The sequence below is a fragment of the Juglans regia genome, chromosome 2 (assembly GCF_001411555.2).
Source record: "Juglans regia cultivar Chandler chromosome 2, Walnut 2.0, whole genome shotgun sequence".
Taxonomy (NCBI): domain Eukaryota; kingdom Viridiplantae; phylum Streptophyta; class Magnoliopsida; order Fagales; family Juglandaceae; genus Juglans; species Juglans regia.
Window position 1 is genome coordinate 16,350,540 of NC_049902.1, and position 72,089 is coordinate 16,422,628.

At 37.6% G+C, this 72,089-nt stretch overlaps 2 protein-coding genes, 1 long non-coding RNA gene and 1 pseudogene across 6 annotated transcripts; 2 read left to right on the plus strand and 2 right to left on the minus strand.

Moving 5' to 3' along the window:
• The first annotated feature begins 8,335 nt into the window (after positions 1 to 8,335).
• On the plus strand, positions 8,336 to 11,218 carry LOC108987134. The gene is made up of 3 exons (XR_001995490.2): positions 8,336 to 8,670; positions 8,778 to 8,910; positions 9,463 to 11,218. It is a non-coding gene; the product is annotated as an uncharacterized LOC108987134 (long non-coding RNA).
• Positions 11,219 to 15,361: 4,143 nt separating this feature from the next.
• Positions 15,362 to 19,395, plus strand: LOC108987109. 4 transcript variants are annotated; one of them, XR_001995486.2, is made up of 5 exons: positions 15,362 to 15,643; positions 16,272 to 16,425; positions 17,751 to 17,822; positions 17,902 to 17,974; positions 18,604 to 19,394. XR_001995486.2 is itself a non-coding variant. In XM_018959968.2 (5 exons), the coding sequence occupies exons 1-5, from the start codon at positions 15,618 to 15,620 to the stop codon at positions 19,005 to 19,007; spliced, it is 429 nt and encodes a 142-aa protein (XP_018815513.1). In that variant the 5' UTR covers positions 15,363 to 15,617; the 3' UTR covers positions 19,008 to 19,395. The 4 variants fall into 4 exon arrangements, 1 of the variants encoding a protein (XP_018815513.1); XM_018959968.2 differs by lacking the exon at positions 17,751 to 17,822 and having other exon boundaries at positions 15,363 to 15,643; positions 16,311 to 16,425; positions 18,604 to 18,760; positions 18,950 to 19,395; XR_004800863.1 differs by having other exon boundaries at positions 15,366 to 15,643; positions 16,311 to 16,425; positions 18,604 to 19,393.
• Positions 19,396 to 20,106: 711 nt separating this feature from the next.
• Positions 20,107 to 23,020, minus strand: LOC108987124 (annotated as a pseudogene).
• An 8,462-nt stretch (positions 23,021 to 31,482) lies between these two features.
• LOC108987141 (phospholipase A1-Ibeta2, chloroplastic-like) lies at positions 31,483 to 33,304 on the minus strand. The gene has a single exon (XM_018960007.2). The coding sequence runs from the start codon at positions 33,171 to 33,173 to the stop codon at positions 31,551 to 31,553; it is 1,623 nt and encodes a 540-aa protein (XP_018815552.1). The 5' UTR covers positions 33,174 to 33,304; the 3' UTR covers positions 31,483 to 31,550.
• Positions 33,305 to 72,089: the final 38,785 nt, after the last annotated feature.

Below are 72,089 nucleotides of genomic sequence, written 5' to 3' on the forward strand. Positions count from 1 at the left end.
AGTCACCTTGGTCAAAGTGGCCAATGGTTGATGCGGTAACTAGTGGGGAACACACGGTGCATAGGGGAGCCGTGAGGTATCCAATGTTACGTTATGATATGATATGTTATAAGTCAAGAAACGCTATGAGCTCATAACTATGAAATGAAGAAGCACGTTTTGAAAAGTCAAGGTTATGAAAGTCGTGTTTTTATACAAAGTCTTTGAAAGGTCAAGAGCATATGTACAAGTCCATGTCCATGCATCCATTATTAAGGTTGCTGCATATGGTTATGATATCTGCTATTTGTTTACTTACTGAGATTTCTCAAAATCTCATTGTTATATTTACCCACTATCATTCCTCACTCAGAATGATAGAAGTTTTGCCAGGTACTCAAGACCCTTGAGTATGGACAAAATCAGTGAAATAATTGAGGCTGAGTTCACTGTGGAGACTTGCCGTCAATCCACTTTAGAGTTGCTTAAGGTGTCAGCACATCGACTCAAAAGGATAGTAGCTTTTATCAATGAGTCCGATGTTGGTATTTCATCACTAGATCCTCAGAAGATGTTGAGGCTCAAGCAGGATATGAGTTTTGTATCAAGGCATTTAGAACAAGCTAAGAAATCTGCTATAGAGGCTAAAGAGGTAGCCACGGAATTGGGTTTGGAGATAGACGTTCGCCCATCTAGGGGAATATTCTTAAGTCTGCTTGAGGATGGGACCCTAGTTCTAACCTATTCCACTTTTGGGCAAGGATCGTCTGTTTAAGTTTTTAAATGCTTGGTCTCGTGTTTTGGGAGTTCTTTAGAAACTCACATCAACTATGTTGACTCTTTTGGTTTTATGCAAAAGTAATAGGATCTTATGTTTCGGTACCATGATTAATATTTCCTTATAATTGACTTACTTTTCATAGCGATACACAACATATTGTTAGCTATCAATAGGTGCATTGCATCTTATCTATCATGTACGAGGGGTAGGTAACCCTAGTGTTGCATGTCCCGGCATTTTCGTTTCCGTCAAATCCCAAGTAGGGGCTGGGGGCACCACATCAAGTGTTGAGTAGTCTATCTCAATGTTTGATGAAGTGATGAATGAACATGTTAAGCATGAATCTGTGATGCCATGAGAATTGATATGAGAAACTAAAGGGTATGCATGAGAATTGTTATATGGTTGTGATAATGATATAAGGTTATAAACATCAAGTGAATGTTGATTATGACATGCCATGCTAGGAATTGAATTAATATCATGAGTTGATCATCAAGCATGCATCGGGTTACTAGTGATTCAAAATTTGATGTTATGGCTAAGTCACTTATGAACATGTTTTTATCATGTTGAGGTATAAATTAAGTATTGCATGAAATACTTAAGTTGAAGGATTTAGTATTAGTTGAATAAGAAGCATCATAAGTGATAGCATAAGCATTTGGTATTGATTTTTCTATGATCACATGCCACGGCCTAGGTAAGAACCTTCATGGTATACACTTGATTCAAGAGGTTTGAGAATTGTATAGAAATTGAAATCATAGAAGTTATGGAGTTGCATGGTTTGGTGAAATTTAACAAAACCCAAATGCCAAATGGTTGAGTGTATAGTTTTAGTAACTATTATAGTTCTAACTCGAATATCTCTCTTGTTTCAGCCACCACACCTCTATATCTCAAGAAGTTTATAAGTTGGCTTCTAATTTACTCTTGGATAATATTTATATGACTTTGTGTAAATGCTACATTCACGTTACAAATTCTATTTGCTTATGAAATATCTTGCATCACCTTAACTTACTAAGATTTAAAGGAATCTCACTCTATCATTCCCAACTACCATTCCTTTGGGATGGTAGAAGTTGTAGCAGGACCTAACCATGGTGATGAATGTGAACCCCTAGCTGAGGATCATTGATGTGACGCCCACAGATTCTGCTTGGAATCAGACGGACATCTGAAGCGTCGGGACATGCAACACAAGGTTACCTGTCCCCATTCATGACATATAAGATGCAATGTTCCTAACATGCATCTAGCATTATGCAATATTCACAGCGGATAATTTTTTTTTTTTTTAGCAATACTATGCACCAAACTTATAATATCCCAAATACTTACAACATACTTCATACATAAAGACATACTAAACAACTGAGATCACAATACTAGTCCAAAATGGTTGTGAACAAAAGAGTGCTGGAGATTGAACTCCACAAAATACAAGTAGTAACCTAAGGCAACTACATCTAAGTCGCACCATCGCTTAGTCGACCGTTTCCAGTTGGTCGATTTTCGGTCCTCCTTCAGATCCAGTAACAAGATCTACCATTCGGGGGGAATGGTAGTTGGGACTACCACAGTGAGATTTGATTACAAATCTCAACAAGTTAATAGAAAACTTTCACACAGGTTAATGATACATGCATGGCAGTAAAAGCATGAATGCATAATCAAAGTCATAAGTAAGCATAACATAACTTGACTTATAGCATGGCATAAATGACATAACTTGAACTGAAACTGAAATATAGCTTGACGTGACATGGCATGTACGTGAATTTAAAACATAACATGGACCTGAACATACATAATTTGAACATGAACTTGAACATAACAGGAACCTGAGCATGACATAACATAAATGTGAACGTAAACATGACATAACTTGAACATGAACTTAAACATAACATGATATAGACATGAACTTGAAACATATTCTTGTCTCATGGGGTCACCATGCTTGAGTAATCTTATCTCATGGGGTTACCATGATTGACATGAACGTAAACTTGAACATAACATAACGTGAAATATGACTTGAACGTGAAATACATGAACTTGGAATCTTTTTCAATAGACTTAATCATAAAGTGACCATATGGGTGCTACACGGGTCTCCTTAAGCCGTGTGTTCCTGTAGATTACCGCATCACAACACAGGTGTCTATACCAACTGTGAGTGCGTTAATACGTACTCCACAGTTGTTGTGGCCCCACGTATTCTACGTGTCACAATTGCTGTGTCTCACGCAGTGTATGCTCCACAGTTATTGTGGCCCCATACTTCATGCTCCACAGTTGTTGTGGCCCCATGAATTGTTTGTGCCACACTTACTGTAGACACACATAACATAATGTGTGGCTCCATTGGCGTTAGTGCCTGGTGCGCTCCGGTGACCAGCAAGTTAGGCCCCATTCGCAACCTGTTGACTGTACTTCGTCAGCCCAGGAAATTTCACACCTATTTAGATACTCTAGCATGAACAAAGGATTTCACTAGGATATTACCCCATCCTAGCGCTTAGGGTCGTGATTGACATGAGTAACTTAACTGGCATACATGACATTTCGCAACGTGGCTTGACATGAACGTGACATAAAAGACAGAAGTCCTGACGTAGCGTAACGTGACGTGAACGTAAGATGACAAACATGACATACTTTGAGACATAAATGTAACAGAAAATATTTCATAACATGGAGTACATCTAACAGACATATCTCGTGACATGACATAACATGTAACAGATAATATTTCGTATCATGGCATAACATATAACAGATGGCATACGTAATGTGACATACTTGCAACAGATAGTAACATGTGATAGAATATATTATGTAACAGATAAGATTTTTGTGACAGAATAATTCATGTAATAGATAAACATGTGATGGCATGGCATGACATCTACAACAACATACGAACATAAATTGTAATTCTCTTACCCATCACATATACAGTAAACTGATAGTAAGTTAAGAGCTAACTTACCTCGATCGTCGCATTCTACGAGAATAAGCGCGAAACATGAGAAACTGTAAGAGGATATTCTAAAAAGTTAGAACTTTAATTACTAACAATTAGAAATGTAAAAAGAGACAATTTAGAATAAAATTACCATTTTGCCCTCTATATGTGTGAAAATGACTATTTTACTCCTAACTTAAGGATTTTACATCCTAACTCCAAAAATTACCAAAATTTACATTCCACATGTAAATTTTGTCCTAGACTCACATAAAAATTTAGAAAAGTTTAAAACCAATCACAACTATGGAAAACTCACAGTGGCCGAAACAATCATAGACAATTTCTCTTGATTTTGGTTGCAATTTCTTCCATCTTCAAAACCCATGATTAAACCAAAATTTTGTAACAAGGATCTTCCTATCCTAAGTTTAAAAAAACACTTAAAATATCCATTAAGAAAAACTAATCATCAACACCAAACTTTTTGTAAAAAGACCCAAACTTTTTAACAAAAAGTAAACCCTTAAATCACAAGTTTTGACCTTAATAAAAACATCTTCAAGAATTTCAAAAAAATCAAATCTTACTTCTAACATATTCATAACATCATCCTAAGATCAACCATGCTTTTAAATCGTCAAACAAAAGCCACCAAAAATAACAAAACAACACTTGGAGTTTTTGGTTTTAAACTTAGTCCAAAACAGAAACTTTTCTCTCCACTAACTTTAATCAATCTCTTGATCCATGGCTTAAACACATGTGATCTTCAAACTAAAACATATCATGGTTTACAAATGTGTCCTAAAGAATATCCAACTATTAAACTTAAAATCACATGGCTAAAACTCAATAAAACATGGATCTAACCCAAAAACATCAAATCTTAGGTCTAACCGAAATCCTCTTGCATAGAAAAATTATACCTTTAAAAATAATACTAAATATCTTCAAAATAACATCCTAACATGTATATAAGAGGCTTAGGATCATCATATAAAAATATCAAAACCTTTGGAATAAGATCAAACCACGAAATATTCCAACTTTCACAAAACAAAAATTGTTTATCAACTTCCAGTTTTCAAGTTTCTAAATCTAAATAAATCTATCATCAAAAGCTTTATTCATGCAACAAAACCTCAATAAACATTCATAAACACATGCTAAGAACACTCCATAAAAGTTTCGGACCAAGATATGTTCATTAGCTTGGTCAAAAATTCCAAAACATATCATACTCTCCAGTTTCACGCCCAGAATGACTTTTCCATGGCTAAATTTAATTTGGACCTATCAAATGAGCATGTAATGAGACTAATAAGATATCCACGAAAACTACACTAAAAGACGAACAACTTATGTGAAGGAATCATTGTGCGAAAATACTTATAATGGGTCGAAAATGGCCACGTAAAAAGACCCAGAACTCTGTCCGAGAGAGCTCTTTTGGGTTTTCTCTCTAAGAACGGGGTGAAGAAGTGATAAAATGGAATGAAATGTGCCTTGCACGACTTTAGACTCCTGGAGGGGCAAGTTGTGGGTTTGAAAGACCCTTGATTGGAGTTGCCTATGTGACATAAAGTGGAGAATAGTGAGAGGAATGGACTGCCTGTAGCAGCTGTGAGAGATGGAGGTTGATGGAGTGGATTTCTCCTTCACATCAAGGCACTATTGGGTGCAGCCAATGGCAGTGGATGGTCTGCCATATGGGGGAGGAAACTTCTCCAAGAAGCTTTGCCAAGGTGGCCAATTTCGTGGGCCTTGGTGGGCCCCAACCAAGTGGGCCTCAATTTGGGATTTAAATGGGGTTTGGTTAGGGTTTGAGATGCTATCAAGTCCAAAACCAATTTTTATTGGCCCAATCAAATTTCTAAGATTTAAAAGGTTAAATAATGATGTCATAACAAGGATTTGATTAATTAATAGCATGTGGAAGTGATTTAATCAAGTGATTAAACACAATGATAAAAATCAAGTTAGAAAGGGTTTGGAGGCCAACTTTAGGGTTTGGGGAAACCGTTTAGAGTTTTGGTTTCAATCAAGCTTTTGGGGTTTCAATTGGATTCCCACCATTTAGGATTTCACTATAATTGAAACATTCTTTGGTCTGGCACAATTTAGTTGATTAGATGAAACAAATCTTTGCTTAGGTGGCATGATCTCACACCTTGACTTCCTTCACAAATCCATCCAATGGTTCCTCATGGTGCCAAGTGTCTACTACTATTCATTATGTGTGGCTAAAATCTTGTCAAGTGTCCAAATAAAACTCATCCAACCTAATTTGGACATTTCACATTGTGATTTTGAAAACACACTACTGGGTGCGCTTATCGAGGTTACTATTTACTCAAAAAAAATACATAATAAACTTAGTACTGAAAAATTCTAAATATTCATATTAACCTATAGTGAACATCGTTTACTGAAATTCAATCTCGAAGTGCCCCTAAAATAATTTTACAATTTCCAACAAACGTTTCGTCCGGAATTATGAAAATAGGCTATTGCGCCATAAAATCCTAAATAATCTACTGAGTCTAATGACGTAGACCATAACACATTCTGACACTTCTAACTACCTCAAATAATTAAACTCATAAATCTAGCACCATAGTGAGTGATAACACTGATTATAATGACAGACTAAAACTTGAGCGATTGGTCGATTAGTAAAAACTTGTTGGACTTTCACGAGAGTCCTAAAGTCAATAGAAATTCCACCAATGAATTTCTAACGGGCTGTTACATCCTCCCCTCCTAAGAAAAAGACTTCGTCCTCGAAATCGACGCAAGTATAAACATAAAACACGCTCAAAATAAGAAGTTGCTTACCAACCTACTGTCCATCACCAGATGCCTCATCACGCTCATGGGGCAGGTAACATTCTTCTTGATGTAACACTTTCCTCTCGTAGTCAACACTATTTTTACCTATAACCATCAAATGGTTACACAAAAAAAAACTAACACTATAACATAATGGTATAACACTCCCAAAGGTTATTGCCTAAACTTAATGACTTCTAGGCTGACCTTCTAGGATACTGAATCCTTGCTTAAATGAAATCACTATTCTCTTTACTATTCAAAGAATTATCCACAACGTATATATGTATATACCATTCTTAACTCTCTCACTCTCAGAACATATCAATTTGGACTGGAAGCCTTCCACAAAGTAGGTCAAGTCATACCAACATACTCTCCACATCTAAAACTTCGAGTATTCACGCAGTTCAATTTGAAAGAATTTAATCCATACACAACTGAATTCATTTTCTCTATTTCCTCAAGGAATTCTATTTGTCTAGGACTAGCTTACTCCTTCATAATCACAACAAATCGTTCCTCCTCCTAGGTAGTACCTCAATAAACGATCAACTATTAACCTCAACTTAAGACTTTCTCTCTTATGATTAGCATAACTCTTCTATCCATCATTCTGACTCTAAACGAAAGGATCTGTTCCTACATTTCATGTATGTCCTCATGACCAAGATTTACTACCCATATAAAAGTCTCCAATATAATGATAATTTATGTTTTCCATAAACACAATGCTTTACCAAGAACACTTAATGGTAGTTGAATAAAACTACTATCATAAGCGAATCCTACTACGGCCAAAGCCTCTCCCAAGCACTTTACTCTTCCGAACATAAATTCCTTTGGATCCTCAAAATCAAGACAACTTCAAATATGCGAAATACAAATTCATCAAGAAAGTCATGTTAAAGAACAAGTATGGAATGAAGAAAGGCCTTGAGCTCATATGTTAAAGAACAAGTATGGAATGAAGAACGAATATTTATGATAGAAAGGTCATGAAAGTCATGTTTTAAATGATGTCTTTTTGTAAAGGTCAAATGCATAAGTCTTGTGTCCATGCATTCATTGTTAAGTTTGCTTTTATATGCTTATAATATAAGTTACATGTTATATGTTTGCTTATTGAGATTTCTCGAAATCTCACTGTTGTATTTTTCCACTATCATTCCCCTATTCGAAATGATAAAAGTTGTGATAGGAACCTAAGAGGGTGCAAATGACAAAGCGCAAGAGAACGGCACTTCCTCCAGAGAGGATCATGCCTAAAATAGCCATAGGCCAAACCGAGCCTTCTATCTTGGACCACATAGAGTCTATTGATCGAGCAGTCACTAAGATACTACAAGATATTGAGAAGTTTAAGAGATCCCATAATCGGGATAAAAGATCAGGCTTTAGAGAAGCGCGTGAAGCCCGCATCTCACTAAAGTTAAAGACTTATCTTATGGGACCATTTTTGAAAAATGATTTTATGTTTAGCTTTAATGTTTTGGTCTTGTGTTTCTTTTGGGAGTTCTTTGGAAACTCATAACAACTATGATGACTCTTATGGATTATAAAGTACTTTTGAGATTTTATGTATATTTTCGATACCATGACTATTATTCTATTATTTGACTTAAGTTGACTTTCTATTATGATATACTGTATACTGCTAATTATCATTAAGTGTATTGCATCTTATCTATCATGTATGAGAGGTAAGTAACCCAGGTGTTACATGTCCCGACATTTCATCTCCCCCTCCCCCAACATTGGGTTTCCACCTTCGAGCCCAATGCCAAGCCCTCGTCAAGCCCTCGATGTCCGACCACAGACCCACGTTTGTAAATCATCTCCATTGTCCCTTCCTTTTCGTCTCTCCCTCACTTCCCCCCTCGGTCTTTCTTTTTCACATCTGTCAACCGATGTCGCCCCTTACACGCTAGGTTTCCACACGACGCCGTCATTGGCGATAAGCTCCTACCTCGGTCTCTCTCTCTCTCTCTCTCCTCTTTGTCCGTTTCTCTGTTTTCTTTCTCTTAAATCCGCAATTGTCACAAGCCATCCCTGTCGCATCCCAAAACCCTACACCGCCAGCATGTGGTCATCAGTAAGTTTCTCAATTTCCCCTCTCTCCCTCTCCAACCATTCCTTTCATTTTCCCCTCAATTTCTCTGTTTGTCTCTTTCATCTCTCTCTCTCACTCTTTCTCAACAGCCTGATGTTGTCGACAGAAACTCCACCGCATTGTCACCATAACCCAGTCAAATGGAAGTTTCACGCTGTCAAGCCAAATCGTACATTGCACACCCCTACCCATAAACTCGAGATGGGTCAAGCTGGATAGTAGGTAAACCACTAGACTTTACTAGTGTGGAGTTAACTTTTGGTTTGATTAAGGTTGGGAATTTTAATGGATTTAGGATATTTGGCAAGAATCTGAGCATGTTAAATTGGCATTGTTGGGAGGGATTTCATATGAGTGTATGCGTAGTGGCATTTGTGGATTTGTACAACTAGGCCATTGTGAGGTTGAGGTCTTGGTTAAGCAAGCATTGGGGATTTTAGTAGTTGTTTGATAAGGTTCAAATGGTATATGGTCTGTATGAGTGATCATGATCTGTTTTCGTGGAGGTGCTGTTGAGTGAATTTCAGACAGGGAGGATGAGTTGTGATTGGATATTTGTTATGGGTTTGTTGAGTTGAAAGCAGAAATTAGGTGTGAATGCCTCAAATGGGTAAGGTTCGGAAAGTTATTTTTGTGGTTTGGAGTTGAGTAGTAACAGGGTTAGAAGAATTGGAACCATGGAATTATCATCGTGGAGTTATGAAGTTGTGTCGTCTTATTTTAGATGTACTAGTTTTATTCTATTAATTTATAGTTTGTATTAATTATATTTAGGTGACAATCGTTATTTACTGGCACTGTTATGAGGAAATTCAGAGAAGTTGAAAAGTTTAGGTAAGCGGTGCTCCTATACCAGACTTTGTCTAAACGGACTGGGATTGATTTTATAAAAAACTTGTATATTTTATTATGGAACATTCGAAACAACCTCGGTCATTTTTCTGCATAACTCTTTGTATCCAAATAACCAAATAACATACTTTATGTCTTGATTGGTCATGTAGACACGAGCATTTCTTGCATTATGTTCTAAACTATATAAAAAAAGTGTATATGAAATCTGAAATTTTGTACATGGTTATATAAATATGATCTATATATAATGTTCAGTACTCTATTATGATAAGGTGTTGCATTTGAAATGCACTCTGGCATGACCTTTTATTTCTGTTTTCGTTCCAACCTTACCACTAGTGTAAAACTATGGCATATGTTATTGTGTTTGTATCAACATCTTTGTTTCTGAGTGCATTCACTTTGGAAACAAGGTGATTTTCTGTGTGGTCTTTCCTATGTGCACACTTGAGGCTCCAAGAATGATGGAGGGAAGATTTCACTTCTCTTTCCACCCGGTTTGGCCACTAGGGATAGCACAACCCTACCACGAGGGTTAAACATAGTTTATATTCTGATATGATGCTGCTCAATTATGTTATGCCTAAGGACTTTTGTATATAAATATTTCTTAACTCTCACTTTGATATTTTGATAATATATTTTGTTCTACATTTTATAGCTGGCTTATATTTACATAATAGTATATGTTTACTACTTACTAAGTTATTGATAAATCACCCAATTATCTTCAATAAGAAGTGTGAGCGAGACTAGTTGGGCATAGTGGATTTAGTACCAAAGGGTATTATGGATTGTTGGAGAGTCTTATTATGTAGATTTGATTTTTGTTGATTTGGTATTTGGGATGTTGAGACTTCTTGGAGTTGCTGATTAATTTTGTTAGAATGTTTCCTTGATGTCCTTGTAGAGGAACATGCATGTTTAGTTTGAACTAATGAGATTATGTTTTATGGAATCATTGGAGTATGTATTGTTTGGAGATGATTTTTAGGTAGCAGAAACTAACTCTTTGACCTTCCGAATATGGGACGTTACACGACATGCAGCAAAGGTACTGTATCAGATATCTCATTATATGCCAAAACCCATAGTATCAAACGGCAAAGTTGGAGGAATTTTTTGCAAATCATTTTCTTCAAACTCTTCTAGGACAACATTACCCTAAGGTTTGTAATTATTCATATTGTCGAGTTCAAAAAACGTTGCATTTGGGGTTGAAAATACCTTTTATAGGTGGACTTAACAATCCGCCTAATTTCTTTCACAAAAACAGATTCACTATAGAATTGCTTGCAATAGATATATGTATACGATAATGATAGAGGCACGGGGTCTATGTACACGAGACAGATTCAAAAATAATATTCTTACTATTCAAATTAATAATGAAAATACTGTTCATGAACATCGCATCTTTAGCAAATTTGTATAGGTGTATAGCTTTATTTATTCTCCAATTATGTCGAGCCAATAATAGCTTTATTTAATGCTAGCTTTGTTAGCATGAAATCAAATTTGTGCTTATTTGGACGAGTCAGTGCATCATAATTTTCCATATGATGTATCAAATGATTGGAAAGTTATCGTTTTTTTTTTAATTCAACTATTAATTATTTGATAACACATTATATATTTATGTAATCTGCAATTTTTTGGGCAGTTAAGATAGTTTTGTTTGGTTTTTTTTTTTTTTTTTTTTTTTTAAGGTTTTTGGGTTGAGATTATATTGTACGTGCCTCTGAATTCAGGATACTTAATTCTCTTTGTTTTGTACTTCGATTATCAGTTTTTTTTTTTTGTCTTGCAAGGCTTGATGAGGAAGGATTCTTGTCTTCCACACTTTTATTGTGGTTGTAAAATACTAAAATGTAACATTGTAAATTGTGTAAAGTCATAAAGTAATTAACAAGTTAACATCATGACTGACAAAATAGAGATGCTTATGGGCCTATTGATTTATTTATGTTTTACCGACAAAGCTGCCTATTTCTAACTTTTTTTTTTACTAGTTATTGTTAAGAGACCTAAAGGCTAAAAGCTAAGAATTTAAGATAGTACGTATTAGTAAAATAGTATACTCTATTACAATATTATTATGAATGCAAAAGTTTGCCGTGATTTGCTTATTTTCTCATATATAGTAAAAAAGTTAAGCGCAAAGTGCAAATCCTGCCCTTAATTATTATGGTTTAATATTATATTAAGTATTTGGAAATTCTACATACATTTAAATATATATAAAAACATGAAGAATGGCTTCTGAATATTGTTTTGCTAGGTAAAATGGATCCAACATGGGAACATGCTATAACATTGGAACATTTAAACAAAAAGGTCAAATGTAATTATTGTGGAAAACAAGTGGAATATTTTGATTAAAGCAACATATTGCAAAAGTGCCTGAAAATGTTGCAGCATGTAAAAAAGCACCAAGAGATGCATGCCTAAAAATGAAGGAACATCTCATAAATTTTTCGAATAAGAAAAAGGAACGAGCGAAAGAATATAATGATATAACCTCCCTTGGGCTTGAAGGAGATCGATCGTATTGCTCATATCACTAAAGAGGAAGATAATGAGGAAAATGAATTGCAAAACGAAAAGGGAAAACTAATTGTTATTCATGATAATACATCAATTGGGAAAAGAGGAAAGATTAGTACTTAGAGCATTTCCAATGGGTTATGTAAAACTCGTGTTTTTGTAAAATTTGAAGGAAATAGTTCAAAATAGTCCATTCAACGGATTATGTATTTTATCACTAATATCCAGTTTGCTACAGTACAACATCTACATCTATGGGACATTGTACACATTTTTATAAATATTTAATTCATTTATCTCTCTACTTTCTATTTTTTTCTTCACTGTAGGAAGTACTCTTTATTCATTTCTCTCTCTACTTTTTACTTTTTACTTTATTTGAAATGAATAAAATATATTAAAAAGTATAATACTTAAAGGATATAAAGAAAAAATAGATAAAATGATGTATGATATATTGTAAAAGTCAGTATATAAAATAGAAAAAATGAGTTTTTGTGATGTATTTTAAAGGATGTGATTAAGATATTGAGAATGCTCTTAAACCACTTGTGAAAGCCCTCCGAAATGTTGATAGTCAAGAACTCCCTTTAATGCCAAAACTTTATTATGACATGCAGAGAGTGAAAAGAGAGATAAAAGAAGTGCATGACGGTCATGGGCAAAAATATCAACCTTTTTTAACTATCACTGACAAGAGATTGGAAGACCAACTACATCATCCACTTTTAGGGCTGGGCAAAAATCTAAAAATCTAACTTCGAATCTGGCTCTGCTCCAACTTCGACAAGATGGAGTCGAAATCGGATTTATTTTTAATTTTTCAGTCGGAGTTGGAGGTGTTGCTAGACCGACTTCAACTCCGATCTAATTTGACTTCGATTTTATGCTCCAACTCTGACTTTAAATCTAACTTCGATATTGTACATATGTTATAAAAATATATGTTTATCTATATATTTATCATATATACTAGTATAGTTAAATTCAAAAATATATTAATATGAGCTAATTAGTATAAAATAATATACTTATACTATAATATAAATAGACTAATAATATAGTTTAGTATAAGTAAACATCATAGTATTACTACCATTCATAATCAAGTATAGAAATAAGTTAGACACTAGTATTTAAATAAGTCTAGTATAATAAGTTAATAACACATAATAATAATTTACTAAAGTATAATAACATGTAATTAGATACTAGAAATAAGTATAATGTAGAAATAAGCTATAAATAAGTTAGACACTTGTACAATATAATAACATGTAATACTATAGTATAATAACATGTAATAATTGGACACTAAAAATAATATGTAATACTATAGTATGATAACGTGTAATTGGACATTATGGTATAACATGTAATAATTAGACACTAGAAATAATATGTAATACTATAATATGATAACGTGTAATTGGACATTATGGTATAAGTCTAGTATAAAAATAAGTTAGATATTAGTATAGAAGTAAATTAGTATAGAATGATTTAGTTTTAGTTTTTAATTTTTTGTATACAAATCGGAGTCGGAGTCGGAGTTGGATCGGAGCCTACACAAGTTGGAGTTGGAGTCAGAGTTTGAATTTGAACTCCGACAAAGTTGGACTTTGAGTTGGATTTAGAGGAATCCGACTCCGACTAAGTCGGTGCTCACCCCTATCCACTTCATGCAATAGCTTATTTTCTGAATCCAATGTTTCGTTATCGAGAAGACTTTATGGAGGTATTTTGTTAAATTTATTTTATCTACAAAGAGACTCTTTTGTAGATTGATGATTTTGTTAATTCAAAAGGAGACTTTGGATATGACTTGGCTATCGGGAATAGGAAAGAGTTGCAACAGGGTATTTATTTTAAAACAACAATGGACTTTTTGAAAATGTCTTCCTTTATATGTATAAAATAACTGTCAAACTTATATTTATTTTGTAGCTGCATGGTGGCAACAACACGATATTAGTTGTCCAGAGTCGAAAAACTTGCAATTAGAGTATTGAGCCAAACTTGTTCATCCTCCAATTGTGAACGGAATTGGAGTACATTTGATCAAATTTATAAAAAGAGACGTTAAAATCTAACTCAAAAAAGGCTTAATGTTCTTGTTTATATACATTATAATTTAAGACTTCGAGAGAAACAACTTAAAAGAAGAAAAACTTATGATGCCATCATAGAACACTCATTACTTAGGAATCCATTGAACGAATGGGTTCAAGGAGATGATCATTCAAATGTTGAAGAAGTTGAGGTATAATAGATGTCTTATTATTCTCAATATTGAATAATACGATTTATAATATGTACTCAAAACTCCATATATGCAAGATCCAACAGATGATACAAATACTATATTTGAGGATGATGATCATTTTAATAAAAGCGATCCAAACTCTTATGTTGAAGGTGGATCTTCTTTTGTGCATGATGAGAAAAATGTAGAATTTAACTTAACAGATAGGCATTCATCTACACATGACTTGGTAGATGTAAGACAGCATGACTTGGATGACAATGATTGTGCCGATTTGGTGCTATATATTTTGAACAAATTATATTTATAGTTTATATCTTTTGGAATTGACGAAAAGAAATGACATGGCTGGAGACATGATTTTATTACATGTTTCAAATCAAAAACTTTAGTTTAATATTTTCTTAAAGGATTTTTTTCCAACTTGTTGGATTTATCATTTATATAATATTCCTATAACGCTACTCAATTTCAATAAATCAATATTTCTAACTTATTTGTATATAATTTTAGATGTTTAGAGTGTTTGGGCTACAATATGTAATTTTTTTATAAATACTAAGGGCAGGTTTGGGAGGTGAGATGATAATTTTATATTTTATTTTGAAGTTTAAAATATTATGTTTTAATATTATTATTATTTTGAGATTTGAAAAAGGTGTATTGAGATTTAAAAAAGTTGAATTGTTTATTATATTTTGTATAAAAATTTAAAAAATATATAATGATAAGATGAGATGAGATGAAAATTTTATATTTTATTTTAGTTACCAAACCTGCCCTAAGTCATCCGACTCAAAATTATCATAAATCGGTCATTTTTCGATTTCGAACCTTGATTTTTAGTCGCGCATATTAGGCCCCTTGATTTTGAAACCTTTAATTTTGCTACCCTGCCACGGCCCACGCATTAGCCAAAGGAAAAATCTTCTCGGCAGCCTACTGTTGACGGAAGCCGCAACACACCTAACGTGTGGACCGGATTCACTAAACGCACTGGACCGGGTTCACTTACACGCACGAATCGTCTCTCCTCTCAGCCCTAATTCTTGTTCGAGAGTCTTCTCATTTCGCACCTCCTCCGTCGTCTTCGATCTCAGCGCAATCAAGCCAAGTAACAAACCACCAATCAGAGCCCTCCCCACCACGACGCGAGCCCTCACGAGCAGATCAGTCCCCAAGCACCCTCGGTCCCTAAGTCATTCGACGCGAAGCCCTTAGTCCCTCAGTCCACCGACGCGAAGCCATCCTCAGTCCCCTGATGGAAGCCCTCAGATCTGCGGATGGGTAAATAATCTGCGATTCTAGGGTTTGGGCATACATTAGATTTTTTTTAACTTCTTTTTTTCTCTGGTTGGGCATAAATAATCTGTGATTCTAGGATTTGGGCATATGTATTTGGTAGAAACTAGGGCTGTAGATGTTTCCGATGTTGCCTCTGATGGCATACATTTCTCTTTTTTCTCTGTGTCATGCTAGAGCGATTTCGACTTCAGTTTGCACCCCAGAAGCCCCTAACTCCTCTACACTGCGAGCATATTTCTAAGTTACACCATTCAAGCACAGCACATCACCACATTGTTTAATTTCATTTAGTTGTTTATATTGCTCTATTGTTGTTGAGAAACAATAGGAAAGGGTAAATATAGTATTTTTTTTACAAGAATAATCGTAAAGAAAATATAATTAGGATCGTACTCCTGAAATGAGATTTCAGTTACTTTTTTTCTCTTGAATAAGTCTTAGGTATTCTTTGTTTGCCCCTGTATATTTTTTTTTTCTCTTGAATAAGTCTCGGGTTTGCTTTCGTTATCAACTTTTTTATGGTGCCAAAGAGAGCATTAGGGCTATTAATTTCTGAAACCATCATTTTCGAGGTATGAAGCTTTGTTACTCAATCACAATGTGTTTTTAGGGCTAACTTTTTTGAGCTACCTAATTGTTGACGTCATAGCTATGCATTGGATGTGAATGTGGAGAGGGCAGAGGATGTGCTGACTCATAAAACTCTACTGCAATTGGTAGAAGATCCTGCTAATCGACCAGCATTTGACGTTTGGCTGGTGCTGGTATGTATTTTCATTTATCTAGACTTTTTTAACTATGTTGCTGTCTTTTTTTTAAGAAGTTGGTCTAGAAACGACCATAAATTGTGCCTGTTACAATTTATTTTCTCGTACCTCAATTTTGGAATGAAGAGAAGGAAAATCTATTTCTACTTCCCCTGCAATCAATTAAATCTCATTTCCCGAGTCAAAAATGACTTTACATGTCTGGAAGATAAATCCTACTATGTTAGCACCTAGAGGCTCAATAAAGGCACTTGCATGGTTTATATCTGTCATGACTTCTGAGACAAGGCAGTGTAGTTTCACTAACATTTGGTGGGGTAATTAATCATATTCATAGATCTATCTCACCCTTATTGCAAAGGCAACATCGTTATTGGTAAGCAAGGGAAATCTGTTGCACCCATACCCTAGAAAGCTGATCTGAGAAAAGGCTGGTCAACTTTTTCCCTGGAATATGTCTCTCTAGAAAATATTTGAGGAGATGGTGACAGATGTCATTGACTCATACATTTTTATTTATTTTTATAAGTAACATTGACTTATTGAACTTTGTATGGGTGTGTTGGCAATGCTATAGATATGAGGACAAACTTTACTGTATAAAGAATGAAGCCATATCTACTGATGGGATAGGCTATCATGCATTATCTATGTGTCACAAGTATGCAGCCTACATCATTTTAACCTTGAGATGATATTGTGCTACTATAGCATGTATAACTGTTGAAACGAGAGCTTTGCTCCCATTGAGCCACGTCATCACATTCCCCTCATAAATATTATGATTTGCTAATTTTATTTTATTTGCCTAGAAAGACCTTATGGTTTTCTTTCCATTCCAATAAGAGACACTCCAGTTCAATAAAAGAAAATACCATTAGATTCTTCTTAAGGGAGTTTTACTCCTGTTTAGTCACATCATTCACCCTCAGTGTATATTTCATTAAATGAAAAGTAAATAGTATATGTAATTACATCAAAAGTTATTAAATGAAAAATAATAGAGCTGATTACATTAGTAATTTTCATTGAAGAGCATTTTTATATGTGCTCTCAAGTTTGACCTTGTTAACTAACCTGTAAGATCAAAAGTCTTATATGTCATATTGACTCATTCTTTTTTTAAACTTAATCGTTTTGATTTGGTGATTTGAAAATTTGGTAGAGACATGAGCAATAATAATCTTGCATAAGAGATACCTTATTCACTTCCTCCAAATGTGTCACAACTGTATGCTTCATATGCCACTTGTTTATTGTCCTCTTGTTTACTCTCTACCGTCCGATTATGGTGATTTAGGAAGCTGTTCTCTTGCATGCAGGAATCTTGCTTATAATACATTTAATAAAGGCGTCCCTTATTCCATTTCTCATATGGCTTCTCTTAAATACCTGTGGGTAATTTTTTCTTGTTCATTTTTTGAGGCAACTTTTCCCAAGCTTGAAACTAAACATGCATTTTTGGGGGTGTAGAAACATCAGGGAGTAATCAACTACAGGAACAACTGTTTGATGCCTTTGGACGACTTTCTTCTCTCTCTACATTGTGAGATCTCCTCTCTCCCTCCTATGAAATAAGTTAACAAAGCTACTTACTTACTTAGTGGTTTTCTGCTATTGTATTGAATGGTGGGAATGTCCATGACTTCTTATCTTCTTTTCAGCTCACTAGAATGTAATTAGGTGTCTCACTTAGTATGCTTCCTATGTACTTGGGCATTGCCTAGTTTCATTCTATTCAATAAAGCTACTTATTTATTTATAAAAACAATGAAATAAGTTAACAAAGCAATCTAGATTTTTTCTACTTTGACTGAACTGAGAAGCTGCAAGCAAACTCCTTTTCTCTGTCTGTCTCTCTCTCATTGCAAGTTGCACCATATTTTTAGTATGCATTCAGTGAATTTTGACCACATTCTTGAGTTATTGGTTCTTTTTTCATGTATAATTTTTATCTTAATATTTTCTGAAGTTTTTATGAGTTCTAGTCACCTCAGTGTGTGTGGTGAGGTATTGTGATATTTCAAGTTGGTTTTGCTTGAAAGAGCCAGTGACAATATCTATTCCCTTCTTCAGGGATCTCTCATTCAATTCTCTAAAGTATCTGTTTCTCAAAGTTTTAGAAGTATGGTCAATTGTGATCTTTCTGGTTTTTCTATGAACATTTTTTGACAGCACAAGGCCAAGATCTGAGCAGTCCTTGGTTCAATGGGCAACACCTCAGCTCCATGATATTGATGCTCTTGGAAAAATGGTTGATCCGGCCCTTAAAGGGCTCTACCCAGTTAAATCTCTCTCACGGTTTGTTGATGTCATTGCACATTGCGTCCAGGTAATGAATAAATTATCAAATTCGAGTGCATGTTCAAAGCTCATTGGTAGCGGGAATTATGCTAGAATGTCTTACACTGCCAACATATTCTGGAGGATTATATTGTATGGCTAGCAAATAGAAATGATATAAGAATAAATACAAATCGATACTGATGTTCAATTTTTAATCTATCATTTTTTCGGGCAGCTGGAGCCTGAGTTTCGACCACCTATGTCAGAAGTGGTTCAAGCGCTTGTTCGTTTAGTGCAACATAACGAACATGAGTAAGAGAACAATTGGAAATGACCTAGGAGCATCCCAAAGAGCCGTCAACCCAGACATGCTTGAGTGAATCCATGTCCTCCAGTGACGGCAAAATTCTTCTTCGATAAAACAGAGCAGAAAAGGCAAAGTTTCATGGTTTTTCTTCTTTTTCTTTCATTTTTTCTTTTTACTCCCTGAATGGAGCTTGTACATACCAGTTATTTAGCCTGCTGCACCATTTTTTCCTTTTACTCCCTGAATGGAGCTTGTTGCTGTTAGGGTTGCTATCCAAAAGTGATATGGACTCTGGACGCAATTAGATTATATAGCTTGGTTATCCCAAAATCATATGGGCAATATATTTTTTTATAAGAAAGTCGTGTACTACTTCCTTAGTTGTCATGTTAAGTAAAAAAAGACATCTAAACAAAACTGGACAAAGGTTAAGTACTTAATTGTATCTCCATGCAAGTCATGTTCACAGGAATTGAGTGTATTTACTTCTTTCTAAAGGCTACAAATCGAGGGTATCTCCATGTAAATTATGATCAAGATTACTTATGCAGCCCTACTGCACCTAGACTGAGCATAATCAACGAGATTTTGTCACATTGTTGGCTTTCGGAAACGGGTTTCAACTTTTTCTATTTCATCCTCCATGCCGGTTTCAAGTTCGATTGTTTCTCTTTATATTTACCATGCAGGGGTTTCAATTTCCCCATACGAAATGGGGCGGGTGAATTTAAAATAGTCAGATCACAGATCAAACGGGCTAGAAAAAGCTTAGATATTTCTCGTAGTTGTAGGTTGCAGCGATTCCACAACCAAGGAACGAACATTCACAACGTAAGATAATAAAAAATGGCTTCAAACACTATTCACAACTTTGACAAAGCGAAACTCACAGCAGTACAAGTGGTCTATGAGTCCTTGATGGCAAGTGATCCAGCAATATTAATCCGAACAGAAGAAGCAAGTTCAAATGATAATTAAGATGTTGTCAACAGCTTGTACTGCAATGAACTCAAGTGGCTCACGCCCTACCAAGATGTAAAAGTGCTTTCAACATTTTCTTGGGAAAGGAAGCAAAACAACTGGGCTCAGTTGTAGACCGTGTACTTGGGAGTCGCACTGAACTTCTGGTATCCCTTGATGACTTTGTTCACTGCATCAAGGAAGTCTTTCTGCGTGACAGTCTTCCTTCGTGCTCGGATGGCATACACTCCAGCTTCTGTGCAGACGCTCCTTATGTCAGCTCCTGAAAGAGATATCCATGTCAGAATGCCAATGTCCAAACATATACATACCTGGCCTACTGGAAAAATAACAAACAGGCAAAGCCCTGGAAAATTACATCATCAACAAGGTGACAAGTGGAAATTGACAAGTTAGGAAGGCCAAACTCAACCTTACGATCTAATCGTCCAGGACGTAGAAGTGCTGGATCTAGTGTGTCAGGCCTGAAAAGGGGACAAACAAAATCTAAAACATGAGCCAGGCTACTGTTAGACGCTTGTGAATGCATCCCAGAAGATAACTAGTTCCATTTCAAACAATACGAGTAACAAAGAGAATTTTGAAACTACTGAGCTTGCACAATTGGTAACCTTGAAAAGTTCTCGAACCATCTGAGCTCCCTCACCAACATATTGCTGAACAAGCTCACTCCCATTAACACGGATGAAGCAAGCAGCACGTCTAGTAGCCACTGCTCTAGCTAAAAGTGTTTTGCCTATACCTGGGAGGACCATAGCAGAGGACACCCTTAGGAGGATCAATTCCAAGCTTCACAAATTTCTCAGGATGATGCATGGGCAGCTCGACAACCTAAAGAAACCAACATCAGTAATGCATAAATGCAAACAATCTAAGGTGACTAATTATGTTGCATGTAATGAATATTGATTCTCTCTACAAGAAAGAAACATATCACTGAAAAATAACATGGGCTACACACTTCCCGCATCTCCTCAATCTGCTCCTTGCATCCACCAACATCATTATATGTCACATCAGGCTTTTCCTCCACTGTCATCATGGTCACACTCGGGTCAATTTTTGGAGGCAAAGGAATTTGGATCTGACATTTATTACGATCAACCCTGCAATGACAGGGTGAAAGTCAATTCATGGAGAAGACAAACATTATATTCCACAAATACAACAGAGCACATGTTCTCTTTCTTTATCCATCTCACAGAATTCCCTTTTTGGAAAGACCAGGAATCATTAAAAAAAATCAACCGTTCTAAATCAAAAAAATATATTGTACATATTTCGAAGGAAAAAGAAAGAGAAGAGATCATCCTGATTCAAATTCAGGGTAAATTCAAGCTTAGAAAAGAAAAAATTCAAAGATAGGAACAACGTGAAATGATGGATTTCTTATGGGTTTATTAAGGAAAACCTCACATTTTAAACCGAATGGATAATTTACAATGTACCATGCCAAGTAAAGGAAGAATTAAGAATAAAAGTATACCTTTGCAAAATACTTAACATTTATAAGGTACTTGGCATCTTCAGTGTTTGGATTGATGATCTTTGTGCATCTTGCCACCTAATTCACAAACCATGTCAATGCTTCCAGATTATATACGTACAAAATCTCACTGCTAAATTCTAACATCTATGGCCATAATAAAATAGTATCAATGCAGTCCATACGTGACTTAACACCCCATAGTTTAAACTAAAAGTTATTTTCATCCACACAAATAATGTACACAAGCTAGAAGTTATTTTCTTTTTACCAAATAATGCTCTAACTTGGCTCGCCCACCAAAAAAAAATAATAAATGGTTTTTCAGGTAATGAAACTGTGAGTCCCATAAGCATCAAATAAACTGGAAAAAAGAGTTATTGTGCCATTTTTTCTATTTTCAAGAGTGAAAAAAAAAAAAAACTTGATGAAAAGCGCAATTTGAAATGCTTCTTTGAAAAGTGTCAATGTCAGTAGATGTCTGTCCATCTTCTTAAACCTGACTTTTAAGAGGACACATACTCATATAAAAGCCACAACTTTCAGAAGCTGACTCTATAATACTTCAAACCATCTCTATTGTTCATTCATATGCCTTCATAAGTAAAATATGAATCAATTGAAGTCTTTTTCCATCTATATGCAACATCCCATAAAAGAAATAAGAAAAGGTGAAATTGGATGGAGGGGGTAACAGTATTCATCTCTCTATTTCCAATCAGGATAGTCAACAATTGTGTACACCATAAAGCAACCTAAAGAAACAGCATTAACAACAAGCTGAATCGAATGATAGGACTGAATTTCTAATGATGCTTAACTCATCACAAATCGGTAAGCATCATGAGAATTTTAGCTCAGCATTTCTACTGATGCCTAACTATTCTTCGTTAATACCATATCTATATATATATAAAAAAATGAATACCTAACAATGCTTAACAGAAATGTAAGATGCATATGTTACCTTGGACTTCAGTTGAAGCAAGAGGAGCAAAGGGCTGATTATCAAGCTTCTCAATATCTGACAATTGCCTCCTGGATCTTCTCTTCATTAAAAAGAATGCAACTATTGCCCCGACAATAAAGATGGATATGACTATTCCTGCTATGCCACCACCTCCTATTCCTGGTTTGTTGCCACTACCAGATTTGTGATTTGGTCTTTTCCTGGATGGAGGTGTACCAGGTGGAGGTGGGGGTGCAGGCTCTGAGCTCCATGAATTTCCATTTTTCCTATCATGAAGATTGTTATAATTAGAATTGTAGGTTCTTTGTTCTCAAATGAAGAATGTAATACAATTGATGATACTGTGCGATACTTAATGCATATTAATGTTTTGCAATTGTTCAGGCATCCAACTAGTGAAATGGTTATTTTCAATATTCCTACGAAGCAAAAACACAATTACTTGAATAGGATGAAATAAAGGTTACTCCAAGGAAAGAGAAATATGTGAGTGTCCTGCTAAACTGAACTTAAACACTAATTACTCACAGATTCTCCAGGGGAAGATTGGCAAGGACATCAATATTGCCTGTAAATCTACACGTGAAACAAATACATTTGATCACTGAACAGTTGGTTAATTATCTTAATTTGTTACACTCATATCATGAAGTTTCTTTTACAATAATATAGTTGGAAAGACCAAAACTGGTAAGCATCAATATATGAACAGGGCAGTCAATGCTTCCAGCTATTAGATATCTAGAATTAACCTATCAAACAAACAGGATGCCATCAACACAAAGAAAAATCTAATGTAGAGGGCTTATACAGTTGGTGAGTAACAACAATTGAGGGAAGCAACAAACAGAGGCAGACATAGCATACTATATCATAACCCATCTTGTCTTCAAAAATCATTTGTGCTAGGAGAAGTCAGATCATGAATTTGTTCCTATAGAGTTGTCTAATGCTACTGGAACAAAAAATTATTCACATCATCAATTTGTAAACTAGGCTCATCACTTACCTGATGTGCATTTGGGACAAGGCTTCCCAGGCCAGAGTCTGACAGGTGAGGATTCAGTTATGAATTTATGCAAATTAATTGGCGGACTTGATATTCTTGTGAACTACAGATGGAGAGAAAACTTCATGTAGGTACCTGAACAGTTCCTTCATGAGTATCAGGCAACTCATTAACAAGTGTCACAGAGAAAAATGTACTATGTTCTGTAAAAAGCTCGGTTGCCTCAGTTTCTCTTTTCAGCATGGCCAAGTGTAACGAATTAAATAGAAACGCCCCAAAACAAACTCCAACCTAATAAACTATCGAAACACTCCAAAACAAACTAAAATATAATCACCTCCAACCAAATATCACCTGAGAGTTAGGAGGATTACCTTTAATGTAAGCATTTGTGGCAGCAACCCCACAAATCATTAAAGAGATTTGCTTACCATCAATGACAACCTGCCTACTCAGAATCAGGAAGATAAACGAATAACTACGAATCTGCACATATGACCATTACCAAAGAGAGTTAATGAGAGGAAGTATGCATTGAAATAAGAAGTGAGAAGTTTCCAAAAAGATACCCTGAAGAATGAAAAATAAGATATAATTATGAAAATATATAGATATATATATAAAAATATCTAGATCAAACACATATATACTGGTTATTGCCACAACAAATGGGTGTATGCCCAATCTTTCCTTACCTTCTTATTTCAAATGTCAATGTGGTAAAATTTGAAATGTTCAGACATGGAAAGGAACAAACCTGTTGTAATTGCCCGTCATCAAAGACACAAAAAACAGCAACGTACAAAATCATGCTACCAAAAACCAGCTGCTTGGCATACTAGTCGGCTCATGGTACCAAAACACCCCACCTCTACAAGAGGTACAAAAAACTACCCGTTGCATCTCCACAAAAAACCTTACCTTTGGCATATTCACATGATGGCACCAAAATTCCACCAAGAGGTACAAAAATGCCTTACACCTACTACATTTCCCTCTCAAAGAGATACAAAACTTACATGTAACCATATTGACAAACTACACCCAACCCTCTCCAAGAGGAACAAAAAAGAAACACTTTGCAGAAAATTCAAACTACACCCAACCTTCTCCAAGAGGAACAAAAAAGAAACACTTTGACAAAAGAGAAACACTTTGCTATATTTTCAAAGTACACCCAACCCTTTCAAAAAAGAAAAAAAATGAAACACGACACAAACTACACCATGGCCAGTGCCAACAGACACAAAATCAGCAACTCAATTATGGCGGCACATCTGAAAGAAAACAACTATAATGTAAAGACCTTTTTAATTATGCATGCAATCTTTAATCAAACAAAATATATTCAAAGACACATTTAACCAATAGCTGAAGACCTCCTGATCTCCTGATGGCATTGATTGTGTGACAATACTGTTTTGTGTCCCAACACCAACCCCATCATCAAATTGGTGGTGTTGAGATCCCGGGGTGTCACCCAATTGTGTTTCATCATCGAATATTTTCCTGCAAGCCTAAGTTAACAAACAACAAAATTGGCTCAAATGTTAGAATCAAAATACTAACAACGTAACTTTAAATTGGAAATTAAAGTACCTTTCTCTTTCTTGCCATCTTCTCTACGGGCGGAACCTTTCTCTTACTTGGCGGTCTCCCTTTCCCTCGGACCACGTGGGGGCTTAATATCTTCTTACCCTTATCCGCCTCAACGTTCGGTCCGACCTTGGTTGATTCAACCTTCGACCCAAATGTTAAATCATCACATTTTGAGTCAAAGTCATCGACGTATCGCATGAATGCATTGACACGCTCATCACTTGGGGATATTTTTGTTGCCAATTTCATGCATCTTTTAGTCACCATCTCATATCTCCGTGCATCTCCACTGGCCCGCAAATCATCATAACTAGTTTTAATCAATGTGTATCTCCTCTTCTCATCCTTTCTCCAGCGATCCAAGACATATCTATCTGGTAGCACATTAATCCTCTTCAACTGAAAAACTTTTAATGCATGCCTACATAGAATTCCCCTCATCTCAAACAATGCACAAGTGCATTTTAACTCACATTCATCTTCGTTATGGTAAACTGTGTAGTGGACTATCTTCGTGCATTCATCAATCGATATTTCATCCAAGATATCAAAAGTTGAAATGCACCTTTGCTTGGTTACCAGTGTGCAATTACAACACATTAGGCCTATCAACTCCTTTTGGAACTCTTTAAACTTTGCATTTGTGTAGACCTTCTGAAATTGCTTCTCAAAGTTGAAAGGGGAAACGCAGGGGATTGTTTGGTTGATAGAGTTAAAATCAGCCGTTGTCTCAACCTCAACCTTTTTTCTTAGTGCATTATCAAATTGGTCCACGAATTCCTTCAAGGTTGTACCGGAGTGGTCATACCCGTCGAAAAAAGCATTCATGCTTTCTGACCGTTGTGTCGTGCTCATACCAGCCCAAAAGACATCCTTCAAATAAACCGGAACCCAAAAGGTCCTTTCCTCGTATAAGGATTGGAGCCAACTATTGCCTCTAAGATCATACTTATCAAGAAGTCCACCCCACATCTCCTCAAACTCCGTGCAGGTCTGTGAATCATACAATGCAGTTTGAATAGAGGTCTTCAACCCTGTACTGAATTGGGAGTGAGATCCTAACTTCTCTGGAAGTTTACGCATTATATGCCATAGACAATATCTATGACGGGTTTTCGGGAATACAATCGCAATTGCATTCTTCATTGCCCGGTCTTGGTCGGTTATGATGGCTTTGGGCGCTCGACCATTCATGCAAGACAACCACATGCGAAACAACCAAATAAAGGTATGCGTGTCCTCGCTTGACAGCAACCCTGCCCCCAATAGTATGGACTGTCCATGATGGTTAACACTAACAAATGGAGCAAAAGGCATCCCGTACCGGTTTGTTAGGTACGTTGTATCGAAAGTTACAACGTCCCCAAAATACTCATAGGCCGCTCGACTCCGTGCATCAGCCCAAAATACATTTCGTAATCTTCCCTCATCATCCACATCCATGTAAGAAACGAAGCCATCATTTTGATCTCTCATTCTTTGGAAATACTCATTAAGTGCTTCGCTGCCTCCTTTACCCAATCTTAAATGTCTAGCTTTGTCGATGAAATTCCGACAATCTTTCTCTTGAAAATTTAGATTCTCAAAACCCCCCGCGTCAACAACAAGAGAATAATAATTCTTGTTCATTCGAATACCGGCTCTATCATTGAGGTCGAGGATCCTTTGACTGTATTCATCAAGACACTTATGAGATCGCAAGAGTCTTGTCTTCTTGGGGCTCACAGTAATGTGGTTGTGCTCATTTTCAAAAGTGGTGACAACCCATTTGTCACTCTTGTTCAACCTCGCATTTAACTTTGCCTTACAATCTGTTTTAGTTGTTGGCCGTGGCTTCGAGATATTAATGTTCTTAGGTTGGTATTTTCCACCACGGGCACAATCAATAGTCACGTACACAGGCCTCTCAGCATCATCTTTCTTAATCCTCTGTGTCTTTACACCAAATCCTTCTTGCTTGGCATATTGCTTATAGTAGGCAGTAAGCTCTTTCAAACTCTCGAATTCCATATCAGATCTTGGTGCTTCAACCCTACCCTCATCATCCGGGACAACAGTTGCACCCTCTAAATCTTCATCTATGTCAAATAACATTTCTAAACATGGAAACATAGGGCTGGATTAGCATAAATTCAAATTTTGAGTCATTATAGTGAAATAAAAATTAGACAAAAGTGTAATACCATCAGCAGCATCAGAAAATGTAAAACCAGCATTTTCATCGAATTCTCCAAATTCAGAAAATTGTTGCCTATAGTTGTCCGGATTACTCGGCGACGGAGGGTGGGACATATTTATATCAAAATGATGCTGCAATTATGCAATCAATTGTATTTCATGAGCACGTCAATTGCAAGTCATTCAAAAATAAAAGACATCAACATGCCTACTCACATGGTAAACGTTTGGATTTTTTTCAGTATTGAGAGGCATCTGTAATGAATGTGAAGTCGATGTCGAAGGCCTACGATCTTCCTCTTCCCCCATTTACAATTAATGAGAATGTCTTCTGAGACTTTAATGGCGAAGCACATGATGGCAAAAGAAGGGAAAAAACAATTAAACTCTCATAATTGATAGTAGTAAAAATAAATAAATAAATAAATAAAAAGAATATGAGATGATGTATTTTTGGGGTGAAGGAAACTGAGAACTCCCAAGTGGTCTTATTTTGTTTCATAATTGGCTCGGGTTGATCTGCCACGTCATAATATTCGAAAATGCCTAATCTTAGTTTACAAATTATAGCCCATGAAGTCCATGCAGCCCAAATTCTACAGCCTTCTTCTATCATAACAACAGAAATGATAGAAAAGCAACAACACCAAAACTAGCACTCAGATATGAATTTATACAGATCATGCATTTCTATTTTCTTGAATAAAATATGTTGGACGGATATTCCTGAGAGCACTAGAGTTCGGTTAAATTTTGATTAAAAACATTAAATTTTATAAATTTAACTAGACACTTTTTTAATAACACCAAATAACGCCACACACTTCCTCCAAATGAGCATTTTCAATAATGAATTATCCCAACGACAGTATGCAGAAAAATCGGAAAAAAAAATTAAAAAAAATAAAAACTTCAAGTTGCATAGTGCTTGCATAAACACAATCATCAATTTTAAAGCACCAAAGTAGAGAACATAAATGGGCATGCTTGAGTACTCAGATGACGATGATGATGATGTATCTAATTGATTGATTTGACATACCCCTCATCCAAAATAAATTTTGGGGTCTAAACTCCCCAATAACTTGCAGCCTGAAAAAACCGCCTAACTACTTGCATTTATGAAGTTTGTGAACTTAGTTGGATAATGTTTAGCATAAGAGCAGTGCTATCCTTAAACAATTTAAAAAAAAATACAACATCATTAAAAAACAATTCTTTAATCACTAAATAAAAAACAAAAAAAATTGTCATGACCCAATTCAATTAGGACCCAACTGTCGGTGAGATTAGCGTTTTTCTTAGCATAATTGTTTAGTTAGGATTTTCTTAACATGGTAGACGATCACGATGTGTTGATGTGTCATTGTTTCTTGTATTTAATCTTTAGATTATCTCTCATTTTTTTTTTAAAAATAAATCTAATGATTGAGTAATAATATTTTATCCACATAGTATGATAGAAGTGAAAAGACTAGTGTAAATCCGTACGATATGTTATTTTCCTAAACTAATGTTCTGTGAATTTGATATGCTCAATCAACAACACAATCAAAACAAAGTTAATGTCATTTTCATATGGTCCATATATTGTCTCTTTTTAAGAGTAGATTTACTTCTTATTTAGTGAATTTAACACACTCAATAGACATAACGAAAACGAGAGATGGACATGAAACCAACCCAAAGGAGGCATAGAAGAGACATAAATTGAGGCAAAGCATTAAAGGTTTGCATGCTTACAAATTTGGAGTGGACCCTTCTCGATGAGTACAAACCTAGTTGGTTTGAGTTCTTTTTATTCAAGTCTTTTCCATAAGATCAAGCATAACTCTAACCCAACTAAAAGGCATTAAGAAAGATACCCAACCCAACCACGATAACATGACATCCTCCTCATCTCATCCCTTTTTACAGTATATATATTTCTTTTTGGGGTGTTGCTTTCATTGCCCATTTATTCATAGGTCAAACTCAAATGCATGAATGGCAAGTTGTGGTAGTGTAAATGTATCTAAATCACTTTTTGTGGTCGGTTTGATGAGAATATATACCACTTTCTTTGGTCCTACTTCAACTTGATGAAGTTGTTTTCGCTTCCCATACTACCTCAAAAAATAAATCCCATGAAAGCAATATATATATATATATATATATATATACTTATATTCAAAAAAAGTGAAAATATATTCCCATCAATTGGTTTATTTTATATTGTCCAAAAGATGTTGGGTGAAACGATATCCAATGGTGTCTTCCAATGGCATTAAACCAAAAAAAATAAAATAAAATTTTGAAAAGCTTCCATATAGCTTAAAAAGCATTGTGGATATGAAGGCAAATTGGGTTTTATTATAATTTTTGTTTATAAATAATAAAATTTGGGTACAAAGTGGAAGCTTAGCCCTCCTCCCATTAATAATCCATGGATTCTACGTAAAGGTGGGATTTGATCTTACATCACTATCATGATCCGTGAAGCTGAAACATGTTACCAAATTACCATTTAAGAACCATATGAGCACATTCAAAGTCCTTAACATTATCAATTCAAAACTCATAAGTTCCCATTTTATTAGACACGATTCCCCTCTTTATTCTCACAGTTACAATATTTACTACAGGGCTGGCTTATTTAAAATACAATACAATGCGATCTCCTTGTTTGATCGATGAATGTGATAAATTAAACGGAAGGAAAAACAACTCCTTAATTTTAGATTAAGAAGACATAAAAAAAAGTATCTTTTTTTAAACAAATATGTGAAGGCACAACAACTATCCTATATTGGGTTGCTGTGAAAATCCAAGAAAAGGAAAAACCACATCATGAATCTAAAAGTATTAACTGTTTTATGATCTGGGTAAGACTAAAACAACAACATCGCAGCTTCCAGTTGAGTTAAACTTTTCAGTTCATGTTCTTTTCAAGGAAAACATAAAAGGAAAGCAAACATCAGAAGAAGGCCGAATTTAGAGTAGAACTTACTTGAGGATGACGAGGAAGCCACACGAGGAGACTCGGGGAGAGGATGGGAGGGTCGATGGGGGGGGGGGGGGTTTAACTAGGGCATTATTTCCCGAAGGGGGGGTGGGGAGAGGATAGACCGAAGAGCTGGGGTGGGGAGAGGAAGAAAAGGAGATGGGTTGGCGATGGGAAGGGAGGAGAGCTGGGCGACGAGGGGTGTGGCAGCGCTGTGTAGACGGCCTCGGTGTCGCTGGAAAGACACGGCATCGCCGATGGCGGTGGGCAGAGCAAAGTAGTACTGATGCCAATTGTCGTTTCAGTACGCCACCTTTGCAGTTTTATATACTTAAAAAGATATAAAATAGGCTTTTTAATAAAAGGTTTAAAATACCTTAAAATGTTTCTAAAAATATAAAATTGAGAAAGAAAATATTTTAATATTTTTCTATTTTTAGAACCATTCTTTGGCTTTTTTAAATGCTTTCGAAACCACTTTTCTATATTTTTTATATATAATTTTAATTGTATAATTTCCACATGAGAATTATCATTTAGACAATTAACAAGAGATTAGCATAACTAAAAAAATTAGAGTTTTTCAATATCAAGGAATGAAAATTCAAGTACTACTTTTGCAATTAATTCAAAGCTAAAAGTCTACATGGTTTTACGTAGACAACGATTTATAAAGAGGACTAATTAAGATGTTGTTATTTGAATAGTGATATAAAATGAGATGATTAGATAAAAATTTAAAATTAAATAAAATTTGTTAGAATATTATTTTTTGATATTATTATTATTTTAAAATTTAATAAAATTGAATTATTTATTATATTTTATTTAAAAATTTAATAAAATTATAATTATAAAATTAGATGAGATGAAATACTTTTCTCGACAAACGGGGAACGATTTTATTAGAGAAATGACACTTGTAGTCGTGAGTGTGCAAGCGCCGTGTAGTCGTTTTAAAGAAAATGAATAAATATGAGATCCACATGAAAATAAATTAATTTTTTAATAATAATTCTTATTCTTTTTCAAAATAACTGTATAATATTTATATATTTTACGATTATATGTAACATTAGTCGTAGTCGTTTTATTAACACAAAACAAAAGTGCAAAAAGTAGCTGTCGTGCATAACATACTACTAAACAAGGACCATCCAACGTAGACCGATAGGTCGACGTACCAACTGAAATTCTTAGTTTGGACAATAAGTAATTAAAGAGGCAACCATAAAACAATAAAGAATTGTATTCTTATTGCAAGTTTCTTTCTTGTTTTTTTTTTTTCAAAGAATTGTATGCGACATTTTCAATGAAGCAATATCAAGTTGGACTAGGCAAACAACCAGACATGGGCAGTCTATCTCTTTCAAGATTTAAAGTCAAGGCTTTTGCCTTTCTAGTATACAACTTCTTGACATTCGATCTCTGATCTTGTAGCAACCTCCCTAAACTCCTTTTAGCATTTGCCCTAAATGGAACATCAGATGCCAAGAACCCATCCACCAAGTGTAGGTAAGCCTCTAAGTCATGACAACATGCCATGTCAGCATTGGGCTTCAAATACGGTGACATTTTCGTATCAACCCGTAATTCGGTTCCAACGTGAGAGTAGTCTAATGGCATGTTTTTCTCAAGCATGTCAACCACCGCTCCAACCCTTGTGTTTCTTAGCTTTTGGTCTAGCTCTTCCCCTACAAATATACCAGGGACTTTAGTGATCACATCTTGGGAATTGACAATTCTTAACACCTTCACATTTTGGGCATTCATACGGTTGGCAAAAGCTTTATTGCCAACACGAGGTCCACCAAAGGAAAAGACAGCAACTGGTGGTACGTTTAGGGCCCTCCTACTGATTTCATCTGCTACAAGTAAAGCCAATGCCGCACCTAGGCTGTGACCTGTGACCGTAATACTTAGGGTCTCGTCCTTATATAGGTCCACGAGCCTTTGGATCTCTTCAACCACAGACTCCGCTAGGCTTGGCACATGAGCTCCCCTCGTCTTGTATAAGCTTAAGAATCCGCATTCAACTTTTGATTGCCTTTGAGTCTTATCAATACTATTATCATCATTATCTTCTTGGATTTGAACCAATTGGGCCCTAACATTCTCCGCCCACTCAAGACATGTTGCGGTTCCACGGAGTGCAATGACTATATCTCTACGTCCCATCCGTTGGATCTCCCTCTTATCATCACAAACCGCGACGTAACCGATCCAACTAGACCGTTGGGTCATCCACCCGAGATCCGGTGCCATATCATCCACCCACTTCGGCAACCCGATGGAGGAAGTGGCATACAAACTCTTAGTCAGTTTATAAGATTTATCGGGCAAGACCACTTGATGCGGTGAGGGCGGTCCATCTTCTGACATGGTAGGATTTGAATGAAAAGATTGGTAGGCGGCTTGAACAAACTCGCCATACCGTACCACCTCTCGGCGGAGGTTCTCGTCGAGCGGGTCTAAAAGGCCTTTCCAGTGGTTGCTGCCATGGTATTCGCGCCACCTGCTGCCGAGATTATTTCTCGGAGAGTATTCATTTGTCTTTGATAGGAGTCGCTGGAGCCGGTTAAAATTTCGGGGCGACATTTGCTCGGGGGCCTTCACTGCTGGCCAGAGTCTAGCCAAGTTAAGTCCTTCAAGTCGACCTTTTCCCTTGTTTTCCATCGGCCCATTATTCTTGGAATCCTTGTGAAGGGGTTGTGGGTCCAGTTGGTTCGGCGGGGCAGCTGGTTTCTGGAGCAGTTTCTCGAGGTTGGCGAGGTGTAATCGAGTTAACTCAGTCGATGTTTCCCGTTTTTCAGACAGTGATATAGAATTAGTTGCCACTGGTCTTGTCAAAGGGTTTAGGAGAGACATCTGGCACATAAAGCCGGCAGGTCTTGCCTGAAACAGGTGTAGATTTTGAAGAGGAAGCGGCGTGGAAGCGATTTTCATGGAGTCACACAGAGAGAGAGAGAGAGAGAGAGAGAGAGAGAGTGTCAATTAGATATTGAGAAAGGGGAAGGAGAAGGACAGAGGGACCCTGCAGCTTCTGCAAGTTGAAACCAACTTCTGGGCTTGAACGAATCAATGTGCGTGTATATATAGTGTGTCTTACATAAATCCCCTCGTCGGTACCTGTTATTACAACAAGAACCAAATCAAAAGTTTCAAACAATTCTCTTACTTTACCGGCGCTTGTTTTCGCGAGATATTTTGTTATAAAAATTAAAAATTAAATAAAATATTATTAAAATATATCATTTTAATATTTAAAAATTTTAAATTATTTATTTTATTTTATATAAGAATTTAAAAAAATATGCAACGATCAGATGAAATTTTTTATAAAATGAACCAAACAAATTGACCGAAATATCGCTCGGGGGAACTAATAAATGTAGGACGGTAAACTGACGGCCCCCCAAGTAAACAGTGTTTTTGTGTGTAATGTATTTTCGTTATTTTTGTAGTGAGGAATGATATTCCTATATTTTTTTATTTTATAATTTAAATTTTAAACAACAAATAAATTTTAATATTATAAAACGAGAAATGATAAAGTAACCAATAAATAATAACTTGTATATAACTATGTAATAAAATAATATTATTTTAAATTTTAATTTGATTTTATTTTTTATTTAATTATTTAAATTTAATAAAAAATATTATTATATTTTAAATTGTCTATAAATTATAAATGGATTGTTAGGCTATTACTAAAATAATTGTAAAATAATTATAAGGTTATCATTTTCCTTTTGTAATATTTACCTATTGACCAATACTATATAAAATAATCCTTCAAAAAAAAAAATACTATTTAAAATAAGTTCTATTTCCTGTTAAAATAGAGTCAATTACCGATATCTTCAACCGAAGAAAATTCAAGGGGAGCTAGAGTCAATTTCCTGTTAAATAGGTTGCGTTTGGATGTTGAAGTGAGTTGAGTTGAGTTGAGATAATAAAATATTGTTAAAATATTATTTATTATTATTATTATTATTTTGAGATTTGAAAAAGTTGAATTGTTTATTATATTTTGTATTGGAATTTGAAAAAGTTGTAATGATGAGTTGAGATGAGTTGAGAGAAATTGTGGTTCCAAACGTAATTTTATCTGTTATAATTCAGCCTCAACTCCGGTCTTTGATTTTTTTAATATTCTGGAGGATTACGGGATACCCATTTCTTCATATATGCGATCAGCACACAGCGATATTTCAAGATCAGCTTATTAAGCCTTGAGCGAAAGGCTGAATTTGGAATGACTTTTCAATTCAAAAGAACAGATCAAAAAATTCAAGTCATGTACTATTTATATCGAAAGTACGTAGTGTTTATATATATATATATATATATATATATTCAAGAACAAATAATTCCTTGTTCATGACTTTCTGAACAACCACACGACCAAAGATGCATATGCTATCTTATTTCTTTTAACCTTTTTGGTTGAAGTCTTTCTGAAAATTTATATCGGATTTTTCATAATGTTTTATATAGCACAATCCAATATTAGAAGAGTAATGTTAGATATAATTAAAGATTGTGTAAGCGTTGCACAGTCTTTTTGAAAAAAATAGGATTGAGTACTATTAAAAGATTAATTTTAAAAAAAACCTATGTGCAGTCATTTTTGCATACAACTTACGCATCATATTAATATGATTGTTTGCGTCATTTTTTTAATATAAAATAATTGTTTTGGTCAATCACATCAGTTGAATACATAAACAGTACGTAAAAATCATGTGAATCACATATTTACTTACTTTTTTTTAAAAAAGAGTTTGTGGTATTTGCGCACTCTATAATTACAAATATAATTTCTCATATTAAAATCTGATCATTATTTATTTATTTTTTAAATGAATTCTTTAAATTGAGTGAACGTTTAGAAGTCTCCAATTTTCATATTTCCAAATTACGATAAGCAAATAATCCACATCCCAATTAGATCATGGTAGTTATACTGCATTCAATATTGCAAATTGCTCTACTTCAAAGTGATCGCAAGTGGGTTGTTCATACATATATAGTTAAAGCTCTAATGGAGACGATCGATGATCAGGAATATTAAGGCACTAGTATATGCATGGTTTTCACTTTTTTCTTTTTATTGGTGCACTTGACAGATGACGTATAGTCTATACAGCACTTCGTAAGTACATAAATATAATAAACTTGCTTTGGTCATGAGAATTAAAATGCAAGTTTCAATAACGTCAGAGGGGAAGGGAAGTTTTCTAATATATCTATCTTAATTAGCAGATAATGATGATTAAAAATAGAGACGTACCATCGCTGTTTTAATTACGGACGTATAAGCTTGTGTACAAATTAAACGTGCTTATTGAAGTTCTGCGTGTCAGAATTAATGCTTTTCCTTCCAGGTATAAAATATAGTTAATAGTAGTGCTTTATTCCATACTTTATCAAATTAAATTTCTTTTACAACGGCGCGTATGCTTTGTCACATGATTGATCATATGCTGTGGCACCTTATAATATTAAATTTGCAGGTCCAATTTAGATGCAACTATATATATATATATATATATTTATATATATATATATATATCCCTAATGCATGTAAAACACATGGAGCACACAATTAATATAGAGTAATTCTACATACAATCGTGAAGTGCGTAACCGCCGCGTAATCGCTTTGAAAAAGAGTGGGGTCCACTATTAAAAAATTAATTTTTTTCATGTGGGTCCCATGTTTTATTCATTTTTTTCAAAGCGATTACGCGGCGGTTACGCAATTCACGGTTGTAAGTATATTTTCTCATTAATATAGGTCGCGCGGATTCACTTTTCTGTAATTTAATGCGTTTGGCATATTCCCATGCATCTTTTGTATTTCTTCCCGACCGTACCGTGTGGGCCAAACAAATTGTTTATCCATTTGAAATAAAATGAGATAAAATGACATGTTTTATTAAAAATTAAATAAAATATTTTAAAATATAATTTTAAAATATAATTTTTATTTTAAAATTTTAAAATTTTAAAAAATTAAATTATTTATTATATTTTATATAAAATTTTAAAAAAATTATAATGATGAGATGAAATAATTTTATATATCCAAATCGGATAAAAACTATCCGCTGTATAGTTAGCCATAATCATATCACCGAAATACCCTCCATTAATTCAGCTTTATTTATTTATTTTTTATTTTTTTTGGAATAACCCTACAATTAAGCTATGTTATGAAGGGACGTGCATGCTTATCTAACTAGTGGAAAGCTAGGATATCAAATGAGATGATAGATCAATCAGAACGCTCCAATCTTGTAATTTCATTTTAGTCGAAGGTGATCTTTATGCCACCACTAACGGCCTGGCAATTAGCATTATCGCCATTTCTTCTTTTCTTTTTAAGTCTATATTAATAAAATAAAAATAAAAATGAGTAATGTTGTACTCTATAGTCTATATTCTTATTTTATTTATATCTTATTATATAAGATGTCGTATATTTATTCTTATTAAATGATAAAAAATAATTTAATAAAAAAATATCTAATCATAATAAATATATTATATTTTACATAATTAGATGAAAATGAGATAAAGATATAGTGCATATAATTTAATAATTTCTTTTCATATTTTCCGACAGATGCTGACACCATGATACACATAAAGCAACCCTGCACTGCAGCACTGCTTCAGAATTGTTAAAGAAAGTACCTGCAGAATCGTTATTACAACATGTGCATTATTCTGTATAAAATTAACTTTTTCACGTGATTTTTAGTTACATGAGTAGTCCTGTAACTAACTTCAGGGCTTCGCTCTCATCTTCCTCTGAAATAACCTGGAAGTAACATGTACAGACGTACACGAAGTCAATGGAGATCATGTAGAAAGACCGATCAATATGATCTGAGGAGAGTCCAAAGCCTACCTAGCTACCACGATTCTACTTCACAAACACGTGCACGCAAGCACATGATGATCTCTCACTCCGTCATCGGATTGTCAATGACGGAATACATGAAATCCACATGTTACCCTTGTATTGATACTTAAATGTATTCTATATATGTTCTAAATTAAGAAAGATTTTTAAGATATAGTCAACGGTGTACGTATGTGACAAAGAGAGTGGGACATAGAACATTAAAAACTGTTTTGAGATTCCAGATCTTAAGAATCTTGCATTATATAAAGATCTGAATATATTCTGTCTATAGAAAACTTGAAATGAATCAGTAGCTGTACCGGAAATGAAGGTGGAGGAAAAGGGCCGCGTGGGACACGCGCGGATATAATGACGCGCAAGCTGCTTGCAACGCGGGAAAAGACTTGTTTGTGGATTGCGTTCTTCTTTTACATGAAACTTTACATGCCGCCTTTTTACAAGAAAGTAAACATGTGTTTGGCAATTGGGATATATGAAAAAGGAAAGGGCATGGACATCCACCTAATTGTTTTCAATGAACAGAGGCCCCGCGCCCACCCACCACTATGCACACTTTAAAGAAAGAAAAGTGTGTGTCTATATCGATCCGGCATCCTAGAACTTACACAGCGACCCCAAACACGTAGCCACAACTGCAGCAAAGGAGAAACTTAAGAGTGAGATTTAGAGACGAAACATACGTGGATGTAGATATCCACAAATCGCGGAGAAAATCCTATAAAAGTTAAAACCCAACAACGTGTAATGCATAAAAGCATGAGGCATATATGATCAGATCAGGGAGTGAGGCGAGCTAACAACCACACAATATATAGGGACTTACTTGGACCAAATAAATAAAAAGTAGTGCAACATGTATTTATAATTTTATCTATAAAACTCATTTTATCAATTTTTCTTTAAGTTAAAATTTTGAATTTAAAATTTTATAATTTTTAGTATATCAGTAGTTGAAACGTAGAGAAGTAAATTTTTTGTATATTTTTCTTAAATATAGTTAACATTTTTCATAATGAAAAGAAAATGTGAAATTCGAATTGTGAAAGTACAAAGCATGTTCATGTTTGAAAAGTGAAATGAGATGAAAATTTTATGAATAGTAGTAAAATAATTTGTAAATAATAGTAAAATAGTTTGAGTTAAGATTTTTATTGATTTTTAAAAAATGAGAGAAAAATTTAATAAATATTATAAAATGAATAAATTGTTTGATTATAATTTTTATTTCGAAATTTAAAAAAATTATATTATTTTTTATATTTTATTTAGAAATTTAGAAAATGTATAATAATTAAACGAAAAAAATTATAAAAAGTTTTGATGTTCTCAGTGCTGCCTTACGATCATGACCCTACTAGCTAGGGTTTTTTATGCATTCACATTCCAAGTCAACTTGTAGTACCATAGGGTCCAAACTTCAAAATCGGCCGGGTTCGGGTTGCTACGGGAGGAAACATGAATATTATTCCTCATGCTGCCGACATTAATGCGTTTTGGACAAAATAAATATCTTAATTTGTTTTAAGAATAAAATAACGTTCAGACCTGATCCATTCTGCTTTTGGGCTCAATCGACAAAGCTTGAGTGGCATTTTTACTAGTGTTTGCCTCGTTTGAATTACCGACAATATTCTACTTACATATGTATTAGTTGTTAAGATGTATGCAAAAAATGTGTTTTATACCACCAACTATTCGAATGACCTACAATAAATAAATAGATGTATTGAAAACCCAAAAAAAACTCCAATACCTAAATTAGAGAGGTAGCCTCAATGTAATTATATCAAGAAATCAAGGGATTGTTTGTTACCTCCATAAGCTATTTATAGAGGCACAAAGAAGTGTTGAGGGCGTCGATAACCATCAGTTTCGTATGTTTATCTCTAATTATTCTTTAATGAGAGGAGGGGATAACAACCCTGATTTATAGGTGTTATTCTTTCTAGGATAACTACCCTAATTGGTGGGCATTATCTTCTTGTGAGTATCGTTATTCTCTTATTAGTACCATGTTCTCGTTGGCCCTTGGGCCATAAGTCTCATAGGTCAAGGTGGTGGGTTGGGCATGCCTTCCAATCGTGGGCTTCACAGTTAGGGAATCCAAATATCCCTTCCAATTATTCTATTAATTTTCTTTGTGCAAGTACACAAGAAATTAACTAGTTTCGCACCTTCTACTCTCGCGTGGGTATCTTACCCCGCTGGCTTATGATAGATAGGCGGTTGGCTAGATTTCATCTTTCCCTACCTCGCCGAGGGTCCATGCTAGCTAGTGTGAGGGTTTAAGCTTTCGCGCATTTCTCTAAATGTGGCTCACATCAGCCATAATCGTTCGTGCGCTTTCAATCCCTTCTATTTAAAAGAAATGGCAACCGTTGGCGCAATCAACCTTTCAAATTCTCAAGAATTCTCATGATTACCTTTCCCCAACTTTCTCTTTCTTGATTCACTTCCTTTCAACCATATCAAACCTCTTCTCTTCACATTCTCTCTCCCTTTTGTCTCCTCTTCTTTTCGCATTCCTTCTCCCTTTTTGTCTCCTCCCCCTTCTTTCTCGAGCCCTCTGCGAGCGTTATCAAGGACGTGTTGAGAAATCCTTAGCACCAGTCTGTCCAAGCTTACCCAATTAACAGCCCGCCAATATTTAAGTGACACCTAGACTTTCCACCACAGCTATCTTGTATATGCACTACATCAGATTGGCATAAATCAATTTAGCCCTTACGCTCAGCTCAGCCCCTTCAAACCCCCCTCTCAAGATCTCAGCCCCAACTATTGGCAAAAATGAATTTAGCCCCCACACTTAGCTTAGCCCTTTCCTCGCAAGGCTGCCACTTCGCATCCCTCTCGCACGGCTAGGAGTTCGCACAAGTTCGTCTCCTCTCGCAACACAGAGGCTAACGCCCCTTGATCAAATGAGAAATATGCATACAACTTGGCCTGTATATTATGCTCATCTCAAAGCATAAGATGAGACATAAATGAAAGTTATTAAGGCTCCTCATCAGTTTGGAATGCATATATCATGTGTAAAAAAGAACATTTCACTCAGGGACCCAACTCCCTGCAAGTATAGCCAATGAACTCAGGTTTTATCTTGGTCTTGTAGGGTAATGGTCATTAAGATTTTATTCTAATATTTAGAGGTGGTCTGAATCATTGGTATGGGGTAAACGTAAGAAATCTTTGTGGATGAGCAAAAGTGTAAACGAAAAAACTCTTTCAAACATTCTGTCAAACACCATTAGTGTCTTGGAAGATCAATGTTGTAATGTAAAAGAGAAAACCTTAGAATGCCGATTGAGTACTGGAAATGGTATTAAATACCTAAGCAACACCAAGGCCACCAATGTCAGCCATGAACAACCATTAGTTGGCAACTGGGATGGTGGGCGACAGACCAGTGGCGGTGGAATTGAACTTGCATAATGGGCAATAGACTAGTGGTGCGAAATCGACTTGGGTGAAGGATTGAGATGGTGGGCAACACCAAGGAAGGCAACGGATGGTCGGCATCGGACTGGTGGCGGTGGACTAGTGGTGGCGGTGCTAAGAAATTGGAAGCACAAAGGATCTGTGATGCCCCCAGATTCCGCTTGGGATCGGACTGACATATGAAGCATCTGGACATGCAACACAAGGTTACCTGTCTCTGTTCATGACAATTAAAGATGCAATGTTCCTAACATGCAGCTAACATTGTTCAATATTTGCAGCAGATAATAATTTTCTTTTTTTTACCAATAATACTATGCACAAAATTGAAAATATCTCAAATACATAAAACGTATTTCATACATAATAACATACTAAACAACTGAGATTACAATGCTAATCCAAAATGGTTGTGATCAAAAGAGTACTGGAGACTCAACTCCATACGTACAAGAAGTAATTTAAGTTAATTACTATACTATCATTGACGTCGCACCGTCGTTTAGTCAACCGTTTCCAGTTGGTTGATTTTCGGCTCTCCTTCAGATCCTATAACAAGATCTAAAATTCGTGGAGGAATGGTAGTTGAGACTACCACAGTGAGATTTGATTACAAATCTTAGCAAGTTAACAGAAAACCTTCACACAAGTTAATGATGCATGCATGGCAATAAAAAGCATGAATGCATAATCAAAGTCATAAGTAATCATAACATAACCTGACATACAACATAGCATAATTGACATAACTTAAACTGAAATATGAACTGAACTTGACTTGCTTAAACTGAATTGGACTTAAACTAAGACTCGATTTGACATGAACTTGATTTGAAACTTTACTTAACATGAACTTGGACTTGAATTGAAACTTAACTTGACACAAACTTGAACTTGAACTGAAACTTAACTTTACATGAACTTGAACTGACATCTCTACTTAACATGAACTTGGACTTGAATTTTGACAATCAAAATGATTTCGCTAGCCGTTTCATGAGGAATAGTGAACAATCAGAATGATTCCGCCAACCATATTCCATTACAGATACTCAGACAATCAGAATGATTCCATCATGATTATTTTAAAACACGCACCCTATCAATCAAAATGATTACACCAGGAGTACCTAGTAATACTCTGACAATCAGAATGATTACGCCAGAAATATCTGGATAAATAAACTTGAACTGAATTCTGACAATCAAAATGATTTCGCCAGAAGTACCTCGCTTGAATTACAAATGGAGATGCTCAGACAATCATAGTGATTACATGGGATTTTTCCCTTGATTTTTGTTTCAATTCTCCTAATTTCAAAACTCACGATCAAACCAATTTTTTGCAACAAAGATCTTCCTATCCTAAGTTTTAAAACATACTTAAACGTCCATTAAAAGAAATGCTAATCATCACCACCAAATGTTTTAGTAAAAAAATCCAAACTTGTTAACCAAAAACAAACCCTTGAATCACAAGTTTTGACCTTTTTCAAAACATTTCTAAGAATTCCAAAAAATAAAATCTTACATTTAACATATTCATAACATCATCCTAAGATCAACCATATTTTAAATCATCAAACAAAAGTCACCAAAAATCACAAAACAATACTTGGAGTTTTCGGTTCTACACTTAGTCCAAAAACAGAAACTTTTCTTTAACTAGCGTTGATCAATCTCTTGATCTATGGCTTCAAAAGATGAGATTTTCAAACTAAAACATTACATGAGTGTGTCCTCAAACATCACTTGGCTAAAAATTAATAAAACATGGATTTAACCCAAAAATATCAAATCTTAGACCTAACCAAAATCCTCTTACATAGAAAACTCATATCTTTGAAACTAGTACTAAATATCTTCAAAACAACAACATTCATATAAGAGGCTTAGGATCATGAAATAAAAATATCAAAGTCATTGGAGTAAGATTAAATCACGAAATATTCAAACTTTCTCAAAGCAGAAACTATTTTTCCCCTTCCAGTTTCTAAGTTTCCATATCTAAGAAAATCTTTCATCAAAAGTTTTAGTCATGAAACAAATCCATAATGAATATTCATAAACACATGTTAACAACACTCCGTAAAATTTTTGGACCAACATATGTTCATTAGCTTGATAAAAAACTCCAAAATATAACACACTGTCCAGTTCAACATCCAGAATGACCTTTCCATGGTTAAAACAACTTTGACCAACAAAATGACCACGAAATGAAAAAAATAAGTAATCTACGAAAACTATACTCAAAAGTGAACAACTTTTATGAAGAAGTCATTGCATAAAAATACATACAAAGGGTCGTAAATGGCCACACAAAATGACTCAGAAAACTGCCAAACAAAATGACTCATAAAACTGCCAAAGAGAGCTCTTTTGGGTTTCTCTCTTAGAACAGGGTGAAGAAGTGATGAAATGAAAGTAAGGGTGCCTTGCATGCCTATATACTTCTGGAGGGTGAGGTATTGGCTTGAATGACTCTTGAGGGATGGTGCTTAGGTCACAAAAAGGCAAGAAAAGTGGAGGGGAAGTGGGCTACTACTGCTGCCTTCTAGAAGGGGTGTGATGAGGTGGCTTTTTCCCCTCATATCAAGCATGACTTTGGGATGTCATGATCATTGGATGGTTAGCTATGGGTGGGTGGAAACTTCCTCAAGAAGTTTTGCTAAAGTGGCCAAAATTCGTGGGCCTTAACCATGTGGGCTTCAATTTGGGGTTTAAAGGGGGTTTGGTTAGGGTTGGGGATGCTATCAAGCCCAAATCTAATTTTTCTTGGCCCAATAAAAATTCCAAAGTTTAAAAGGTTGAATAATGATGTCATTACACGAATTTAAGAAATTAATAGCATGTGGAAGTGATTTAATCAAGTGATTAAAGACAATGCTATAAATTGGATCAAATAGGGTTTGGAGGCCAACTTTAGGGTTTCAGCTTCAACCAAACTTTTAGGGCTTCAATTGGATTCCAATCATTTAAGGTTTACCTAGGGTTGAAACTCTCTTTGGTATGGCACAAATTGGTTGATCGGATGAAAAAGAATAGGGTTTCGCTTATGTGACATGATCTCACACTTTGATTCCTTCATAATCCAACTCATGGTTCGTCTTTGTGCCAAGTGTCCAATACTATTCACAAAGTGTGGCTATGAAGTTTCCAAATAAAACTTCTCTAACCTAATTTGGACATTTCACACTGTGATTTTGAAAACACTACACTAGATGCTACTATAGAAGTTACTATTCACTCCAAGAAAGTGAAACATAAACTTTACATTGTAAAACCTAAATATTCATACAAACCTAACTGTGCAATTCGTTTATTGAAATTCAATCATGAAGTGCCTCAAAATAAGCAAAACGCATTTTCGAATAAGCGTTTCATTCAAAAACTAAAAATGAGATTATTGCGCTATAAAATCCTAAATATTCAACTGAGTCTAATGGTGCAAACCATATCTCAATCTAACATTTCTAACTACATCAAATAAATAAAATCGTACTTCTGGCACCCTAGTGAGTGATAACTCTGGGTGTGCTGACAAACTAAAACTTACGCGATTGGTTGAATCGTGAAAATTGATGGTGTTTTCACGAGGTTCTTAAAGTCTATAGAAATTCCACCATTGAATTTCTAGTGGGTTGTTACAAGATCGGTTTTCTATCGTATCTTCTAGCACGTTGGCATATTCCTTTTGTTTCCAATGTGAATGAGTGTATTGTAGGTTTGGTGTAATTTTTGAGGTGACATCATATGTGTGGAAGGCTATTATACTAATAAAATCAGGCTGACCGCTTAGAACGGAACTGTTTGTTGCAATGGCTAATCGTGGCTCCTCCCGTACTCCCATCAGGTCCTCTGGCCAACCCTGGCAAAGGCCTCCTCCCCACCTGCCGCCGAGTCTTTTCTCAGCCAAAGCCCTACCTCCTTTGAGGGTTTTTCTTGCCATTCCACCCTAAATGATCAGGACCTGACAAAGTTGAGATCCACTTATCAAATCCCTGACTCTATGAAACTCTTTATTCCTGAGGTAGGGTGCATCAACGAAGAAGGGTTTGCTGGTGACGTGGCCCTCACAGTGTGTGCCCTGGCGCATGGGCTATGGTTCCCCTTCCTATGCCCCTTTTGTGATGTTTTGAACTTCTTGGGGGTTGGCCCCTGCCCAGCTTCACTCACACGCTTGGTGTGTTCTTATGTGTTTATGCGTAGTATTTCGCATGGTCTTGGAGCCCCTGGGGGAGGCGTACCTAGAATTGACGGTGAAAGAGTTGCTCTCTTTTTACAGGGTGAAGGTGCTACCAGGCAACATCTGCAGCTTCCGTGTTTGGTCGTAGCGCTTGGTGGCCTTCGAGGCCCACTACTCTAATGCCAAGGAATGGCAAAAAAAAGTTCTTTGTTTCTGGTAGGGATTGGGAATTTCCTACTGATGACATGAACCTTCAGGATTAACCCGTCCATGCTAATTGGGGCATATGTTATTGGATTTGACAGAGAACGCTCTCGTGTTGATATAGTCCTTAATTTGGCGAAAGAGAATGACTAGAGTGATCCGTGGACGGAGGATCTCTTCACGGCCACTAATATTGATAGGTTCTTGGTGGTGCCTAGCCGTGCCAATGTTAGGGGGCATAAACTTAAAGCTATGATGCCTCTAGCGAAGAGGCTTGCCTCTCAGTCTACTGAGCCTTCCAAGAAGCACCCTCACCAGTGAAGATGCCGAGGGCGAGGTTGTTGAGGCCTCCGTGGGAGCTGGGGTGGAAGTAGAGAAGGTCGTGGCTTCTGGTGCCGACCTTGTTGCTGGGAGTGAAATGTCACCAGGACTCAACGACCGCATTGGGTTTATGAGCCAAGCCCTTGCTGACCTGGAAATGGCTTTCAATTTTGACTTGCCCTCTAAGGGGTTTGATTCAGTAGGTACCCCCCATTTGAGTTCCCTTCGCTTCTCTCCCCCGACTTCAGCTCCCAATTGCGGCGACTTTCCCACAGATATTTACAACGCCTTTTCGATAGGCGTGGCTAGGATGGTCAGGCCCGAAGCTACTGATCCTTTTGCTATAGGTGGTGGCTTTGAAACCTTTGGGGGGCAAAACTCCCCACTAAATTCCCTCCCTGCGACTATGTCAGGGGGTGAGACCCCGCCAACAAACCAGGAGAGGGTTTTTATCCCTTCCCCCTCCCCCTCTTCTTTGGTTGCGATGCAGACTTGTCGACTCTTCGAGAGAGGGGTGAATCGTCTGTGAAGAATAAGGTGGAGCTGGTCAAGATGAAGTTGGTGGTGGGACTTCCAGCAACCATGGGGATGGGGGCCATGGTGAAGTCCCAAGCGTGTTGGTGTCTGAGTTAGGAGCTCCAGCCACACTTCCTGTGCCTTTGGTGGGCTCATCATTATAGGAAGCTCACCTGGCGGCCAGATCAAGTGGGGTTGAGGGGGCTTCGCACAGGAGTCTTGCTCTGCCCACCGGGCCAGTGGCGGAGATGTCACAGTGCTTGAAGAACCTTTTGCCTTCGATATTGGCTTGTTGTCTAACTGATCCTTTTTACTTGGATTGTGGGTGATCACAACCATTTGGAAGATGAAGTGCGTGAGTGCCGAATCTTTGGATATTTCACCAAGAAGGAGATGACTCGGCTTCAGGCCGAGAAGACTGAGGTGGAGTGCTATTTGGAACAGGCTGATGGGCACATTCATGCCTTAGAAACCGACCTTGAGTCTCTTCGTGATGAGGGGTGTGAGCTTCGTGGAGAATCGCTCTGCACCCAAATCCCTCCAGGCACGTGATAGTTTTGCCTTGCAACTAGTGGAATCTATGTGGGAGTCTGCTCATGCTTAAATATCCTGTTTGAATGGGGTGTTGGCCTCCTTTCTGTGGTCAAAGGCTAATACTGTTCCTGGGAGTCTGCCCAGTCATTGTCTTCCTCCGAAGAGGGGCACAAGAAGCTTACCCTCGAATTGTTAAAGGTGAAGGCGTCATGTGTAGAGGAGCATAGGCAGTTCGATCTCCAAGTGTCTGAAATGAAGGGCAATCACGAAGGACTGCAATCGAAGTTTGCCGCCTATAAGAAAAATTGGGAGGATACCGACGCCGCGCAGGACAAGATAAATAAAAGTATGATGCGTCTGGACTCCACAATCAAAGAATAGAAGAAGTAGTTGCAGGAGTTGGGTTCCCAGTTGGCATTGCCAATGGTAAATTGGTCCGTTTGCACCCTCAGTTGGCCACAGCCAAGGCTGTTAGGGACCGGGCTTTCGAGTTTGGCTACGGGGCTAGCATGGCTCGCTTACAAGCTCACCTATTTGACCAACCCTCAGACCAACTTATGGAGGTTGGATCTGGACGACTTCAAACCTGATGGGGTGTAGTCCCAATTCGTGGACGCTCGGGGACGCAACACCATGCCTGAAGCCTTTTCCACACCGTTTTCTTCATACCATCCTAGTGGGACCCCGCCATCATGACAGAACACTGCCTCCCCATCTTTTGTGATATTTGTATGAATTTTTGTATTGATCTTGGACAATCTTTGGCCCTTGGTTTGGCCCTCTATGTGTAACCATTTGACCCTTGGTTTGGCCCTCTACATGGATACTTAGCTAATTTTTGGACCCTGGATATAGCTAATTTTTGTATTGATCTTGGACAATCTTTGGCCCTTGGTTTGGCCCTCTGTGTGTAACCATCTGGCCCTTGGTTTGGCCCTTTGCATGGATACTTAGCTAATTTCTGGACGCTGGCTACACCTAATTTTTGTAGCCTGGGTACTTAGCTAATTTTTGGATTCTGGATACAGTTGATTTTTGTACTTGGGTACTTAGCTAATCCCTGATTTTGGCCCTTCGTATGCACTTTGGGGTCGTGGGGTCTTCTTACCTCCACACCCATTTGCTTGCACCGTGACTTTTAACTCAACATTGGTGACTAACTGTTGAGAGTCGTCGGGTCTTTTGACCTCTACATCCATTTATTTGCACCGCGAGTTTTAAAATTGGTACTGGTGGCTAAATGTTGTGGGGTCATGGGTTCTTCTGACCGCCATGCCCATTTGCTTGAATTGTGAGTTTTAAACTTGGCACTGGTGGGTAACTGTTGAGGGGTCGTGGGGTCTTCTGACCTCCACGCCCATTTGCTTGCACCGCGAGTTTTAAACTCGGCACTAGTGGCTAACTATTGAGGGGTAGTTTGGTATTTTGACCTCCACGCCCATTTGCTTACACCGTGATTTTTAAACTCCACATTGGTGGCTAACTATTGGGGGGTAGTGTGGTCTCTTGACCTCCATGCCCATTTGCTTGCATCGTGAGTTTTAAACTCGGTACTGATGGCTAACTGTTGAGGGTTCGTGAGGTCTTCCGATCTCCACGCCCATTTGCTTGCACCACGAGTTTTAAACTCGGAACTGGTCTATAACTGTTGAGGGTTCATGGTCTATGACAGAACACTGCCTCCCCCATCTTTTGTGATATTTGTATGAATTTTTGTATTGATCTTGGACAATCTTTGGCCCTTGGTTTGGCCCTCTATGTGTAACCATTTGACCTTTGGTTTGGCCCTCTGCATGGATATTTAGCTAATTTCTGGATTCTGGCTACACCTGATTTTTGTAACCTGGGTACTTAGCTAATTTTTGGATTCTGGATACAGTTGATTTTTGTACCCTGGGTACTTAGCTAATCCCTGATTTTGGCCCTTCGTATGCACTTTGGGGTCGTGGGGTCTTCTTACCTTCACACCCATTTGCTTGCACTGCAAGTTTTACACTCGACACTGGTGGCTAACTGTCGGGGGGTCATGGGGTCTCCTGACCTCCACGCCCATTTGCTTGCACCACATGTTTTAAACTTGACATTGGTGGCTAATTGTTATGGGGTCGTGGGGTCTCCAAACCTCTACACCCATTTGCTTGCTCCATGAGTTTTAAACTCGGTACTGGTGGCTAATTGTTGAGGGTTCGTGGGGACTTCCAACCTCCACACCCATTTTCTTGCACCACAAGTTTTAAACTCTGCACTGGTGGCTACCTGTTAAGGGATCGTGGGGCCTTTTGACCTCCATGCCTATTTGGTTGCACCACGAGTTTTAAACTCGACATTGGTGGCTAACTGTTGGGGGGTCGTGGGGTCTCCCAACCTCCACGCCCATTTGCTTGCACTGCGAGTTTTAAACTTGGTATTGGTGGCTTACTGTTGAGGGTTCGTGGGGTCTTCCAACCTCTTCACGCATTTATTTGCACCGCGAGTTTTAAACTCGACACTGGTGACTAACTGTTGGGGGGTCATGGGATCTCCTGACCTCCACACCTATTTGCTTGCACCGCAAGTTTTAAACTTGACACTGGTGGCTAACTGCTGGGGGGTCGTGGGTCTTCTAATCTCTACCCCCATTTGCTTCCACCGTGAGCTTTAAACTCGATACTGATGGCTAATTGTTGGGGGGTCGTGGGGTCTCCTGACCTCCACTCCCATTTGCTTGCACCACGAGTTTTAAACTCAACATTGGTTGCTAACCGTCGAAGAATGGGTGGGCTGAATCACAATCTGCTTCATTGACTTGCCTCTTATTGAGAATGTACGTCCAGGAAACAAAATAAATGCTTAAAAGTAACTTCTTGAGAATATTCCATGGGTGCTGCAACTCCTTTCCTTGACTGTCCTTGAGGTGATAGGAACCTGGCTGGTTGCAGGCTACGACTACGTAAGGGCCTTCCCATCGTGGACCAAGGTTTCCCTCGTCTTGGGTTGTTACGCCCGTCTCCCTGAGCACTAAGTTACAGACCTTGAAAGACCTGGGCATGACCTACTGGTTGAAATAGCGTTACGCCTTTCTTTTGTTGAGGATGTTTTGGACTTCTACTTCTTCCCTCATCTCTTCTAGTAGGCCGAGGAGCTCCTCAAGGGCCTCGTTGTTGTCAGCTTGGTTGAAGTGGTTGGTTCAGTGCATGGGCAAGCCGACCTTTACAGGGTTAACTGCCTCGTTACCAAAGGCCAAACAGAATGGCGTCTCACCTGTTGGGGTCTTGACAGTCATTCTGTAGGCCCATAAGACCCTTGGGAGTTCTTTTGCCCACTATCCTTTCTTGTCACCGAGGTTCTTCTTTAGTATCCCAAGCAGGGATTTGTTTGTTGATTCTGCTTGTCCGTTGGCTTGTGCGTGCCATGGTGATGAGTAATTCACTTGTATGCCCAACTCTTTGAACCATTCTCTATAATGCTCTGAGTCAATTTGCTTCTCATTGTCGACTATGCTGTTAGGGTGCCAGATATGCATACGTTGTTCTTCCATAGAAACCTAGTTTTGACCTTTGCTATGATGGTCACAAGGGGCTCTGCTTTCGCCCATTTTGTGAAATAGTCTACTGTGATGATTATGCGTTTTACCCCGCCCTTCCCTAAAGGGAAGGGGTGACCAAATCGATTTCCCATTGGACGAACGACCATGGGGCAGTGATGGAGAGTAGCTTCTCTGGCAGACAATTTTAGACTGCATAGACCTGGCATTGAGTGCACTTCTTTGCAAATTATTTAGCATCCCTTAAGACGTTGGGCCAATAGTATTCTGCCCTGAGAGCTTTTCTTGCCAAGGCCTTCCCCCCCGAATGGTTGCTGCAGATGCTGTCATGTATTTCTGGCAAGACATACTATGCTTCCTCAGGTAAGATGCACCTTAGCATGGGAGCCACGAAACCGTCCTTATACAGAACTCCATTAATTCTGATGAGGCATTTCTTCTCACTTTTCTTGCCGCCTCTTTTCCTTCTAGAAGTTTGCCTGCTTCAAAGTACTCCAATATCTCTCTGGCCCATTCTGGCCTCGAGGGGCCCACGTGGTTCACCTGGTTTCTGATTGCTGGGATCTCAATCACCTTCTTTTGTACTTCCCAGGGTAAGTCTGTGTCATGCCTTCTAAAGGTGGCTTTGGCCACCCTATCAGTTATCGCATTGTCCGCCCTTAGGACCTGTTCTAGATTAATAAGTGAACTAGTCGTGGATCTAGTACCCGCTTTAAGTATTTTTTCAGCTTTTCCCCTTTTGTGTCACAGACCCCAGTTTCTTGGTTTACCACTATCTGGGAATCAACTTTGTCTTCGATCTCATTGGAGCCAAGAGCCTTGGCAATTGGGAGTCCTGTTATTAGGGCTTCATACTCTGCTTCATTGTTAGTAGTCTTGAAAGTGAGCATGGCCATGTAGTAGTACTCCTATCTTGTCTCTCTAACGATGTAGATCCCAATTCCCCATCCCTTTTGGTAGGCTAACCCGTCAACAAACACTATCCAGGGCTGAGTGGGAGGTGCTATTTTAGTATCCGCCAGGAAATCGGTGAACTCGGCGCCAAAGTCTGTTAGGGCTCGCCCTTTTATTGCACTCCTGGGCATATAGACAATATCGATCTTGCTGAGCTCTACCGACCACGCGGCTAGTCTTCCTTAGCTGCCCGACTTTTGTAGTATTCCCCTGAGGGGGTGCTTTGTCAGTACCCCTGTGGGGTGGGCTTGGAAATATGGCCGCAACCTCCTGGCGGCTATCACTAGTGCAAATGCAAACATTTCCATCCGTGGGTACCTGGCTTCGGCACCCTTTAGTGCATGATTCATGTAGTAAATTGGCACTTGTGTTGCTCCTTCTTCTTTGAATAACACCACTGAGACGACTTGGGGGGACACTACCAAGTACACGCACAAGACGTCCCCTTGGTTGGGCTGTTTTAGTAACGGAAGGTTGGTAAGGTACTGCTTTAGTTTCTTAAAGGCTTGGTCGCATTCTTCATTCTATGGATGTGCCTTCTCAGGACCCTAAAGAAAGGGAGACACTTTTCTGTGGACCTCGATACGAACCTGTTTAAGGAGGCTACCCTTCCGGCTAGTCGTTGGGCATCATTAATGCTTCTTGGCGGTGCCATATTTAAGATGGTGTCAATCTTCTCGGTGTTTGCCTCAATGCCTCTCTTTGACAATATGAAGCCCAAAAACTTGCCTGAGTTGACCCTGAAGGTGCATTTAGCTGGGTTCAACTTCATCTTGTACTTGCGTAGCACTACAAAAGATTCTCTGAGGTCTGCTAAGTGCTGCTCAGTTCCTTGCTCTTCACCAGCAAGTCCTTGATGCATACTTCCATGGTTCTGCCTATTTGGCGCTTGAACATCCGATTCACCTGCCTTTGATAGGTTGCCCCGGTGTTCTTCAACCCAAAGGGCATCACTCGGTAGCAGTAAAGGCCTCTGTCGACAATGAATGCCATCTTCTTCTCATCCGCGTTATTCATCCAGATCTTATTGTACCTCAAGTATGCGTCCATGAAGTCCAAAACCTTGTGTCCCACAGTGGGGTCCACAATGACGTCAATTCATAGAAGCGGGAAACTGTCCTTTAGGTAGGCTTTTTAAAGTCGATAAGTCCACGCACATTCTCCACTTTCCATTCGCTTTCTTGACCAATACCATGTTGGACAGCCTCTCTAGATAATAAGCCTCTCTTATAAATCCCGCCGCAAATAGACGGTCTATTTCCTTAGCTATGGCCGTGCACTTTTCTATACTAAAAGACCTTTTCTTTTGGCACACCTTCTTTGTCTTTGAGTTAACACACAAGTTGTGTTCTATGATTGAGTTGTCAATGCCTAGCAAGTCTTCATGGCTCCAGGTGAACACATCTCTATGCTCAATCAACAACCGCTTCAACGCCTCTTTGCATTATGGCGGAAGCTTCGTTCTGACCCTCGTAGTGGCTCATTCGCTTCAGCCCGTATTAGGTTGTCTTCGTCCCTTGCTTCTATGTTTTAGTCATCTTCAACCAAGGGCAAGGGTGGTGGTTATTTGTCCAAACTGTCCTCCAAACACACAGTAGGCGCCCTAGCCTTTAACACTTGAACATAGCACTCCCACGCCAGGATTTGCTCACCACAAACCTTGCCGACGCCCTTTTTAGTCGGGAACTTCATCTTCAAATGGTAAGTGGAGGTGACTATCTTTAAGTCGTTGAGAGTCGGCCTTCCCAATATGGCATTGTAGGATGACGAAGCTTTAACCATCATGAAGTCCGTCATTGTGGTAACCACGTGGGCTCCTTGGCCAATTGTAACTGGTAGCGCAATGGTGCCCATGGGTTGAACAGATTCTCCCGAGAATCTCTTTAATGGAGATGGCAATGGACATAGCTTCTCAGGGCTAATGCCCATCCTGGTGAAAGCATCCCAAAACAAAATGTTGATTGAGCTTAATTGTCTATCAAGATTAGCCTGGTCGTGTAGTTGGCTACTAACAAGGTGACAACCAGGGCTTCATTGTGGAGGTACCGAACCCTTTGGCAGTTTTCGTCTCCAAATGAAATGGTATGGGTTGCATTCAACCTGGGGTGCTTGGGGGGCTTATTCGCCATATATACTTCGTGATATCTTGCCCTGCTGGACGCTGTTACATCTCCACCGGCAAACCCTCCTGCTATGGTATGGATCTCACCAAGAGGTGCCTGTTCTTGATCCCGTTGCCGTCGATGAGTGTTTTGTCTTCGTTCCCTCTCCCACCTCTGGCGTTTGGGGCTTCTGCTCTGCCTATTTTTACGCTTACGATCTTCTTCTTTGTTTGGCTTGACATAGTCGGCCATCATTCGTTTGAGCTCCCCACTTCCTATTGGACTGGCGACTCTCTTCTTTAACTTTGAGCAATCTTTTGTCTAGCAAGTATCCGACTGGTGGTACTTGCAGTGATGCCGCCCCCTTATTGGCGGGCGCTCCTCCTTTCTTGCTGCCTGATTGTTTTCCTGCACGCTTAGATTATTATGAACTAGGCGGTGCAATTGGTCTTGCTGACTAGAGTATATTTCTCGTCTCTCATCCTGATGACCCTGCTCTGTCTTCTTGTCTTTAGAACAGTTTTGGTTCTTGGACTCCGATTTGACCTCCTGCTTCCTTGGCTCTAAGAGAGCCTACAATGTGTCTTCAATGTTTATGAAGTCGTCTACTCTGTTCAAAAACTCCCTCAGGGTGGAGGGGTTTTACTAGCTAACTTGGCCATAAACGGGCTCCGAGGCCAAATGCCCCCCAAAAGGGTGGCTAATGTGATATTTTTATCCTAGCCGTCCATGGTCAGTCTCTCCTTGTTGAAACGGGTCAAATACGCTTTCAGGCTCTCACCTTCTTTTTGCTTGATGGTTAATAGATAGGCAGCTGGTCTGCGGCGCCTCCTACTCGCCATAAATTGCGTAAGGAACTGTTGGGCTAGTTCCTCAAAACTACTAATGGATCCTAGGTGCAAAGTCTCGAACCAGCCCTGCGCTTTTCCTTTCAATGTCAATGGGAAAGCACGACAAGCCACCTCTTCGGGAAAGTCGTGGAGAGTCATATGCACTTTGAAGTTTTCTAGGTCACCCACAGGGTCCTGTGACCAGTCATACAATTCAATCTGAGGAATCTTAAACTTCGGTGGGAGGGGCACCCCCATCACTTCCTTGCTATAAGGAAGGTCAGTTTGGGTAAGCAACTATTCTACCGAAGAGGATCCGCCCATCCTTCTTGCCATGTCCTCATATTTGTCAATGAGGTTGCGTAGTTCGTCGTGCAACTTCTTCTTTTCCAGGTCTTCAACATTTGTGCCTCCCACACTATGTGCGTCTCCTTCTATCTACCATTCTAGAAGGGTGGCACAACATCGTTCTATCGTTTTAACTCTTGTTCTCCTTTTGTAATTGCTCAACAATCGCCACCATTTTATTCAACTTCTCATCGGCTTTTGCCAACCTTGCTTCTACCTCCATCATATTCATTTCGTGATCACGATTTGCATGAGTTCGTGTAGTAGTTGGAATGTGAAAATCACGTTAAAGTCTGTAAAGATCCCACAGATGGCGCCACTGTAAAGAACATGTTTCACACCACCAACCACTCAGATGACTTGCAACAAATAAATGGGCGGCATTGGATGCCCAGGAGAAACTCCGATGCCTAAGTTAGAGAAGTAGTCTCAATGTAAATATATCAAGAAATCAAGGGATCATTTGTTACCTCCATAAGCTATTTATAGAGGCAGAGAGAAGTGTTGAGGGTGTTGATAACTATCAGTTTTGTATGTTTATCTCTAATTATCCCTTAATGGGAGAAGGGGATAACCACCCTGATTTATAGGTGTTATCCTTCCCAGGATAACTACCTTGATCCATGTGCATTATCTTCTTTTGAGTAGCGTTATTCTCTTATTAGTACCATGTTCTCGTGGGCCCTTGGGCCGTAAGTCTCATAGGTCAAGGTGGTGGGTTGAGCCAGCCTTCCAGTCGTTGACTTCACAACTGGGGGGTCCAAATATCCCTTCCAATGCAGTTTGACATTAATTGTTGTGCATGAGCATGTATAGTGTATGGATCAGTTTGGTGATATCATTTATTCATGCATTTTATTAGTGATAAACAACAAATTAACTACAACAGATAAGTTGTGTGAATCGCAGGACACGAAGGCATGCATACACACACACATATATATATATATATATATATATATTTATCTTTATTACCTGTTTCACGCACATTTGACCAGTATGTAAGACAATAACTTTTGGGTTACCAGCAAAATATTTATTTTTATGTTGCTATAAGGAAATAAATACCTAACCACTCGAAATTTCACAACGGAGGTCGGCCCAAATTAATTAAAGAAAACAACTGCAGCTGTAAAGTCCAAGCATGCGCTCGAAGATTAACATGTAAACACTAATAAAGTCTAGGCAAGCAGGCCTTTTCCTCCGGTTCTGTTGTTTCCTACTTTCCTTCTTTCCCGAAACTCGCGCATATCTTAGATTTTAGAGGCACGTCGGCACGAATAATGGATATATGTGGTAGGCTTTATGTCTTGGTCATTTGGTTGCTTCATGTGGATTTAGATTTTGTAGATTTCTTATTTTAATTTTAGAGTCTAGAATCAAAGAAAGAGATAACGTCATCTTAATATTGTTCGTGTGATCCGAACCTTAACTGATCTAAATTAAATTTATGTAACCCGAAGACAAACTCAAACACATTCAAAATTATTCATATATATGGCAAAATTAACTTCATCCAAATCAAAAGATTTCCAAATTAAATTTGAATTGACAAATTTATACAAATTAAGGAAAACTTAGAGCACTAGCGTTAGATTATTTATCCCAAAAGTTAAAGTTTGGCTAATATTTTATTTTTTAACTTTTGACTAATCACTAAAAAGTTGAACTCTACATTAATGGATTAGCCATTGCACTATTTATAATAATAAAATATTATTATTTTTAATTTTTAATGCAATTTTTTTTAGATAATTTTTATTTTTATTTTCATAGTCCCTAACAATCTCCTACAATCATTTTCATTTTAATTTTCACAATCCAACAATTTATACATATGACTTGTGAGAAATAATAAAAAATACAAATGAATTTACTACAGTTCAAGTCATATATGACTTATGGGATAGATTTACTGTAGCTCATATGGTGGATGACTTTAGTTTTGACTAATTCAATATAACCTAAATATTGACGACATTAGCTAAATTTATAACTCCATGGCATTTGGCTAAACTAATGCAATGCTCTTAGTCAAGGTCATCTTTTCAAATGAAGGAGAACTTGATGGTCAATATGGATATGACTTTGTCAAAAAAAAGAAAAAAAAAATCAAAACTTGATTAAAGGAAAAATTAAGTATGATTTCTTAGAATTTAAGAAGATTATTTTTCTTTATTATTATTATTATTATTATTATTATGATTTGGCATTTCTATTGAGGAAATCATACTTTCGGATTAAATTGTTTGTTACATTCTAACGGTTATTAATTGTTCAAACAATGTTTAGTAACGAAAAGTTTTAGTATATTTTGGGGACGAAGCAAAATTAACCATTGCAATGTCTATTTCATGTTTGAATGGAAAAACAACCTGTTTGATGAGCATTGTAAACTTTCAATCAGTTTACAATAATTTAATATATTTTCTATCTTTGGCTTAGATAATATGAGTAATGTTAGATATAATTATAGGTTGTGTAAGGTCCCGCACTCCCTTTAAAAAAGAATGAGGTTTACTATTACAAATTTTGTATTTCATGTGGGTCTCATATTTATTTACTATTTTTAAAAAGCGTGTGCGGCATTTGTGTACTCTATGATCACTGCAAATATCATTTCTCAAATAATATATTGCACACTATTAAAAAACAACCACGATGAACACTAAGAGATTTACTAAATTTCACATTCCAAGAGATGAAAAATTCACAACATCTGAGCAATTAATTATGTGAATGTAATGAAGGATCATGTTGGAAAAGCATGTATTTAATTTTTTGAAAAGTGAATAGTTCTGAACTAAACGTGAACTGAACTTGAAACTGAACATGAGTTGAACATGAAACTAAACTTGAAACTAAACATGAATTGTACGTGAATTGAACAAGAAACTGAATGTGGAACTAAACACGAACTAAATGTGAAACTGAACATGAACTGAATGTGAAACTGAACATGAACTCTAACAATCAGAATAATTTTGCCAGCTGTTTTGTCAGGAATAGGTGAACAATCAGAATGCTTCTGCCCAACATATTCCATTAGAGATACTCAGATAATTAGAGTAATTATGCCATGAGTATTTTAAATGAGATACCCTAACAATTAGAATGACTACGCCTAGAGTACCTAGTAATAGTCTTAATAAAAATATCCTGACAATCAAAATGATTATGTCATAAGCATCTTAGTAGGGGTACTCTAACAATCAGAATGATTACGCTAAAAGTACCTTGCGTGAATTATCAATGGATATACTCGACAATCAGACAATCATATTGATTTCACCAAAAGTATCCCATACATGATTGACAAGAAAATACTATTTTTCGTGACAATTGTATGCATAGGACAATGACGTGATGTGAAATGAAATGACAGATGACATAACTTAACATGACGTTACATGTATGTGTGACTAATTGGCATAGCATAACATGTAACATAGATCTTATGGTTGGCAACAATCTAAACTCAAGGCTTTCTCTCTTATAGTTGGCATAGTTCTTCTATCCATCAAGAGTTGTTTCTAATTCTGACTTTAAATATTTGTCCCTATTTATCATACAAAACCTGAAGACCAAGATTTGTCTCCATATAATGGCAACCAGGTAAAACTACTCTCATAAATGAATCCTACTAAGGCCAATGTTTCTCCCAATCACTTTACTCTTCTGGACATAAACTCAATCGCATCCTCTATGTTTGGATAATTTGTTTCGTCTATTTATCCTCAGGACCCAAATAAATCCAATATGCGGAATACTATTTAGTTGAACTTCAATATCCTTCCTCGTACTACTTGGGGTATTCTATGTCTACACTGGTATGAATAGTAATACTCCTAATGAGAATTGTTACTATTACCTCTTGGGTAAGAATTTGGTTTGCGAACTAAACTTTCGTGCGATGTTGCGGTCACTTTCAGACAGTAACACATTTGAATTAAACAATGTACAAGCTACAACTCTCAGCAACTTGACATTACCCGATAATAACAATAATGCAATAATACCATTAATTACAATCCAATCAATCTTAGCTAAGCTTAACAATACAGGTCTTAGAAAATACCAGAAATGACACATGCTGCATATGTTCTTGGGGCATCAGCATCTACCTTTCATGGAGTGACTACATATACTCGAGTTGGTACTGGAGGCTATGGCTTTGCTTTGGAATCTTTGTTGGGAATAGTCCACTTTCTTCGAGCTCTTTTGGGACAATTTTGGATTAGGTGGTCAGGTTGGCCACATCCAAAATAGAGTCCTAAGGTAAGTTTGCACTTACCTCCATGGTTCTTTTTGCACATCCCACATATTGGGTATGTGGTCGCCGTTGAGCTCCCAGTCTCAATGCCTTTTTCCTTATCTGGTTCAATAGACATATTCTTCCTTTCTAAACTTTCTTCAGTAGCATACGGTGAAATTTTTTGTTCTAAAATGATCTGGGCCGTCAAACCCCTCTGATCTGCCACTGCTAGGGCAGTGACGTTTACCAACTCCTAGTAATTCTCAATCCTAAGACAAGCCACTTGACTACAGATTCTTGGCTGAAGTCCTCCCTGGAACTTTTGTACTTGCATTCTCTCCATAGTAATTAGGTGAGGTGTGAACCTCCCTAATGCCATGAATTTGGCAGCGTACTATTCCACAGTTAAGCTACCTTGTGACAGAGACTCAACTCCTGCGCCTTCTGCTGCTTAACCAAATCTAGGAAGAATCGGTTGTCAAATTTCTCCGTGAATCTTCCCCAAGTCCCTCTGTGTGTCCCACCAAATGCCAGTTTATCATTGAAAAAGGTACACAACGCATAATACATTTTGGTCCTCAGCGCATCCGCAGATCTCGTATGTCCTTTCTAGATTGATAATCCACTTTTCTATCCTTAGGGGCCCTTTGTTTCCAGAAAGATTTGTGTATTTGTGAACCAGAAACTTCTTGTATGAATAACCCCTAACTTCAGGTATAGGTACATGCACTTGCTGTTGTTGTTGATGTCTGAGCACATCAGTCAGCAAACATACGACTTCAGCTAATCCCTGCCGCCCTTCCATTGGAGGATTTTGATCTTCCTTATAGTTATTTCCACCAGGGTTCATGGATACTCTACCACGCGTCATGTGTTACTTCTTGAAACAAATGTGTATGTATATTAGATACTCGTACTAACTCTTATACTCTAGTATAATTCCTAAGGACTTGTGGGTTTAACCTAGAGACATATTGCTCTGATACCACCTGTGACGTCCCTAGATCTTGCTTGAGATTGGACAGACTCTAAAGTGTCTGGACATGCCCCCGTTCAAGATAGATAAAGATGCAATGCACCTAGCATGCTTCTAACAATATGCAATATTCGCATCAATTTTATTTTTTCTTTTTGCAATACAATGTACCAGATAAGATATATCGCAAATCAAACATAAGCATATTTCATACATGTGATGACCTAAGTTTGTCTAGACATGGCCCATAGTATTCGTTCTAGGTTGCCATGGAATTTTAGGAGCCTTAGTTACTCTAGAAGGCCTTAGAGTCTTTGATTTAGTAACTTGAGCCCAAGAGGAGAGTGACCTTAGATTACCTTGTAATTTTTGGCTTATTTAGAACCTAGGCCCAATGGTTTTAGGCCCATGACCCAAATCTTAGTCACTAGTGCCATGTGTCATGTAAGTGTTACATTAAGAATCTAGACTTGATAGTGGGATAAGGGGAAGAGAGAAGTGTAGGAAAGCACCAAGAAGTGGCTTGCACGCCTACCCTAGAAGAATTGCCACTTGTCAAATTACCATAAACCTTCTAGATTAATCAAGGGGCAAAAGGAACCTTGGAAGACTAAGGGATTTTTGGCTAGCCCATCTTCCCACACGCCTAGACCCTCGTCTTACCCAGAATTCGAGTTCCAAGGTAGATTTCTTGGGAAAGGAAGCCTAGGGAAGTGAAATAGAGCTTTTCTAGAAAATCTACATGGGAAACCAAAGGGAGGCACAAAGGATTTCGAATTTGGTCAGTTTTTGCCAAGTGTCAAGCATGCACTAAGCTTCTAGAAGAATAGATGAAGGGACATTTGTATCAAGGAAAAATATGCCCTTAGGGTTTTGGCTAACACACTCCCAAGCACCCCATTCACTTGCCACTTGTCACTTAGATTATTTTGGACCAAAGGCATATGATAGGTCACCTAGGGAATGAGCACTAGGAAGATGAATCATCAACTTGGGAAAAGAAGAAAGAGTGGACGGCTAGGGCTATGGCACACGCCCAATGCCACTTGTCATCCATGCCAAAGGTTATTTGTTGGGAAAAGGAAGAGGCATGAGATGTTTTACCAAGCTACCCTTGAAGAAATATTCACTTGCTTAAGGAAAGGAATGGCATAAAGGGGAAAGAAGGGAATTTCAGTCAAGGAAGGAGAAACCCTACACGCCACCCCAAGATGTCCCTTCCCAATGCAATCCAAGTGGGGAATTCTAGGAGGCATTTTCGGCAAAAGAGAAAGGGGAAGAAGAAACTTATGCCACTTGTCATCCATGCAAGGATTTTGGAAGCAAACAAGGAGGGAACTGAAAAGTCTACTATAAAAAGGAAGGGGTACACGCCAAGGTGCTTTTCCCTTGCCATTTTTCGGAATTTGCATGAACTCTCACTCTCTCCACACAATTCTCACATGTTCACTTGAAGGTTCTCTCACTTCCTCGTATTTTCTTTCCAACCAAACAAGGAGGATCCTTTCAAGAAAGAGGATTTTGACATCATCAATGATAGACAAGGTAAGGATCAGTTTTCTCTTAGTTTTGCACACACATGTCTCTTTCTCAACCTAAAAATGAGATTCAAATCTCATTGGACTTCGAGAATGATAGAACACCCACACTTTCTACCAAGTTTTTGAAAAATGATTTAGGGTTTTCAAGAAACCCTTGAAGTCGATTAGTGGGGGGAGTTCATCCTCCATGTTTTCGATCACCACATGTATTTTTGCTTCACCATAGGTTTTGTTTTCCTTCATGAGTGAATTGAAGGGGGTTTAACCCAAAAACCCTAGAAGCCGAGTGGTTTAAGATTCAAGTGATGCCATAGAAATCCTCACACAGTCAAGAACATGAGATAGGGTTTTTAATTACTCTTTCTAATATAGTATGTTCGGATTTATAGCTTGCTAGTATTTCTTTACACATATTTTTGTAAGTATACAGTCAACTTACTCTTGGTTAATACTTGTATATATTTGTGTAAATCCTTTCATTGTTGTGTTTGCTTTGTTTACTATCTCTTGATTGTTTGTTTGAATATGCTAATATGATCTTGAGTAAATCTATAGAAGGAATTATATGCTTCAGATTTGTGGTGAAAATGCCATGAAATACACCTATGAGTTTCGGTTTTCACTTGATTAAGGTTGATGGTTTATGCAACATGATGTTTCGGTTTGAGCATGTCTTGGAAGTTTCGGACCTTGGTCAGAAACCTATGATTTCATGTTTTGTTTCACTATACCTTGACTTCTATATTATATGCTTGAAGCTTGGAACATGTTTAAGTGATGATTCTTTATGTTTTTATGCCTATGTGTTTCAGCCTAAGCAGGTTCTCATGATTCCATGTATGTGTTTTGATATCTCATATGGTTTATGTTATCATGCTATGAAATGAACATGTCATGCTTGGTTATTTCATGCACGGCATTTCACTAGGGTGGGGGAATGTCCTAGTAGAACTTCTCTGTCTACTTTGGAGTGCTTAAGAATAGAGTGCTAACCCTTGGGTTGATAAAGTACTGTTGACGAGCCTCGAATGGATTCTTTTCAAAGGATGCTGGAGCGAGGAAGCGCCTAACGCTAGTGGGTGCATAAGACATGTAACCCGACGAAGTAAGGTCGAGTTAATATGAATCTCTGTATATGACGTATTCATCATGGTGTACGGATCATTGATGGTGCAGTAACTAGCAGGAACACGTGATGCTAAGGGAACCGTGTTGTGTCCACCCTCTGAACAAGAATATGAGTTTATGTGCTAAGAATCACTCGATGCAAATCTTGTGATATGTTCTGATAAGGGAAGTTTTGATTAAGATCACGTGATTAAGAAAAGTAAAGAAGTTTTTCTGAAAAGCTAAAGTCTCTGTTACAAGTCTTTTGAAAATGGTCAAGTGCACAAGTCAAGTTCTGGTCAAAAGCATAAATCAAGTACATGTCCATGCATGCATTTCATGATATACCTTTTATATGCTTGTGTTAACTGTAGTATTTTGTGTGATTACTTGCTGAAATTTCTTGAAATCTCATTGTGGTAGTTTTCACTACCATTCCCCAACTACAATGATACAAGTTGTTATAGGTCCCTCGAATACCCAAGAAACATGAACCCAGATGGTTCCTTAATAGAGGACGAGTACACTGTTCAGGCTCATCATGACTACACTACTGACGCATTAAAACATACAGCTAAGCTTTTGAGAGAGATCTAAAATAGTATTAGTGAGACCGAGATCGATGCTACGATCTATCAATCATCTAAGAATATGAAGTTTTGGTGGAATATGGACCAGCTGTCTACTTATCTAGAGTGAGCCTCAAAGGCCTCGGTAGACACAAAGGCAATGGGAAAGGATTTAGGTTTGATACTGTAACACCCTGCTCCTTTTTTTTTACGTAAGCAAATTCCGAGGACGGAAGTTACGTAACAGTCTGCCCCTTTTCTCTAGCGATTGCGAGCCTCGTTATGCATGCCAAACCTCGATGGCGTGTTTCTAAATATATTATGTGATTTCTAAAGTACGCTCATTGTTTTAAATGCACTGGTAATATTTATATGGGGTATTTCTAGTGCTATTGAACTAAGCTTGATTTTAAATAAAACAATTATAATATTTTTGAAGAGCGCAAAAAATATTATAATTGTTAGAAATCATTTTAATATCATTTATTAAAATGATTTCAGCTATTTAAAATATTATGAGATTTAAATTATGTTGAAACCTTTAATTAATTAAATGGTTTTATATTCTTTTAAAGATATTAAATAAGATTTTATCATTTTATTAATGATGAATGAATATTATTTTATAAACTAAAGTTTAGTTTAAATAATATTCTACCTTAATTCCTCTCAGTTCTTTTAATTAAGTTAATGTTTACACATTTTAAATTAGTGTTTTATTTCCCCACCGTTAGATCGTTTTGAGGATCCCAAGATGAAGGGCCTAGATTAAATGCCCAAGCCGCCCTTCTCCCTCTCTCTCTCTCTCTCTCTCTCTCTCTCTCTCTCTCTCTCTCTCTCTCTCTCTCTCTCTCTCTCTCTCTCTCTCTCTCTCTCTCTCCTCCCTCTCCCTCACGCAAGCCCCCTCCCTCTAGCCTCACACCGGCGCCGCCGTGCGCCGCCTAGCCTCACCGCCGCCACCAACGGCCTCCTCTCACTCTAGTAAGCACCTTCTCACCATTGGCGAACCCCATGTAACCCTCTCTCTCCTCCTATAGTAGCTCCACCGAGGTGGGTTTTACCCATTTCTCTCCCGTGCACCTCTGTACGCGGCTACCCAGGCTACCGAACCTCCACCACCTCACACCGGCGACCACCTCTCACAAACCCAGCCACCATGAACCTCCCTCTCCCTCTCTGTCGCACACACGCGTACAACCCATAAATGGGTCTCACACGGGCTTCTCCCCTTTCCATCGCACCTCCACCAGAGCCTCCTCTGGCCATCAGTGACCTCCCCTAGCCACTCCCATGTCCAACCGAACCACCTAGCTCCCCCACTCTCTCTCACTCTCTCACAGACTCTCCCTCCACCTCACGGCTAGATCCGTCGCCTCCAGCCACCGTGGCGCCTCCCCAACACCACCACAAGCTCCATCGCACTTCCTTTAGCGCTTCCATGGCCAACCATGACCAGCCAAACTCCCCTTCCATTTCCATGCTTTGAGACACACGGGTTTCCCTTGGAAGCCCGTGGCTCCGCCGTGTTCAAGCCACCCAGCCACCATGAGGACCACCCTCAGCCTAGCCCTAAGCCCAAACCTCCACTTTACATGGTGAACAACCACTGTATGTGGGTTAGCCGCCACGTACGACCCTTCCGATGTCATCAACTGTGACAGTCAGTGAGCAACGCATGGGTTACCCTGACGATGGTATAACCCTCTATCTCTCGTTATTTATGTTAGATATTAGTTGGATGGTTAGGTTGTGGACTGTGCTGTTAGTAATTGTGATGTGCCGTGTAGTGAAGTGTTGGGCGTATCTGTGTAGTCTGTTGTGTAATGTTGTGGACTGTGCTGTGAAGTGTGGTTGTGAAGTATGTGTTGTAGTGATGGTGTGGCATTGTGTGGATTGGAAAGAGTACACGTGGAGTGTACTCTGTGTGGTGTAGAGTAATATGAAGGGAGTACACGTGGAGTGTAGTTTATGTAGTGGAGTGATGCACCATATGGCGTGTATGCCGTAGTGGTGATGTGGCATAGCGTGTGTGAAAGGAGTACACGTGGGGTGTACTCCATGAGGTGAAGCGAATCACCGTGTGGCGTGTTGTAGAGATATGGATGGTTGCATAGTTGATGGGTGTAGAGCGTGGTGAGTAGTGTCGAGAACTGTGGAACAGTGTCCCAAGGTAGTAAAGACGTGGCCTATAGTATGAGGTGACAGGTGTCACCGTGTAGCTGGCTTATGGCTGGGATTATGTGAAGTGACAGAACAAGTATAAGAGTGTGTAGCGGAAGAATGACTAAGGAATGTCACGAAGTGACATGGTTACTGGCAGTCGTGCTTGTGATGGGTGAGGAGTTAGTGTAGAAATGGCGTAGCAAGAACGTGAGGAGATGTCACAATGTGACAGGAGTACGTGAGGGACCGTACTCATGATGAGTTAGGAATTGGCATAGAAATGATGTAGTAGGATGTTGAGTGACGTGACACGGTCACAGTGTAGCTTGGGAGTAGTCTCGAGCTATATGACGTGAAATAAGGCATAATTATAAACGGAGTCTTGTCGTGTTAAGTGTTGGGATGAACTGTCAAAAGGGACTGGTAGCATGAAGAGTCATGCTAGCCGGGTTAAGAAAGGTTGGTATTGGACAATGGCGCTTGTTCCTACAAGCATGTGATCAACATGTTATATATTGGTCTTAGGTGATAAAGGGGTAAGGTACATGTGTAATTTGGTGAGACACATGTGCCGAACGAATTCACCATATGTAATGGGTAATTTGTCCTAAGCATGGTTATACGGTGCGTAAGCCTCAGAATTGGCTTAGAGCTGTGTGGCGTGTATGGATGGGAATGAAGATTTAGTGTGAGCTAAGGTGCACGGAGGTAGTGACGGGTGTATTGTCTAAGATTGGGATGCATGACTTCGTTAATTGGAATAATGCATCGGAATGTGGTCAATAGGAAGAGTAAGATGAAGGTCTTAGTGTCTTAATCCTAAGGTAAATCATGGGTTCACGTTGGTGGATGGGCACTCGAGGTAAGACCTTGAGTTTGGAAGATGTAGTGACCTTAAGTGGATCGCGAAGGTTTTAACATAGTAAAAGGCACGTAATAGCACGAGATAGAAGGAGAGTGTTCCAAGTGCATTGTAGTTTATGTCTTCTAAGTTTAGTTCCTTATGCATTAGATAAAGAATGACGTCAAGGTTATGTGTATGCATGTAGGTTGCCAACTGACACGCACACGAATAGACTGCATGATATGAAAGTAGCATGGAGTCCAAGTAAGTATTACGTTTATATTCTTTTAGAGTTTTCTAAAATACACATAATGAAAACGAAATGCTTTTCCTTTATGATGCATTAAGAAACGACACGAAAGATGTTTTACGAAAAACGTGCTAAGTGTTCAAAGGTATACGTATGTACGGCCCTTATTGGCAGCCCATTTTTATGCACCCAAAGTATTAATTGTATGCATGTGAATGAATGACTATACGCAGTATCTATTATATGTATTTTCCACGAAAAGAAATATTGAGGCTTATGCTTGATAATTTAATTGATGCTTTTAACGACGTGAAAAAAGTATGTTGTTTTAAAAGGTCCCTATGAATTGATGTTTTAAATGATGCCATGAAAGATGATGTTTAAGCCCATGCTCTTAAATGATGTTTTTTCATGAATGAACTGCTAAATGAAAAGGACTGAAAAGGAAAGGAAATGACTGAATGAAATGACTGAACTGGATGAAAGGACTGAACGTGTAATGCATGAAAATATGTAACGGCCACATAAATGAATGGAAAGTGTACCAAAGGAATGAGCAGATTGTAATGCTGGGTCAGTAGTACTGATAGTGCACCAGGTGTTGCCCCTTGACCGAAAAAGGGATTTCCAACCCGTGGCCATGGGCGGAGTCCAGGTCCAAAGGAAGACCGCTAACCCCAACACACGGGGCGTAACAGCCAATGAATGTGATAAGAATGTATGAATGCATCAAACTCTTGAAGAAATGAAGACACTGACGAGAGATACGTTTTACGAAGAGATAGCCCATTTTTAAAGAAAAATCTCGTCTAGTGATGTTTTCAAACGAATGCATGTATGCATATACGTATAGTATGTATGGAAGGATGAATGCATGAATGAAAATGTATGTTATTATATTTTAATTGTATGAAGTAATGCTTACGAGTCATTGACTCATTTTAGTTTTTATGTATGACCCTCCCCCCATAGGGATTGAATGAGCAGTACGAGTCAGGACAGACACGACCCAAGGGGAAGAGCACGGAAGCCTAGGCATGAGAGTTTTAATTGCATGAGAGGCCTTTTTATTTTATTGTTGGATTGATGTTTTCGGCTGTAAACCTATTTTATTCTCGAAGCACATTTTATTTTTATAACGTAGAGTCTTGCACCCTGGGTATGGAAGCAAAAAGTTTTAAATCTTCCAGTCGTCCTTTCTAAAATCATTTCATAAAAAGTCTCACCACAAGGACGGACGTTACATAATGGTATGGAAGCTAAAAGTTTTAAATCGAAAGGTAATTCCAGTCGTCCTTTCTAAAATCATTTTATAAAGAGTCCCACCACAAGGACGGGCATTACAGATACCGCCTGAGCCTAGCAATCCCGTTGGGTCTTTTGGTGTCTGTCTCCCGATGGGACAATGGTTATGAAGAGTGTGGGAACTTAAGTTATTTTGTGGAAGAAAGAGAGAAAAAAAAATAGTATTTATAGTTTTAGACTTCAACTTTTGTGGAACTATGTTTTGAGGAGGTCCCATGTACTATACTCTATGATTTGGGATGTTATATCTTTTTTATACATGTTTACATTTTAGGCAATGTTTGGGATATGATATTAGTATTGTGCCATGTGCTTCACAATTACTTATTGTGTTGCTTAGTTTATCCAACCTTTACTATTTTTCTGCTGCTACGTTATTGCATACTACTAATGTACTTAAGTGCATAACATATTATCTGTCATGTACGAGGGGTGTGTAGCCTTGTGTTATATATCCCAGTGTCTCAGTCACCATCTAATCCCAAGTGAGGGCTGGGGGTGCCTCAACACAAGTCACATGATAACTAATATCCAAAAGGTTACAATACTTGTCCAGAATGACTGTAACATCTCTAGTACTAGAGACATAGCTCCTCATGTACAAAATTAAACGAACATAATAACTAATAGGCTAGCCTAAGGAGTAGCTTGTACAAATAGGCCAGGATAGCCATAATCCTAACAAAAAATAGAGCATTGATGTGATTAGCTACTCATCCGCGCATAGTAGGCTAATCGACTTTGTCCAAGTGATCCTCCTTGGGTTCTCCTGATCCTGATACATGGTCTATCATTTTTTGGGGGAATGGTACTTGAGACTACCAAGTGAGATTTGATTGCAAATCTCAGCCAGTTAATATAACCAACTTAAACTAGTAGTATACAGATGCATGCATGCCATTAGAAAGACATGAATGTTGACGTGAATATAAATGAACGTGACATGACTTGGCAAATAGCATGACATATACTGACATGACCTGAACTAAACTTGAACATGATCTAAAACTTAACTTGAAACTGAATATGAACTTGGAATCTTGTTCAATAAATGAACTAGTTCATTAAACATGATATGGCTTGACTGAAAATATGTGACTAAACATGGACATGACCTAACTTGACTGAATTGAACTTAACATGAACTGAAACTGACATGAGCATGACATGAACTAAACTAAACATGAACTAAAACTGACATGAACTAAACGTGAACTCAACTTGAAACAGAACACGAACTGAACGTGAAACTTAACTTGAAACCAAACATCAACTGAAGATGAACTGAAGATGAGCTTTTCGAATCTAAACATGGAACTGAACGTGAAACTCAACATGAACTGAACGTGAAACTAAATATGAACTTTGATAATCAGAATGATTTCACCAAGTGTTTCGTTAAGAATAAGTGAACAATCAGAATGATTTTGCCCAAGGTATTCCGTTAGAGATACTCAGACGATCAAAATGATTACGCCATGAGTATTTTAAATGATATACCCAAACAATCAGAATGATTATGCAAGGAGTACCTAGTAACAGTTTTAATGAAAATACTCTAGAAATCAAAATGGTTACGCCATGAGCATTTTAGTAGAGGTACTCTAATAGTCAGAATGATTACGCCAGAAGTACCTTGCGTAAATTATCAATGGAGATACTTGACAATCATAGTGATTTCACCATGAGTATCCCATTCATGACTGTTTGAGAAAATAACATCTTTCGACGTGACGTGAAATGACATGAAAAATGACATAACTTAACATCACGTGACATTTTCGTTTGACTGATTGACATGGCATAACATGATGTGATATGTACGTGTGATAAATGACATGGCATTACATGTGACATAAACATTGCCTGACATGACATAACTTATAACAGATAATCATTGCATGATGAAGGTTCGCACCTCACCTACTTTCTATGGAGAGGGTGCAAGCTCGAAAGTTCCAAGGAGGACTTCAACCTAGGACTCCTGTCCAAGTGGCTTGTTTCAGAATAGAGAATTACTAGGAGTTGGTAAATGTTGTTGTGATAGCAGAGGTTGAACAAAGAGGTCTGGCCGAGCAGATCAATTCTGAACGGAAGAGGACCATGCCATTTGTTGTAAGAGGTAGTGTCAAGAAGAAGGATCTTTTTCCAGTCTAGCTAAAGGTAAGGGAATAGTAATGGGGAGACAAACGTCGTCTTTCAACCTGCAATGCATAAAGTGTGGCAAGCATCACACTGGAGAGTGTCGCTACAGTTATAATGTATGTTTCAAGTGCGGAAAGCTTGGGCACCTGATCAAAGAATGTTCCAACACTGCCTAGAGTAGTGGAGCTGGTTTTAACGGTGACAACAAAACAAGGCTCCACATCCCAGCAGGCGTTTATGTTGTAATGCCAGATGATGTTGATGTTGTCGCATCAGAGACTGAGGAAGCTGACGTCATCACTGGATACGTCAACCTATTAAGGTTCACAGCTTGTGCACTATTTGATTTAGGTGTGTCATAGTCTTTTGTGTTTGCAGTGTTTGCTCAGATTTGTTTAAGTTGGATTATTCCTTACTTTTGAATCACTTTTTTGGAGAGAACTCAGTGAGAGCTTTCAGAAAGGTTTTTTGGCCATTCTTGTTTATTTGGTTTGAAGCCTTTGTAAGTAGGTTCTCACAAAATTCTCTTCACACAAATTTTTCCTCTGAGTCTAGCTTCCATTTATATATTCTTTGTGATTTTTCGTAGACGTTTGATAGTTGAAAAGTTTTTTTAAGCATGAAAAGGTCAAGCTAGGCGATAGTCTGGACAGTGTGTGATTCTTTGATGTTTTTAATGAAGTTCTTGGCAAGATCTTGGTCTGATCTTTTTATGGTTTATATTTAACTTGTAATATGAAAGTTTGATGTTGCGTTTTTACATGTTAAGAGTTTTTAGTGGGAGTTTTGCATGAATCTAGAAAACTGAAAACTGGAACTATAAAACCAGTCTATGTTTTGAGAAAGTTTGGGTCTTTTGTTATGGAAGCGTGCTCCTATGATCTTGATATTCACATATGTTGTTCTAAGGACTATGATCTATGTGTTAGGATGTTACTTTGAAGATTTATGGTTGTCATATTGAGGAAATGAATTGTTATGCATGTTAAGGTCCTGTTGGAACACAAACTTGAGGTTCACGGGTTGTGTTGTGTTTCTATTCAGGTTTTGCCATGTTATCTTCAGTTTAATGCTTAGATAAGTTTTAGGACTTGAATATGAAGCATATAATGTTTCTTGATGGTTTACTTCATGAAAAATTTGGATCTAGTGGTTTGATAAAAAACCAAAACTTGTAGTATTCGGTTTTGGAGTATAGGTGCAAGCCGATTGTGTTGGATTATATTTTCTGACTTTTTGTGGTCCTTGATTTATTTTTCAAGCATGATAGTCCCTATGGTTGTTTTAATGAACATATTTAGAGTATTCTTATGAACTTTTGGGGTTATTCTAGTTGATTTGAAGAGGGATGGACCAAGAACATCATGGGTTGTTCATTTTGGTCAAAAACTTGATACTTTGGCATGAAGGAAATTTTGCTTTTTTATGATATCAGTTTTTTTAATGTCCTAAAATGATATTAAAGCATAGGATGTGATTTTTTTATGTGCATGCTTTGGCTTTAGCATGAAAGATAGGATTTGAAGGAATTGCAACAAAAATAAAGGATTTTAGCATTTTTCATGTTTCGGCCTATGCTTGGTTCTTGTAGCCATGTAGTCTTTTAAATGTTTCTAATTATATATTTGGATTTAGGATAAAATTTACATGAGAAATATAAATTTTGGTGAGTTTTGGAGTTAGGATGCAAAATCCTTAAATTAGGGGGCAAAATCCTCATTTTCCCACACATAGAGGGGTAAAATGGTCATTTTGTCATGATTCAGTAACTTTAGGTTTCTAAGTTTGTTAGTAAGGAGTTTCTAACATTTAGAAATATTTCCTTACAGTTCTTATTATTTTGCACTTTATTACGTCACACTACAACTATTGTAAGTTAGGCTCTAACTTACTTTCAGGGTATCTATGGGTGTATGGTGGTAAGAGAGTTGTCATTTATATTATTGATGCATATGTACATGTTACATTAGGCCATGCCATTAATTAATTTCAATAAATATTTATCTGATTCACATTATGTCACGTTATGCTATGCTTAACTATTGCACTTCATGAATATCATATAAGCATAACTGTAACGCATCATGTTATGTCTTATCACTGGTCTCATGTACATTTCACCTCATGTCAAGATATGTCATTGGTCATTTCATTTCACGTCACGTCATGTCTCGAGTTTAGAGTATGTTACGAATAGTATTTTCGCGTAAGTCAAGTCTTTTACGTTTGTCACAACCCCAAGTGTTAGGATGTGGTAATATCCTAGTAGAATTCCATTATTCACGTTTGAGTATTTAAACTAGTGTGAAATTTCTTGGGTTGACAAAATACAGTCAACAGGCTTTGAATAGGGCCTAAGTAACTTGTCGCCGGAGTGGAGTCAGGCACCACGTGTAACAGCCCGCTAGAAATTCATTGGTGGAATTTCTTTTGACTTTAGGACTCTCGTGAAAATCCCATAAGTTTTTACGAATCGACCTATTGCATAGGTTTTAGTCTGTCAACATAGTCAGTGTTATCACTCACTATGCTGCTAGAAATATGAGTTTTATTTATTTGAGGTGGTTAGAAGTGTCAGAATGCATTATGGTCTACGCCATTACACTCAGTGGATTATTTAGGATTTTATGGCACAATATCCTATTTTCATAATTCCGGACGAAACGTCTGTTGGAAATTGTGAAATTATTTTTAGGGGCACTTCGAGGTTAAATTTCGGTAAAAGATTTTCACTAAAAGTTAATATGAATATTTAGGAATTTTTAGTACTAAGTTTATGATTCACTTTTTCGAAGTGAATAGTAA

Coding starts and splice junctions, on each gene's coding strand:
- LOC108987141 (XM_018960007.2), bottom strand. CDS start 33,173: ATGAAAATCGCTTCCACGCCGCTTCCTCTTCAAAATCTACACCTGTTT.
- LOC108987109 (XM_018959968.2), top strand. CDS start 15,618: ATGGAAGCCCTCAGATCTGCGGATGG. Junction 16,426..17,901: donor TTGACGTTTGGCTGGTGCTG/GTATGTATTTTC, acceptor TTGGGGGTGTAG/AAACATCAGGGAGTAATCAA. Junction 18,761..18,949: donor TCATTGCACATTGCGTCCAG/GTAATGAATAAA, acceptor TTTTTCGGGCAG/CTGGAGCCTGAGTTTCGACC.